A 58,930-nucleotide genomic window follows, 5' to 3' on the forward strand; every position below is an offset into this window, starting at 1 on the left:
AACAAAGTGACAAGCATAGGAAGATAAAACACGAGTAACTTCAAAATTTTCAGCATAAAGTGGGGAAACTTAATACTATTAAGATGCATATAACCATGTTTCCCTCTCTCATAATAATTTCCAGTAGCATCATGATCAAACTCAACAATATAACTATCACATAAAGCATTCTTATCCACATGCATAAAAGTATCATTACACTCCACATGAGCATAATCATTACTATTAATTGTAGTGGGAGCAAATTCAATAAGATAGCTATCATTATTATTCTCATCACCATAATCATCATATATAGGAGGCATATTGTAATCATAATTAATTTTCTCCTCAATAGTAGGTGGACTGAAAATATCATATTCATCATTGTAAACATCATATATAGGAGGCATATCATAATCAACATAAACTTTCTCCTCCATGCTTGGGGGACTAAAAATATCATGTTCCTCAAAACCAGCTTCCCCAAGCTTAGATTCTTCCATAGCATTAGCAATAATAGTATTCAAAGAGTTCATGTTGATAACATTGCTACAACTATTTTGCAAACAAAGTTCCATGGGTTTTTTTAATTTTCTCTTCAAACACATCATGTCCTAATTCAAGATAAAGTTCATAAAGATCTCTAATTTTTTTGTTGTTTTCCATTAAGCCTAACTAGTGAAAATAAAAACAAGAGACAAAAAGATTTAATTGCAGAATCTAAAGGAGATAGCTTCGAGCACTCACACACCGGCAACAGTGCTAGGAAATAGCTTAGTAGTCGGAGGATGTGAATACCTTTTACCTTACCTCCCCGGCAACGGCGCCTGTAAAATAGCTTGATGTCTACTCGTGCTTCTATTCTTGTAGACAGCTGTTGGGCCTCCAAGAGCGAGAGGTTTGTAGAACGAGCAGCAAGTTTCCCTTAAGTGGATCACCCAAGGTTTATCGAACTCGAGAAGGTAGAGGTCAAAGATATTCCTCTCAAGCAACCCCGCAATTAAGATACAAGAAGTCTCTTGTGTCCCCAACACACCTAATACACTTGTCAGATGTATAGGTGCACTAGTTCGGCGAAGAGATAGTGAAATACAAGTAATATGGATGATTGTAAGTAGTAATTGCAATCTGAAATAAAAATGGCAGCAAGCAAACATGTAGCAGAACTTGTTGGAAACTGTGTTTCAATGCTTAGAAACAAGGCCTAGGGATCCTACTTTCACTAGTGGACACTCTCAACATTGATCACATAATAAATAAATAACTTCTCCTCACTTGTGCTACTTTCAAACACTCTCTTGTTGGATAACAAACACCATTCATTGTGTAGGGCTACAAGAGCACACCTCAAGCCGGAGTAAACAAGCTCCACAACATCCGGAGTTCATATTAAAGTAACCTCTAGAGTGCATAATAGACCATTGCAATTTAGACCGAGTACTAACATAGCATACACACTGTCACCAATAGCTATGAAAGGGGGAATAGATCACATCAATACTATCATAGTAATAGTTAACTTCATAATCTAAAAGAGATCACAATCATAACCTACGCCAAGTACTACATGATGCACACACTGTCACCTTTACATCATGGAGGAGGAATAGACTACTTTAATAACATCACTAGAGTAGCACATAGATTAATGGGATTTCTATTTTCGTGCCCTCAGGTCCTTAGTTGTACTCAGTTTTCCCCAGCTCCTTAGTTTTTCCTCAGTTTTCCCCAAGCCCTTGTTTGAAACCCGCAGAAGCAGCTCAGACGGCAGGATTCCCGTTTAGTTGACCGTTCTGTCACGTGTGGGGCCGCGTCGTGTGGGCCCGCGTCACGTGGGCTAGTAGAAAGGGACCGCGTGGGACAGGACGAGAAGTGTTTGGTTGCACGTGAGCAGGAGCTGGGTTCTGTCTCTCTCGGCCCCAAATTGGCATTATTAAGTGCACCTTTTTCCCCTCTTTCTCTCCGTCCTTTTCACCAAATTAGTATAAAATCTAGAGAAGCTTGCATTTCTGACTTTCTTCAATTATTTGTGCCTTTTGGCCCTCGTTGTTTGCCCAATATGGCAGCAAATCTAGTACTCCCTCTGGTCCATATGTATGTAGTTAAATCTTGAAGCAAATCTCCAGGATAATGTACGATAAATTCACAGTCATAGTAAATCAAGAAAACTAAGTAAGGCCAACAAAATATAGTAGAATAGGGATAGATAATCCCTAGATAATATGGATAGATAATAAGCTGCATACACAGCAGCCAACATAGTAACAGGTTCTTCACAGCACCATCATACTAACATAACAACAAGGGATCCCTAGCTAACAACAAAGGGATCCCAACAACAAAATAGGAGGCAGCAGCAGCAGCACACGTCCGTGACTCCGCCTACCCCATCCGGCTCTGCCTCCACTTGTTGCTCTTGCTCCCCTTGGGAGCCTTGGGCTTGAGCGGAGGCATGCGCCCGGCGGAGATCTCCACCCGCTGCAAGGTGCGGAGGTGCATGCCGAGCGCCCTGTGCTTGGCGCGGAAGGAGTGGACGTTCACCGTCGTGCCGACCTTGGGGAAGGTGGTGCTGATGTTCTCAGCATGTGTGACGAGGCAGTTGAAGTCCGTGGCGCCGAGTCTCCCGGTGCGTAAGGGGCACATGTAGACCTCCTTGGCGAAGTAGGAGATGTATCGGCCGACCCGCGGCCTCGCAGCAGACTCGGCGAGTCTTGACGTCCTCGTCCTCTTCGTCGCTGCCAGACATCTGATCCATATCAAACAGAAACTAGTGAATGAGTTGCAACGATGACTAACGTGCATGATAACAAAGTTAAGAAAAACAGAGTCAGCCTCAGTTAGAGTGGACATGATTATATATCTACAGGGAAGGTGTTAGTGAACTAAAGCTCATGCACAACAGATTTGTACACAGCAATGGTTCGCTGAACCCTCCCTGTAAAAATTTGTGCCCAACGATTCATCATAGGCAAAGAAACAGATTCTAGATCTGAACTAGATCTGAACTTGAACACATTCGAGATTATTTGCAAAATTAAACGGTTGATATCTTTTGATTAGTGCATAAAATAACTGATTGAGATCCCATGATTACTTGCATAAATTAACCGAACAGCCGAACCCCAAATCTTAAACGAAATCAAGAAGTGATCAAAACAAAATGGAATAAAATCGGCGCAAATATTAGCCCAATACTCATCCATCTACAGATCCATCTACACCAGCAAAAATAGGGTTCAAAAAGGAATGGGGAACAAAAAAGGAAGCAAACCGTAGTTACCTTGTTCCATGGGTCCTCCAGGGAGGTGTCGTACGGGTTCGGGGGCGGGACGTACGGCACGGGGTCATAGGGGTCCCATCCCGCCGGGATCTGACTGCCACCGGCGGCAGCAGCCTCCGATGCACCGGCGGCGGCGGTGGTGGCGACGTCCGTAGAGGGGACGGCGCCGAAGATGGAGGCGTCGCGTTTCGAGCCTACCTCGACGATGGGATTGGCATTCTCCTTGTCCATCTCTCCGGAGGAGGAAGAGAAAGAGGGAGAGGGAGAGGGTTTTTTGCTTTGGAGAAGATGATGGGACGTGAGAGAGTTGGCGATGCGTGAGCGAGTGAGAGTGACAGAGAGAGTGCGAGGAGGCGTCTATAAAGGCGAGGGGTGGTTAATGCGACCCGCGTCCTACGCGTGCACAGGTGCACGTCTGCACGTCTTGGACTTCTGCAACGCGACACGCGTCCACGATTGCACGTCTCGACTTCTCCACCGCGACCCGCGTCTACGCGTCAACAATTGCACGTGTCCTCGAGTCTAACCCTGGAAATTTAGATATACTAAGGTATACCCTCGAGTCTTATACTAGCATTTTTTGTGTGCTCAATTTTCTCTTCGAGTGCTAATACTGGCTAGTGCAATATACTCAGTTTTACCCTCAAGTGGCTGGTCAACAGAGAGTCAACAAATGGGATTAACTAGTTAAATGAGTCATTTAATGTGCAAAAAAATCCGAAAAAGAGTGTCACTTACTCATGGAGTCTTTATCACAAATTGCCACTTCTCAAATCATAGATAAATCATAGATAAATCAAGTTTTACCACAAATTGCCACTTCTCAAATCACCTAGTAGCTATGAAGGTGCATGGTTTTCCAGAATAAGCCCTTCCCAAAACAGCTTCCCCCAAATCATACTTTGTCTAAATGAGGCCACAATTCTCACACTGATGTATATTGGTATTGCAAATAGTTTGAGGTAGGCCAAGATGAGTTTCATTGTACAAAACATGCATTTTCCATTTTTTAAATCTCAAATTTTAATCCCTTAGTCTGTTTACTACTCAGGTGCCCTTGGTTTCTTGATAGTACTCAGTTTTGCCCTCTCTCTTCACAAATTCTCGCAGACGTGCAACATCACCCTGATTGGTCTAGCCCAGGTCACGCGGATCGTGCCCGCCGACCGTTGATCGTATGATCTAGGGAACGGGCAGGATAACCCCTCTCTCTCTCTGTTGGCGGTTAGCTTCCACCCTCTAAGTATGCTGAAGGGCGGTTTTGTGTATTATTTTTCACGCGCTAAAAATTATAAACTCTTTTAGGCGTTATTTTTCACGCAAAAAATGATAAACCATCACCGATTTGTTGTTGCCATTACTTTTCACGCAAAAAAATGATAAACCATCACCGATTTGTTGTAGCCATTACTTTTCACGCAAAAAATGATAAACCATGACCGATTTGTTGTTGCCATTAATTTTCACGCAAAAAAAATGATAAACCATCAACAATTTGTTGTAGCCATTACTTTTCACGCATAAAATGATAAACCATGACCGATTTGTTGTTGCCATTAATTTTCACGCAAAAAAATGATAAACCATCAACAATTTGTTGTAGCCATTACTTTTCACGCAAAAAAAAAAGATAAACCATCACCGATTCCCTTTGTTGTAGCCATTACTTTTCACGCAAAAAATGATAAACCATCACCGATTTGCTGTAACCATTAATTTTCACGCAAAAAATGATAAACCATCACCGATTTCTTGTATCCATTACTTTTCACGCAAAAAATGATAAACCATCACCGATTTCTTGTAGCCATTACCTATCTTTGTATATAATGATAAACCTATCACGTATTATTTTTGAGGTCATTTTGAGAAGGCAGAAAAAACCTAATTTGTTACAAAAGCTGGTTTCAGTGAGACCTAACCAAGTTTGGCATACATGATGGCATACCTATAACAACAAGGAATATCTAAAAGGGAAAGTTTCAGAAAGTTTGAAATTTAGGGTGAAAATGATGCCATACATGATGCTGTTTTTCGAGGTTTTGACCTAAAAATCAATTGGGTATTATAAAGGGAAATAAAAAGTTCGAAAAATGTAAAAACGAAACAATCTATCTATCTATGTATAGAAGATCAGCTGTATGAAATTTGAGGTTATTTAGAGAAGGTAGAAAAAATCACCTTGTTAGAAAAGCTGGTTTCAGCGAGACGAAACGGCATGCGCTTAAGCAAAGTGATTTTTTCGAACATCTCCAAATGACCCCAAATTTTCCATACATGATGCCATACGTGTAACAACAAGGAACCCTATCTAAAAAGTGTCAAAAAAGTTTGCGCAACCATATAGCTCTATCAAAAAGAACCTCACCATGGCGCTAGTATAATTTTGGGATAGTTACAAACTTTCGTTACCTAACCTTCAACATGAAACTTGTTTCAAATTCATTTTGGCCTACAAGAAACAAATCCCAACTTGATTCGAGCACCACAGCCTCCAAACGATGCCGATGCCGATGCCGATATCGGCATGGTCAGAACGGCTATGCTCGCCGCCACTGCTAGGTCAACGTCGGGATGCACCCTCAATCCCGTCCCCTCATTCGATCACCGACACACCGGAGATACCGCCGAGGCCAATGCCGAACGTACATGCTGATGCCAATGCCGAACATGCATGCACGCCGCTGTGGGCACGGCCACGCCGACCCGCTATGCTGGACGCCACCGACCGCCGCGAGGTCTTTCCCTTCGCCACCACACTCTCCTAGCACCCACCTATACACGCCAGAAAGGAGAGACACTAGATTTCTCTACATTGCTCGCGTTTGTGTCCGACACGGTCAGTCAAAGTTTTCAGGTGGTCGTCGATGTTGTCGACCATTTCTTCTCTTCTTTGCATGGTTAAACGCGTCTAGTTCATATCTATCTAATGCGTCTGGTCTCGCCTCATGCAGTTCTTTGTGGACGTCGATCTCATCTCGGCACCCCGCATGCCACCTCCTCCGTGCCATAGCCGTAGAGCTCCGTTTAAAAATCTAATCCTACCCGTGTATTGCCCCTTGTATCGGCGTCATGGCCCCACTTGTCATTCGATATACCGAAGCCCCACTCGTTCGCGTTTTGGTCAGGGATACAGCGATGCTTACGGTCAAACAAAGATGGATGGTCTGACGTGTCTTTGCAGGCTCTACATGGCCCCACTAGTCAGAAGATAACGGTCAACCATCGGGAAACCGGCCGTTACATCACGTGTGATGGTTTCAGACAAAGGCTTGGGTAAAACTGAGGAAAAACTAAGGAGCTGGGGAAAACTGAGCACAACTAAGAACCCGAGGGCACGAAAATAGAAATCCCTAGATTAATAGTGATACAAAGCTCATCATATGGATCTCAATCATGTAAGGCAGCTCATGAGATCATTGTATTGAGGTACATGAGAGAGAGATTAACCACAAGCTACCGGTAGAGCCCTCAGACTCGGGGGAGAACTACTCCCTCCTCATCATGGGAGACAGCAGCGATGATGAAGATGGCGGTGGTGTCGATGGAGATGGCTCCGGGGCAATTCCCGTCCCGGCGGCGTACCGGAACAGAGACTTCTGTCCCCCGAAACGGAGTTTCGCAATGGCGGCGGCGTCCCTGGAGTCTTTCTGGAGTTTCGTCAATTGTTATAGGGTTTTTACGTCGCGAAGGATTTTATAGGCGAAGAGGCGGCGCAAGGGGGTGCCTGGGGGGCCCACACCACACCTGGGCGCGCCCCCCTCCTAGGTCGCGCCGCCCTGTGGTCTGGAGGCCCTGGGCCTCCTCTCCGTCTCTCCTTCGGTGTTCCGGGTCCGTCTCGGTAAAATAAGATGTTTGGCTTTTGTTTCGTCGAATTCCGAAAATATTGCCCGAACAGCCTTTCTGGAACCAAAAACCGCAGAAAATAGGAACTGGCGCCTCAGCATCTTGTTAATAGGTTAGTCCCGGAAAATGCATAAAATCATTATAAAGTGTGAGCAAAACATGTATGTATTGTCATAAACTAGCATGGAACATCAGAAATTATAGATACGTTGGAGACGTATCACAAGACAAGGGCAACAGAGTGGCAATGATATTAATCATGGCAGTGTGTTGCCACTGTCAATATGGTGATCATGGCAATGTGGCAATGATCTTGATCATCCCACTATGTTGTCGCTGTCAATGCGGTGATCATGGCGTTGAAATGGCAACACAGTGGAAATAATCTTGATCATGCCACTGTCAATGTGGTGATCATGGCCTTGACATTGGCAACACGGTGGCAATGATCTTGATCATGCCACTATGTTGCCACTATCAATGTGGTGATCATGGCCTTGACATTGGCAGCACACTGGCAATGTATCTTGATCATGCCACTGTGTTGCCACTGTCAATGTATTCATCAAGCCAATGTACTCATCATTGCACTTACATGAACTGCCACTTGCTCTTCCGACTAGGTCGTCAAGTTGGAGTGCGACATGGTGGGCAAGGTGTGGTTCCCTCTACCAGGCTACCAGGACAACATCGTCCTAAACCGTTGGACGAGCGCTCTGAAGCCGAAGGTCCGTGGAAGTCTAGAGGTTGTGCTGATGCCACCTCCCACCGTCGGCCTCCTGCCAAAGCTCGGGCACCTCGCCAGGGCGATGATGCCGTGGAGGTTCTACGTGCAACTCAGCACGGACGACCTCCACATGCTCTTCATGCCTCCATGGTTCCAGCATGTGCTCCGGGAGTGGATTAAGATCCCACTGCCATGCAGTGTGCAATTGTATGTTAGCCGGTTCTGCGACGAGTGGGTGCAAGTCGCCTACCATGGTGGCCAGGTGGTCTTCGGCAGGAACTAGGCGCAAACGGTCTACAAGTACGATCTTCATTATGGCGACGTCATGAAGTTCAAGCTCTAGGCCTTCGTCATCAAGATGATTATGTACAAGGCTGACTGCTCCACCGCCAGGCTCTACACCTGCCCTGATTACGGCCCTCCTTTTATTTGTCTGCTTGTTAATTATGTCCATATGTAGTTGTAGTGGTACTTTGTCATTCTGAACCTATGCTTACAAGACAGTGACTTGGATTTTGATCAAGGGGTTCTATAGGCATATATCGCCCCGGAACATCCTTGCTTTTGATCAGGGCGTGTTTGCAGGCCCTAACAATGTTGATTAGGTGATGCAGTTAGCTAATTATGTGTATTCTCTTGAGTTCTTGATCTATTGTGTTGTCTTGTTAACGGCTAGTTAGGGGTAAGAGCACCTTATGAAAAGGGAGGTAACAACATCGTTGCTTAAAACATAACCAAAACAACTGCTTCTTCCCTCGTCAGCCAACATAGCGCAGATTGTTGCCAACCAATCAATAGGCTGAAACTGCACCATGAAACTTTGTTGGGGTCCGAACGTAGTGCACAAACAGGCCCAACCTACGTTACACCTCATACGACATCCAGCGGGCCAAAACCAAAAACGAAAAAAAATCGGTGCGAGCAACCAATCATGCCCCTAGTTTTCTCATGGGAAACATGTATGTATACCACTCGTACACGTGAGTGCACGACGTCGTGTCGGTGCGCTGCCGGAGTGCTTATTCCTAACAATCGCCCCCTAAGCACGACATGCACTCCACTTCGACCTAGGTCCCGAATACGCTAGTTGCACTGCTCCGCGTAGGTGTTACCCGTGGCATTGCTTTCACCGTTTCGGCCATAATCATCGACATTGCTTTTGTCGTTCCTCGTAGCATTCATGCTACCGACTAAAAGTAAAGTAAACAAACTAAGCAAGCAAAATGAAAGTAGTAAAAGGATAATGGTTTTTGGGTTTTGTGTTTGTGCAAGTAAAGAAAGTATTTTTGGTATTTTCAGATTAATAAATTGTTGTGCATATAAAGTGTGGTAATTGTGTTGGGAAGATGTTTCTTATGATTTAAAATGGAACGGGGTTCATGGATTCACTTGTCTACTCTCTTTCTAAGTTGTAGTGGACACAAACAATTCATCAAAGACATAATATTGGTAGAAATTCAACATGTGTTTGATAAGCATTCATATGGGCATCACGTCCTAACATAGAGATGATGCAACACATCTCTCTTATACTCCTCAAGAAAGGGAAACTCCAAAAAATCTTAAATTAAGAATCAACCGAGTATAGCCTTAAGTAATTTAACATGATGTTTGAATCACAAATATGCTACCTTGACCAAACAAGATTATCAAGTTGTCACAAGATAATTATATCACATGAATTCACTTTATCCCTAGTGAGGCATCAAAAAAGGAAAATACCATAGTAAATCCGAACTTGTTGTCACTATTAAATCAGTATAACCATGCTACTCCATCTAATACATACTTCTCCCCGCACATGTTCTCGCATACAAGTTGGATCAGAATAAGTATTTAAGAACGGGGTACATGATATGCATCTATCAATAAATCTTGCGCATAATAAATCCAATCTCATATATCAAATCATAGAATAAAGATCCACCACATAGGAATTACATATATGACCATAATCATGTTGGGAAAATCATATGGTACTTGATCTATGAAGAACAAGAGAAAAATAGATCAAGCTGCTGGCACAAACCCATAGTCCAGAGGTGGACTACTCCCTCTTCATCATGGTGATGATGGTGGCGACGTTGGAGAAGGTAGAGATCCCCCCGGAGGCATCTTTGGCGGAGTTTTCCCCTCCAATCTTCGTTGGTTCTGGCTCTATTTCGGTTATTCGGTGTTTCTGCGGCGCTCTCATCGAGGAAGCCTCTGGAAGTCCTTTATATAGAGGTTTTTATGTTAGACAGATTCCATGTGCGAAAGAATCAAGTGAATCAGACGGTCGAGGCTGGAAAGAGCATGAGTGGCACCCCCCTGACTAGGCGCGCCACCTGGTCTGTTTTTGCCCTCCTGGCACATCTCATGAGGTCCGGTTACTCCAAACGCTTCTCTTGATGAAATTTTGACATCTCCAAAGTCCTAGCTCCATTTAACTTCGTTTAGGTTCCTAAAAGCTAAAAATACACAAAACATGGTTTTCCTATCTTGTAGAGTTATAACCAAAATAAAGAGGATCATTGGTAAAGCCCCAAAAAATCAATATAAAACATGGATATAACATCATATATGTTGTAAATACGTGGGAATATGTGTCAACAAACTACAAAGTTTGTGCATGCATTTGACATGCATCAACATGTATCTACTAAAGTCGTCGACGATGAGAAAAAAGTATGTTTTCCCAGCCGGGGTCGCCGGCGTGATTAGTGTGCATAATTATCCATGCACCAACTCAAGAACTTCGCTTGCTCGATATTGTCACTCCCTTGGAAACGGGGCTCACCTTTGTTTCCCAATGAGACAATCGTCTGCACACTTGTTCAACATGATCAACACACGGTAAGCCACGTACCATCTCCTTCTATCCAAGTCACGGTGTACATTGGAAATTAAGATGCCCGTAGCGTGCGTGCCACATACACACCGAGTCTTCATTGCTTGACATCAAGCATACCGGATCGACCCGATCTAGGTTGAGGATGTAGAGTCGATTCCTCGCCCTCTCCACCTTCATGATGAGTTGCCTTTGACGATCATACTGTTAGAGATAGTGCCCTAGAGGAAAATAATAAGGAGTATTTATTATTATATCTCAATAATTCATGATAAGTTTTATGCCATGCTATAACTGTATTAATCGAAAACATTAAATGTTTAGTTACGGTCTTAGAATTGTAATTTTAAGGAATGCTACATTCAAGTTAGGGTTTCACACTATTCCTTATGACTTTAAAGAAACAACTTTTTAAATAATTATTAAATTTAAGGTATAACTTTTAGCAAAAATTAATATGGATTTTAACATGTTTCCAATTTTATTATTTTTAGAAAATAATAATTGGGATAAACACCTTTTTAGGGTTTAAATATTATTAATGGTCATCTTAATGTTAATATGATAATATAAGATTATTTTTAGTGTTTTTAAAGTATTATTACATATTAAAAAATATTAAGTACTAATTATTGAATTTTCTTGGAATTTATAATAAAATAAAAGGCATAAACAACATGAATGAAATAATCTAATTTTACTTTTTTTTTGAAAATGTAATGTTATATTTTTAATAAATAGGTCTTATTTTCTTGATCATTGTAATATCTCATTTGTATTTTTTATGATTTGAATTGAATTAGTTATGAGATTTTAAAGTTTCGAAATTTTTCTCGAAATGAAATTAAAACTGAAATTCTATTTGTAGCCGCGTTAGATCTACAGGTTGCCACAGACAGATGGGTCTACTGGCCAGGTCAGCCACCACGTGGGCAAGACGGAGTCAAAATCGCTAGCGTGGCATTTACGTGGTGGTCGGTGTGACGTCAGCTTCCTTCCCCACTCATCGCCCTCACTTTCGGACAAAAATTCCAATTTGATTCAAAGATAGGAATCATACCTCCAGCGGGCAAGGTCGGCTCAAGAAATGGAAGTTGTGAGATGGAAAGAAAACCAAGAAAAAAAGAACCGACAACGACAATGTCATTCCTTGGCTCGAGTGGATGGCCAAGTGGTTCCATTCGAATCTACGACTTAAGGTGGACCTAAAAGTGGCGGCGCCGCTTCCTAATTGTCACTGGAGTGTGGTCGATGACGAGGCAGACTGGTGGTGCGCACACATGAATGGCGGAACAATGTCACAAAGCATCATTGAGCAAAGGGAGCACACAGGAGATGATTAGCTCACCAGGAGCGGGGAGAGCTTGATGGCGAGGTATGGGGTGGTCACAATCGATGGCGGTTGTCGGAGACTAGTGGCAGACCAACAACTCGAATCAAAGAACTTCGGGTTCCCCAACAAGCGTGGGTCGATGAGGAGCTCTAGGGATTCACGACGGAGCTCGAGGTGGTTGAAATCGATGGGGCGAGGCAACAACCGACGGGCTAGGGTTTCAACAATTCACGAAAAGAATAAGTGGAATGGGGAAATGGAGGGTTAGGGTTAGGGTTCCTGGAAGCGGCATGACGAGTCCATATTTGAAGCATATTTGCCTCTTGTTTTTTGCATAAGTAGACATAGGATTTTGGAATTTTACGGCGCTCGCGTGCACCTTCTACCCTTGTTTCAGCACGATCCCAAATTATCAAGTCTTTGGTGAATATATCAATTGGGACTGTCATGTTATGTAATAATATGATATTTCTAAGTGATAAAACTCATTTGAATAATTTTCCACGCATCTGGGTGAAGAGAGGACACAAGAGGAAACTCTAGAGGTGTTAACAACCACCGGTAAGGGCGAGCCCGCCCGTACCGTCTTCCCGTATGACCTGCCAGGAGGACCGCCTCGTCAAATACTTTCACCTCATGAATATGGATCTAAGATCTAACATACGCATATACCACCAGCCACGAAACACCACGCCGGGAAGGTATCTGGAGGAACTTGGAGAAGGGAAAATACTTGCTGCTTCACGGATCATTGGAGGACAACGCATCATCGCCCTCATCATCAACCGCCGCATCTCTATCAACAACACCATCCCATCTCTCATACATTTATATCTTGTTGTAATTCCAAGTACTATTGTGGGTTTGCACTAATCTCATTATTACCTTTGCAATCCATCTGAATATGATGATGTTGTTGATTATCTCCATGTGTGAGTAGTTCACCTTGTTCTTGGGGATATGGAGAAACCCCAGCATTATTATGAAGTACAATAAAGATGATCTATAACTTTGGTATTTGACCTTTACTTGATTTATGATATTGTGTAAGATCTATATCTTTAGATGTTATGTGAAGTCCACCATAAAATATTTCCCTTCGGGACTAAAGAGAGGGGTCTACTCTTTGGGCGTGTATGGGAGTATGCCCGGTGACATGGGTATACCCTTCGGGTACACATTATTAGTATACCTAGCTCGGCTCGGTCCAATATGGAGAAGGCCAACAAGGCAACCCGAAGAAGTAGTCAACTAGGACTCTTGTAAAACCCTAGGCTAGTTGCATATATAAAGACAGCCAGGGCACTCGATAGAGGGAGGAGTGATGTCTACGGGTACTTCTATTCTTGTAGACAGTGTTGGGCCTCCAAGAGCAGATGTTTGTAGAACAACAACAAGTTTCCCTTAAGTGAATCACCCAAGGTTTATCGAACTCTGGGAGGTAGAGGTCAAAGATAGTCCTCTCAAACAACCCTGCAATTAAGATACAAGAAGTCTCTTGTGTCCCCAACACACCTAATACACTTGTCAGATGTATAGGCGCACTAGTTCGGCGAAGAGATAGTAAAACACAGGTGGTATAGATGGATATGAGTGGTAATAACAATCTGAAATAAATATGGCAGTGAGTAAACATACAGTAGAACAGTAAGTAAGCGGTGTTTGCAGTATTGGAAACAAGGCCTAGGGATCATACTTTCACTAGTGGACACTCTCAACATTGATCGCATAATAAATAAATAACTTCTCTCATTTGTGCTACATACACTCTTTTGTTGGATGACAAACACCATTCATTGTGTAGGGCTAGAAGAGCTCCCTCAAGCCGGAGTTAACAAGCGCCACAACATTCGGCATTCATATTTAAGTAACCTTAGAGCATAATAGATCTTTGCAAAATAAACCGAAAACTAACATAGCATACACACTTTCACCATTACACTATGAAAGGGGGAATAGATCACATCAATACTATCATAGTGATAATTAACTCCATAACCTACAAGAGATTATGATCATAACCTACGACAAGAACTACACGGTGCACACACTGTCGCCTTTACACCATGCAGGAGGAATAGACTACTTTAATAACATCACATGAGTGGCACATAGACTAGTAGCGATACAAAGCTCATCATATGGATCTCAATCATGCAAGCAATTCATGAGATCATTGTATTGGAGTACATAGAGAGAGATTAACCACATAGCTACCGGTACAACCCTTAGCCTCGGGGGAGAACTAATCCCTCCTCATCATGGGAGACGGCGATGGCGATGAAGATGGCGGTGGTGTCGATGGAGATGGCTCCGGGGGCAATTCCCCGTCCCGGCAGGGTGCCGGAACAGAGACTTCTGTCCCCCGAATTGAAGTTTCACGATGTCGGCGGCGTCCCTGGAGTCTTTCTGGAGTTTCGTCAATCGATGTCGATGTTTTAGGTCAAGACGGCTTAAATAGGCGAAGAGTCGGAGTCGGAGGGGCCACGGGGCCTCCTCACACTAGGGGGGCGCGCCCACCCCTTGGGCCGCGCCGCCACCACGTGTGGGGCCCCCAGGGCTCCCCTCTGGTCCCACTCTGACTTTCCGGAAGGTTCCGGGAAAAATAAGATGTTGGGTCTTTGTTCCGTTGAATTCCGAGAATATTGCCCGAACAGCCTTTCTGGAACCAAAAACAACAGAAAACAGCAACTGGCCCTTCGGCATCTCGTTAATAGGTTAGTTACGGAAAATGCATCAAAACGATATAAAGTGTGAACAAAACATATAGGTATTGTCATAAAACTAGCATGGAACATAAGAAATTATAGATACGTTGGAGACGTATCAAGGAGGCCAAGAGAAAGACAACATAGCTCCGCCTATGGCGGCACCCTGTAAACATACTTATGATCATATAGTAGATTGCTAGCAGCACGTAGGGATCCTCCACCGAGGGGACCCGAAGCTGGGTATGTCATGTGCCTAATCTCGCTCCCGGAATCTCCATCGTCGCTCTCTCCCGAAATCCAAGTCTACAATACGTAGGCATTGGCGAGGTGATCCCTCGTCAATTGGCGCCGTCTGTGGGAATCGCGACGACTGGATTTCGTTATACGGGCGAGATCTCTCATCTACATCGACAACTAGTTCACATCTGATTCACTCATCTTCTTCGATACGATCAATTTCATTGGTGACTTCACACCGGCGGTCCATATGAACCTGGGCAGCCACGCCCGCAATTAACTGAAGCGTATGTACATGCTTACATCACAATCAGCGACAGCCACGGTCCAAATCCAGAGAGAAAAGGCTCGCTCGCGTACATGGCAGTTGCATGCGAGAATCATGGCTATGAGTCCCTCTCTCTCTCTCTCGTTAATGACCTGTAAGGTGACTCGACGAAAGCTCGCGCGACCCGACGAGAACTCGTATGCGCACAAATTTGGAAACCTGGCTCGTACAGCTGTCGATCCTTGCAACAGAGCACTCGACGTCATGCTTTCGCCGCGAAGCCACATCTCAACCTTATCAGTTGGTGTCTGATCCGGCTATACCGACACATTTGTGTTCAAAGAGAAAATTCGCCATGCGACACAAAAAATTACCAGGTGCTATGTATCCAATCCATATTGCTATCTACTCAAATTTATCATACTTCTAGTACTGATTCTAGAAAAGAAAAAAAGTATATATGGCTGCATTATTTGTCGCGCACAAGTTTGTCTATTTCAAACTCTTTCAAGCGCACGAAAAACTCAGATAACAAAGCCAACGGTTTTGGCCTCAGCCTCACTCGACGACGGCGCAACTTTACTTCCGCGTCCGCAGTGCTCGGGGCTCATCCTTTGCGGACTCACCGGTCGCGAACTTGTCATTCGACAGAAAAATCATCAGGTTCTATGTACCTAATTACGCAAAATTTATTTCGCTAAATATTTTCGGCTCGTGCTATTATTTGCGCCCGAGTATGCGCACTACAATATAATTGCAGATCGCAATAAAACTTCGACTTCCGCTGCTGTGTCGACCCCGTTCGCCATGGCGCTCACTACGCTTGGGGGCTCATCCATCGAGGATCCGCCACATCTACTATGTCCATCGCTTCGACTGCGTCTGCCGGACGACCTACTTCCACGACGACTTCATCGCGCGTCGACTCCGTCGTACCCAATAAGCTAAGTGTTCCTTTATTTTACATAAAGTTGATTGTCATTTATTTTCGCTGCACCCAACACTCGGGGGCTGCGCTGTACAAATTCATTTTACATCTCAGGTCGACAAAAGAAGAACTGCGCCAAGGAAAAAACTACATCAACAAAGAACTGATAAAACAAAATTCTGCAAGGAACCCGACGAAATCTTCTTCAGGGAGGAACCCGATGTAATTGTCTTCAAGGATGAACCCGACGAAATCTTCTTCAGAGAGGAACCCGACGAAATTTTCCTCAAGGAGGACCCGAAGAATTTTCCACAAGGAGGACCCGAATAATTTTCCACAAGGAGGACCCGAAGAATTTTCCTCAAGGATGACCCAAAGAAATTTTACTCAAGGAGGAACTCGACAAAAATCTCTTCAAGGAGGAACCCGACAAAAAAAAAGGAAAAATCTTCGAATCCATATACTCGTCATTTATTCCAGTCGCATATTCGATGAAAAGCATACTTCAAGGAAGTCGATGAACAAAGCTGAGCCTACACCCAAGTGCAAACACTCGGCTGTAGCCTCGAGGGCTACTCCCATCGGGAGCGCTGGTCGCGCATCCGAAGAAATAAAATTCAATATAGCAAGTCAATATAGGAGCATCAAGATCCTATTCGACAAAAGATAGCAACCCGAAGAATGGAGCATTCCATCAGCCGAACAAAAGGCACTCGACAATATATTCTTGGAACGCGTCCGCCGCGGTAAAAACTCCGAATGCCGTGACTTGTAAAAGGGTCACGAAGGTAAGACCCCAGGATCAGTCCTGCGAGGTGTGGCACCGCCTCTGACGGCGCTATGCTACTTTTTTCCGCATCAACAGATGTGAAGAAATAAACCCAGCGGACGCGCTGTGGATCCGATAATTTTGCTGGAATTCAGCTTCGGTAAGTCCTAAAGCGGCACGTTCTGAATTACGCCAGTATCCCGAATTCGTGTCCGGGGACGCGAGTTTGAAGTAGGTTTATACGGATTGCCACAAGTGCATTAACTGGTACCCGAGCTTTCGGATGAACCAGCCCTATTTACCAATATCCCTGTGCAATATAGAAGTCAAGAAAAATATAGTGTTTCCGTGCACTCGAGATATATGAAAAACAAAGAAATGAAGTCTGGAGATTTCATCCGATTTCATCCTATTCTGTGACTCAAATAAATATAGAAAAGTTTTTTACTCAAAGCTTCGGCTTCATGAAGGAAAATGTATATCAAAATAAGACAAGATAGCAAAATAGTTTACTCGACCCGAGTTTTCGTGTTTTTGTCTTGCAGGTAAATATGTAAAGGTTTGTAGACTCAACTCGACTCTGCGACTCGAGTAGAGGCTACTCTCATCGGGAGCACATGGATTTCATTAAGTCCTCCAACAGGAGTCGATAAAAAGAGGGGTTGCGCCCAGAAATATAGTCAAGTTCTTCATCGAGTAGTACAACTTGAGTCTATGCCCAAGTGCAAGCACTTGCCCATAGACTCGGGGGCTACTTCCATCGGGAGCGCTGGCCGTGCACCCGATAGAAAAAAAATTTCGAGACATCATCTACGCTACACATGATCTACGACATGGACCTCGCCTTATATTTCTTCGACTTCGGAGATGATTATGCTTGGAGTCTCTACGCAAGTCTTCGACTTCCCTAGACACTCGGGGGGCTACAGACATGGGTATACCCTTCGGGTACACATTATTAGTATACCTAGCTCGGCTCGGCCCAATATGGAGAAGGCCCAACAAGGCAACCCGAAGAAGTAGTCAACTACGACTCTTGTAAAACCCTAGGCTGGTTGCATATATAAAGCCAGCCAGGGCACCCGATAGAGGGAGGAGGCCAAGAGAAAGACAAAATAGCTCCACCTATGGCGGCACCCTGTAAACATACTTATGATCATATAGTAGATTGCTACTAGCACGTAGGGATCCTCCACCGAGGGGACCCGAAGCTGGGTACGTCGTGTGCCTAATCTCGCTCTCGGAATCTCCATCGTCGCTCTCTCCCGAAACCCAAGTCTACAATACGTAGGCATTGGCAAGGTGATCCCTCGTCACCCGGTGCTACTTGTTACTACACACATTGGCTTACAACCTGCACGGTCAAAGGGCGATAAGGAGAGATTCACTAAGATCATAACGATATCCATGGGGGAACCCTTAATTGTGATGGTATGTAGAAGTGATTTGCTTCCAGCATTGCAGTGGTTATTTAGAGGTGACCTCATCACATGACTCTAGAAGCGGATGCTCGTGAGACTTGTTGGTGAACATCTTATTATGGAGCTCTCCCCACACATATATCATGACGAAAGATATAAGTTATCCTAATAATAATTAATTCTTACATGCTAGCGTTGTATCCTACATCCTCGAGAACATTTAAGCCTTACTAAGTTCCAACACCAATCCCAATACACTTATTACTTTACTCGCTTTCATTTAATTTTTTCAAACAAACACAATTATCTTTAAGCAATCTAGCTTACATGAGATCAAAGGCAACTCACAAGTATCCTTTGGTAGGTAGCAACCAGGGGCATACCAATATCTCTTTGTGGTTTGATACTCTTATTGAAACTAGCTACAATTGATCTGTGGACTTGCATCCATCACAGCGCACATCTTGGCGTGGCCGGTGGCGAAGGGGCTACCACCGAGCTGCTTCCAGGATCGGGAGGTTGATGATGCACTCCTCCCTCACGTTCTTTTGATGCAAAAGGGTACGATGAGCTGGGCCGGTGTTGGGCTGCTATGATGGGTTATATTGTGGCCAGGCAATCCCTCTCTTATTTTTTGTTTTCTATTTGCTTTGTAGAATTTTCAGTGTGTCGTATCTAAAAAAAATTACAGAGATGATCTCGAAGTCATTTACTTGTTAAAATATTCTAGGTGTATTTGTGCTAGTGTTATTTTGGTTACTATTCAATATTTCAAATAGGCATGTGCATGCTTAGGGTTTATTTCATTCTTCTTCCTTTAGTTTTCAAATAATTTTGTTACTATTTGAATAAGTACCTAGTGACATGTAGGATGTTTGACAAACAATTGGCTAGGTTTAAGGATAATATTAGGCTTCTTATCAGAGAGTGTGTATATGAACATTATTCTATGCGATCTTCCTTTTTCCAAGGGCTTACAAAATCTTAGTGATCTTAAAAAGGTTATTTTGTATTGATTTAGTAAATCCTTAGCTTGAAATGATTAGGTTATTTCATATTTCCCTCATAATGTCTTCATTTATTTGGAATTATGGTTATTTTTCACATCTAGGTTCTTGTGTGAAATGAGTACTTGGTTTTTTTTTTGAAAGAAATACGGTAGGGGAAGCCCCTACAGTGATTTTTTTAAATAATAAGAACCCAAATTCGCGTCCCTGAAGACTTGAACCTGGGTGGCTGGGTTGTACGTCCACTTCCCTAACCAAGTGAGCTAGGCTCACTTCTTGGTTCATCCTCTTGAATTATTTCTAAGGAAACCAATTGATCAAATCCCTTGGGTTGTAATGTATACCATTGTACTCAAGTTATTCAACTAATCACCTCCATTGTATTTCAGTTTAAGACATGGTGTCTTAGGTTTACTTGTGGTTACCAAGTGATAGACAAGTTAGGGTTGAGATATTTACATAGGGTTCTATGGGTGTGTGTGTGTTGATATCATGTTAATTTGATTAGGGTTGTTCTTCCTCACAATGAGGTGATGGTTTCTTAAAAATATTATACTAAGGTTGGCATAGGCTCTTGGCTTGGCAAGGTTTTGGTGTAATGTAGTTCCTTCATTACTAAAGTTGTTGAGAATGAGCTAGGGTTTCTTTCTAGCTTTTTATTGTGATGAATGATTTCTACTTCTCACACTAGATTTTCCTATTTCACTTATTCTCATATATCTCCAAAGCACAATCATGTATTACTGTATTAGACATGATCAACTTACCTCATTAGTTGATTCCCTGTCATCTTCTCCTATCATCTTCATTTCTAGGTTTTAGCTATTTGGTATTAGGGATCTTTATTTGCTAATATGAACATTCTTTTATAGTTTCAACTGGTTATTGATGGATTCTTGTTCCATAGGGTTTAACCTTAGTAACAATTCGTAAGGTTCTATAATCAACATCCAATGGTGATGATTAGGGTTTTGGATGACTAATAAGATTTGGCTCTCACCTCCAAGATCAGGCGCTTGCTCTGGTAACTAGAGTGTAGCACTTTAGCTTTAGCTCTCTCAGATAGGCAAGATCACTCTACGGTTTATGATGTGCTCCCAAGACCTCCTTAGCTATATAGGTTTAGGCTCCACTTGGCTAGATTAGCTTGGATCAGTTTCTTCTTTAGTTCTTCAATTCAGGAATATGATCTTATTCCATTTTATATTGGATTACCTCACCACTCCAAAGTGAGGATGGGTTACATCCTAGAGTTCTGATTTTAAGAAATGGTGATTGTAGCACTTGAATAGATGGATATGTCCCTCTTGTCTAGGGTTTGATGTAGATAGATTTGGGATGGACACAAATGAAATGATCAAGGTTTAACAAGAGAACTTGTATTAACTACCTTGGCATAAGTTCAAGAATTGAGTTGAAGAGATACAATGAGGATCATGGTAAGAACATTTACTTGATTAAATGCATGGGAAAGACAAGTCAAGAATATCTCCACAACTTTCTTCTTCTTTGATTTGTAGTTGAATAAATATCTTGTGTTGTTGACCATAAACACCATATCATGCTCCTTTTAGAATATATTGCATTTGATCCTTAATTTATGTGTTGTTGTATCAGTTTTAATTCCATTTGGTATACCCCTTAGATCAAATCTCTCTACCGAAAACAAGGTTTTGACAAAGGCCACATTGAAGTTTATAGCGCTTGACTTGATGATCTACTGCAATTCCATCAACTCAAGTGCAACTCCAGTCACTATGACAAATTTTATTTAAAATCAAAAAAATTCCCCAGATTTTCTATGCATGAATTAATTGCACACATTTGTTTCCTCTCTTTTGTAACCTCAAAACCTGGGATGTTACATACAAGCCATCAGAACAATGGTAATTAGGATGTAGAAGGCTTACAATGAGGGGATCAAGATTTAGCGCAAAGGTTCGTGAGCTTGATGGAAAAGAAGGCAACACCACCATGGCTGTGCTCGACAGAGTGGAAGGCAACATCGCTGTGGTTGTGCTCGACAGAGTGGAAAGAAGCACCATCATGGTTGTGCTCGACGGAGTGGAAGGTATGACGACCTATGGTACATTTAACACTTAAACCGTGGAACTGGTCAATCTAGAACACTACCTAAATCCATTATGAAGCATAAAAATGGCTTCATGCAATCTAAATCCCCCATCTAGGAACTCAATCTACCAAATCTAAGGTAAGATTACACACTTTTACCTTATATACACATCTACCACATCCAGGATTTGAGCTTTCTTACAGACATCGGAAGAGGACCCAACAAAATAGAGGTCGGCGAAGATGGAAAAGGCATGCCGGCGACGACCGCCGCCAAGCTCCTCGTCACATCCGGTGAAGAAGCTCCCACCATCGCCTTGGATCTCGAAAGGGGAAGAGCTCGACTGGGGGGATGGAGGATTTGGATTTGGTTGGTGAGTGTAGAGCTAAATAAGGCGGGCGGTGACAGAAAATCTCCCGCCGCTTTTTCGTTGCACCGCCTGAGCTCGTGCCATCTCCGTCGCCCGCATCCGCTCGTACGCCACGTTCTCGAAAAAGCACGACACGGGGGTGGCTCTGGGAAAACGGCTCTCGAAAAAGCACGACACCATTGGGGCTGCCGACCCCGTCCTTTCCCGCGATGAGTTCCAGCGTGCTAGAGGCGGCATCATCCAATTTCTCTAAGCAATGTTATATGTATATAAACTTTTCTCATTTTTTTCGTGTTATGGCCAAATAATGTAGTACGGCTTTGTGCGTGTGTAACAATGTTTTAACTGTCACGTTTCTGTAGTATTTTGCTACTCTTGAGATTTATGTACTCCCTCCGTCCACAAATAAGTGTACATCCAGGTTTTTTGATAAGTCAAACTTTATTACATTTGACCACCTTTTTAGGAAAAAGTAGCAGCATTTATGACACTAGATTAGTATCATTAGATCCATCTTGAAATGTAGTTTCATAATATAGTAATATAATGTCATATATGTGTATAATTTTTTATAATAAGTTGGTCAAAATTAAACAAGTTTGACTTATCCAAAAACCTAGATGTACACTTATTTGTGGACGGAGGGAGTACTTCAATATTGACAGCACAGTAACATGTGTGTTGCAGTTTCCTCCTGCTTGTTGGGTTGCAGAAATGCAGATCCTAGCCTTCTGCAGAACTGAAGTGGCTTTTTACAGCAGAATATAGTATTTGCAAGAAATGCTCTACTTGCAATTCTGCTACAATAGACAGATTTGCACACCTTTAAGCATGCTTGTACTTTCCATTTACAGGTGTTCACTGACACTAAGTTCATCATGGTAATATGTAGTATCGTAGGATACAATGTACAAACTGGAACCAGTAACGAAATGTACAGGGAAGTTCAATCCAACAGAACAACAAAGAGCCAATCATTACAAAAAATCATCTCATGACCTCGAGAACAAAACAAATACACAAGATAATGAAACAATCTCACTAGCCAGCAACGCGGCAAGAGCAGGTATCCTTCTGCTTGGGCGACGCCGGCGTGTCGTCCACGGCAGCAGCAGAGGCAGGGATGTCAGCCGGAGATAGCGAACCACGGGCACTGGAGCGCCGCGGCCGCCGGCAAACGGTTGGCAGGGTCGCACGTCAGGAGCCCCTCCAAAACCTCAAACCCGTCCCGTGACAGGCGCTCCTCGGGGAACAGCTCGCGCAGCCGCGGGTTGCCGTGGGCGCCGCCGAGCACATCGAAGATCCTGAGGAGCTGGTCGGTCGCATTCTGCCCCCTGAACAGCGGCTCGCCGGCGAGCAGCTCCGCCATGACGCAGCCGAGGGACCAGGCGTCCACGAGCTCGTCGTAGTCCGGCTTGCCCAGGAGCATTTCCGGAGCCATGTACCAGAGCGTGCCGGCCTGGCCGCGTGACGGCCTCTCGTTCATGGACACGGCCAGCCCGAGGTCGCATATCTTCACCACTACGTCGCCGCGGCCCTCGCCGACGCCGAAGAGGATGTTCCCGGGCTTGATGTCCCGGTGGACGATGCGGCGCTCGTGCATCCTCCCGGCGCCGCTCAGCAGCTGCCGCATCACGCGGCGCGTCTCCTCCTCCGTGAACGGTTTGCCGCGTCGGCGCAGGACGTGGGCGAGGCTCGGGCCGACGTGCTCCAGGACGAGGCTGCACTCGCCCGTGAGCGGGTTCCGCGCGATGCCGTGGAAGCCGACGACGGAAGGGTGGCCGCGGCAAGCGGCCAGGTAGCACGCCTCCCGCAGGAGGTCACGACGGAGGACGTGGGAATGGTGGCTCGTCTTCTTGCAGCCGGCGCGCGCCGGCGAGCGGCGGAGGTGGGACTTGAGCGCGACGTCAATGCCGGTGGCGCGGTGGCGCGCCTTGACGACGACGCCGAAGCCTCCCTTCCCGAGAATGCGCGTCAGCTCGTAGTCTTCGGTGCTCCCGATGCGTCGTTTCTTGCAGGAGCCGGCGGCGTGGTCGTCGATCATGGCGCGGATGGCGTCTTCGGCAGCGGTAGCTCGCGCGGTGGCCATGGAATGTTTTTGCGAGCGAGGAGAGGTGGCCGCGCATATGTATGTGCAAGAAGTGGCACCTGTCGAAACAGTTTTCGTGGCGCGCGCGCAACTCATTGATCATGCCAGTGTTGAGTCGGACTCGGACGGGAGGGAGAACGCGCTTCCGTAATCAACACCGACTTCCGTAAATGGATCCATATAAGCTGCGGGAGTTCCTCTTCTGCAATTCCGCATACATCCACCGGCTTGAGAGTTGACAGCCCTAGATTGCAAGCTCCTGAATTCGCCGCCATGGCCGCGCCCGTGCAGAGCCCGCTCCGCCGCTGGAAGCCCTTCTTCCGCGCCTTCGACTCCATCGACGCCGCCATGGAGGCCTTCGACCCGGTAGAGTTCTCCAGCCACGAGTTCCGGAGCGCAAGGGGCGACATCGTCGAAAGCCTCTGCGACGCCGACGCCGACGACGACGACCAAGCAGAGCGGCTCTGCCTCCTGCTCGACGACGTCATGGCGGAGTCCCTCGAGACGCTCAGGCTGGTCCCGCTCATGCCCACGGTGCTCGCCAAAACCGACCTCGCCAAGTGCGTCCGCGCGCTGCACAAGGATCACCACTCGGAGCGCGTCCGCGTCCTCGCCGGCGGCATCGTCGCCGCGTGGAGGGCTTCCGTCAAGGACGACGACACAAAGGTCAGAGTGGTCACGCACAAGGTGGAGAACCTGCCGCAGCCCAAGACGATAGACCATCCGACGCAACCTACCAACATCCCGGAGACATCCGCCAAGAAGACGGTCAGAAATGCCATGCCCCCCAAGCTCCTGGACAACCTGCCGCAGCAGCTCAAGACGATGGACCATCCGACGCAACCTGCCAAGATCCCGGAGACACCCGCCAAGAAGAAGACGGTGGAGATCACAACTAACAGGGCGTCTGATCCCGTCGCCCCGGGCCTCATCTTCCGCGGCGACCGTGCCGGGCTCGTCTCCGAGGAGAAGATGCTAGCTGCAAAACGCAAGTTCAACCAATCGTACCGGGAGGCAGAGGACGCCAAGCGGCAACGCCTGCCAATCAAGGTGGTGGCGCCGGAGATGATCAAGCAAAGGCAGAAAACGAAGCATCCAATCCTGAGGGGGAGGAGCCAAGCGAGGTGCGGCAGCTCCATGATCAAGAAGACCGTCACCGTCACCAGCCTGCCTTCACATCATAGGTGTTGGGGCTGCATCTCGCAGCCCCATCTTCTTCTACCTCTAAACTCTGAATCTCTTCTCTCTTGGCTTCTCTCAATCTCACTTTTGTCTACTCACACAAGAACACACACGACCAAGGAGAAAGAACAAGGCTTTGCCACGGGACGTTACTCCTTGGTGTACCACAGTGGCTACATCTCTTTTTCTCAGCCCTCACGGCCTACCTTTCTCTTCTCTCTATTTCTCTTATATAGTAACCGAGAATACATAAGCTCTCAGCCTCTAAACTCACGCCTCCTACTACTACCACGACTCCACTAACTGACGCACTAGCACTTCCTGGATTCACTCCAGCACTCACACGACTGGTTCTCTTCTTCCTAAAACTACTCTAGGATCTAACAGACCCGGCCAACATGCATATCTACATATCCAGCTAGCTAACAACTCCACATATGCATGCAAACTACTCTCGGTCATGCAACACTAACTCCCACATAACCGATGACAAGATTAATTGTCTAACAATAGGGTTTAGGGCTCTAGCCTTCTAGCTAGGAGAGTTTTGATTCCAAATGTCTCGGCGTAGGGAGTAGCAGAAATTATTTGCCCTGTCTATAATTGTAAACTAATCTGTGATGTCAATGAAATTCTTGATCTCTAGCGATACTGTACTAGTTGCATGGTTTCGAATTTGCTGCGATATACGTAAACCATTTAGCTACAAGACTTCTTCGAGATTGCCTACCGAAGAGATGCTTTGGTGCTTTGAACAGGCCGGGAAGAAGTGGAGACCTGTATGTCCAGTTTGGATAAGTTACCAGGTTTGGGTGTAGCTCCCCAGCCCCCCTTGAGGATGAGCTTGGCTGGCGAGAGTTATTCATACTAAATTAAATTTCTGGTGACTGCAAAGTGGAATTACTTACTGGTTTTATTATTACTGCTATAACACTACAGGAAAATCTGGCATTGCCGTGTGACAAATGAACACGGCAAAGAGGCCCCGGAACACGGCAAAGAGGCCCCGGAACACGGCAAAATATACACGGCATAGATCCCTACGGCAAAGAGCACTTTCCCGTGCTCCTTCAACATGTACACGGCAAAGACCTTTGCCGTGTGTTTTCCACGCTGCACGGAAATGTAAAGTAACTTGACGTGCCGAGATGGAGCTGACGGCGCTTGAACTTTGCCGTGTACCAAAGCACGACTCACGGCAAAGAAACAAATGTTTGCCGTGTGTCCTCGAGGTTGGAGCACGGCAAAGAAACAAACGTTTGCCGTGGGTTCTTTAGTTTGGAACACGGCAAATCTCCAATTGTTTGCCGTGTGTCTTCCAGTTTAGTACACGGCAAAGCTTGAAACTTTGCCGTGTGCTGTTGTCCAAGCGCACGGCAAAGTCCTGCCCGGGTCGCCCAGCCTGCACAGGCACACGGTAAAGACCATTTTGCATCTTTGCCGTGCCTGTACACACGGCAAAGGCCCATCTTTTTTTCCTTTTTTGCTTATTTCTCTTTGATTCATGCATTTCAAATACAAATAAACAGTAGTAACCCAATACACAAGCTCCATAATATGCATATAGTCCATAACATACATATAATCCATAGTCTATAACACAAAATCCTTCACAACATATAGTTTATAACATAAGTACGGAAGCAACAAAATACTAGTCCATAGAAACATAGAGTCGAAACATGTAGTTTCTAACACAAGTTCGGAAGCAATATAATACAAGCCCATGGAAACATGTAGTTCATAACACAAAACCGGACGCAACATAATACAAGTCGATAGAAACGTAGAGACCATCAACGGAAGGTCCACATGTAGACCACAACGGCGAAGATAAGCGTCCTTCATGCATATCCTACACGTTTGCAAGCAATATGGTAAGTTCAAGCAAATACAAAAAAAGATAAAATGAACAAGATATATGGTCAAGTTCCAAAATGCACATGAGAGTAATTAAAGTGGCTCACATGAGACGAGAACATTCTACAAGTGGATCACGTGAGAGTAATTCAAAATCGAAAGTTCAATCTCTATGTCTACATTTTTACAAGTATAACGAAGCAAAATGGTCATGTTCAACCGCTATGTCTAAATTTTCACAAGTACTATGAAGCAATATGGACAAGTTCAAATTCTATGTATAAATTGGCAAGCAACAAGGACAAGTAAATTCGATGGCATGCAATTGTACAAGTGACTCCCATGAGAGTAAATTTGGATTAGAAGTTCTAGTCTTGTGTCTAAGTAACACATTCTAGTCTTATGGTAGTAGAACTAACCTGGAGTCACAGCTTCCTAGCCACATTCTGATTGCTCAAGACAGGTGAACCCGCCATAGGAGGCACCGGTGGGGTTCCCTCCTGATTGCCCAACCCACCAAGCGGCATATTGTTGGAGCCAGACGAAGGTGGTGCCTACAACATGGAAAATTGTGAGCATTACACAACAAGCACTAGACAGAGATTGGCACTTATTCTGCAAAGACAACTCACCCACGGGAAAGTGAAAGGAGGAGGAGCAAGAGGAGGAAGAGTCACGCCACCCGGCTGCATAGCAAGCATGCGCATGTGATCTTGTTGTTGGCTCATTTGTTGTGTCATCCACTCCATCGTCTTCTGTTGTTGTGCCAGTTGCTGCTGCTGCAGCATCATCTGCTCCTCCATTCGTTGGGCTCTTGCCTCTGCCGCCTCTCGCAGTTTGTTCTGCTCCTCCACCTGAGCCTACATTTGTGCTTGTAATGTCATGAATATTGCAATGGAAAACTTGTAATGAAATGTAGATGATCAAGGATGAAGGACATACATGGATTCTTTGCATAGCTACACTCGAAGGCGTGGGGCGGGTCTCTATTTGAGGATCGGAGCTCGTCCTGCCACGACGGAGCTGGCGGATAGATGGAATGGTCGCAGGATGGATGCAACCGTCACCAATCCATAAGCGACCATTCCTCTTGCCCTGTCCCGCTAGCACGGCAACCTCGGGGTCAAAGGGAACACTGAGGGGGTCCACGTCTGTGCCATGCATCTCCCCCAACTTCTTGCAGTACTCCGTATACCGGAGCTCAGATCCATCACTCACCCACATCGACCCCTTACGGTCGGGATCCGGCTCGTCGAGGGTGCGTGTCCTCTTCCAAACTGTAAAAAAGCTAGGCTCCACCTTTGTCTCCCTTCTCTGCAAAAGAAAGCATGAAGATACGTGAAGAGTGACACATTGAATGAGTAGAGAACAATTTGATGAGCAAGAATGAAGAATGCATTTGCTAACCTCCTTTTGAATATGACCGGCGAGGGAGAGGCTGCCTTGGCGGTGGCATCCACGATGGCCCATCTCTGCTTTCCGTTTCACACCATTGTCATGTTTCTTCTTGAACTCTTTACTTGTCCAATACCGTACCATCGACTCGAAGACTTCTTTGTTGGCCAATCCTACGTACTGAGGTGGCACCTGCGTACACAACACAAACATATTAATGAAACTAGACGGCGGTCACCAAGTCAATAATACAAAAATGAAACTACCTGCAGGTACTGCCACGGCTCCATGGTAATCTGACGGGCTTTTTTCTTACTTATGCGGATCTTGCGCATCTCGGCATACCAGTTGCGAACGCACCACACACGACCCTCATAGTGCATGTCTCGGACTTGCTTCGTCGGAACGGCGTTAGCCACAGAGTAGCAAAGAAGACGGTTCTCCGGGTCTGGTACAAAGTATTTCTACAAGGATGCACAAAGCCATTGATAGTTAAATATCAACTTTACTGGATTAGAGAAGATAACTAAATCTGGTAGCTATGTAAAAAAAACGAAATAGTACTGAACACAAAACAAAGCAGGGACACCCTATGTACTACAGTACACTTTTTTCCTTTCATTTACAGGCTCGCATGCCTAATGATATGTTTTTGCATGTGAGCAGGTCATACATAGTGTGTCTACCGTAGCATATTGTAGCTTTGTTTTAGGTTTAGCCTCAACCGTGTGCATGATAAGAAGTCAAAGAAACATACCCAGAAATCGTCCATGACTCTCTGCTGGGCGTTATCGAACTTGCCTTCCGGATCCTTTGCGTACATGTAGTGCTTCCATGTCCAAGCTACACACTGGCTACCACAGATTTTAGACACAGTTATAAACCCAGGGAAGTGCTTCCTTACGAGCCATCCAAGAATGCTCGAGTAGACGTGTGGCGGCTTGACGTCATCCTTATACTCGAATGTCCTGCACAAACGACCAAAATGGTTATTAGCACATGGTGATGAAAAAATCAACATTAGAGTACAAAAACTAATAAGTAGCGAAATTAGTAAGTGGGTCAAAGTACTAACCTTTCACCTGTTCAGTCTTTTCTTTCCATTCATCGGTAAACTTGCACCAACTGGCTCTGCCCGTGTACATCCACTCACGATTCTCCATCCTCTAATTAATGCCAAAACAAACATACAATGCTTTCAAATTAACATTTCATTAATTAAAACATGTATTAGTTCGATTATTTTTAGAGGTTTTACGACATGCATCCACCTATGGATCTACTAGGAATCCTAATCCCACCCGAGGATGTGTAGATTGGATACGTTCTCCATGCTCTACCCGAACCGAGACAGAATTTCGGCAGCACCTCCCCGTTGTTCTCCAGATACACGTCTCGACAAAAGAGCCAAGAGGGTGTGCATCCGGAGAACAACGGGAAGGCGCTGCCGAAATCCTATCTCGGAACGGAGTAGATCATGGAAAACGTACCCAATCTACACATCCTCCGGCTGTCCAAAAAACGTGGACAATCCAAAAGAGTTACGGTTATAAATATGCAATTTAATGCATATTTATTCGCGTAACCCTTCCGAACGGGAGACACCTAGGTTTCGCGACTAACTTGGTTATCTAGACACAAAAATAAACTATATGCATAGTACAAGAGAGGCGAATGATTCTTACCCTCGAAGCGTGATCGATCGCCGAAGAAGATAACCAGCTCTCCTCCAAAATGCCCTCTACCAACAATGAAGATCACTGATGCATATCCTGCATGGAAAAGAATGATGTACATCACTTAACAGTACAAGAGTGGCGAATGACTAATAAGATTTGATATAGATGACATCGCCACTCTGAGTTATAGAAGTGGATTTATGTATTGGTTAAGTTTTAATTTTTAATTATTATAAAAGCAATTGAATTATGTGGTCAAATTTTAGTGTGTCAAAAGTCGGGTGATGATTTTCCTTTGGTCTAATATAAAACCTCACTAATAGTATAGTTCCAAATTACAACAGGGCAGAAACACATGCATCCATTCCAGGACCGGGACCAGAGTTCCACGATTTACCCAAGCCCCACAAACTTCTGTGATGATCTCTAAAGCGCCGGATATAGACATAGCGCCGCTGCAATTCCAGAATCGAACTAACTGGAGGCGTACCAGAATCGAGAATCATGCTGAACGTTTCTACAGAGGAACGCAGAACTGAATGACGCGGCCACGGCAGACGCGTGCGCGTGGATGGTGACTACGGCCACTAAAACGAAAAGAAGAAGGGCCAGGACGGGTGCGGAGCTCACCGCGAGGGTGGTGGCGCAGCGGAAGTGCTCGGGGATGGTCGACCGCGCCGGGAGAGGAAGTAGAGCGCGGCGTAGCTCCGGCTCCGTGTTCAGCGACGGCGAAGGAGGAATCCGCGGCGTAGCTCCTGGGGCTCGTCCATGCCGTCTGCGCGCGGGGTGGCCTGGGGCGGGGCGGCGGCGGCGTGCTGGCGCCTGGGTCGGCGGCGTGTCGGGCTGGGGGCTGTGGCGTAGGGCGGCGGCGGCAGGGTGGGGGCACGTACGGGGGCGGGGGCGATGGCGGCGGCGGCGGCGTGCTGGCGCCTGGGTCGGCGGCGTGTCGGGCTGGGGGCTGTGGCGTAGGGCGGCGGCGGCAGGGTGGGGGCACGTACGGGGGCGGCGGCGTGGGGCGCTGGGGGCGGACGAAATTGGGGAATAGTTTGCAACTTTTTGGCCGGCCGGTGCGGGGAAGCTAATCATTTTCTTTGCCGTGAAAGATAAATCTTTGCCGTGTGTATGTCTCAATTTTGTTGTGTAAGCTAATCTTTGCCGTGTGTATTTACCAACTTTGCTGTGTAATCTACTCTTTGCCGTGTGTACTTCCTAGCTTTGCCGTGTGTATTTATAAAAAGGCACGGCCAAACCATCATTTGCCGTGTGTAACAGCAGATTTGCACGGCAAATATTAGGAATTTTATCCTTTTTTTTTTGCCTTTTCATAGATTTCAAAAGGTACCGTTCTATATTTCGTCAAAATGTGTTTAGACTATTTTAAATAGTTCAACTACACTGGCTAGCGCCTAATATGAGCTTATTCTGGCAAACTATGCCTGTCCGGAAGGCAATACCTAGATTATTTGCCCTATAAGCCATATAACTGTATAGTGTGGTAGGTCTTTTCGTGAAGAAAGCCAGGTTTGCCCACTGATTTGTTCGATACCTCCCTTGTAGCTGCTTCTCGAAAAGTACCCGTTTCGTCATTCGGAATTAGGAAAATGGGTTTTCTGTGGCACAGAAAGAGAAACCCTTTGTACGGTGTTGCTTCCCATCCCAAGGCACAGGCACGTGCCCAATATGGGCTTGTTCCGACAAACAGGCAGGTGTGGTGGAAGGTGTGATTCACCAAATGGTGCAAGTCATAACTCTCATGTGTGACATTTCTCTCTTTCGGGCGATAACACTTGGAAAATTCCTCGACTTGTAGGCTGAAGTGTCCCGCTGCGGGTATACCGGTGGCTATAATGTGCCAAAGTGTGCCAAACCTGGCTTTCTAAGTGTATATGGCCTAAACAAAACTAAACTTATCAAAAAGTATGTTGGTGGAACCTCGCACGGACAAATCTAGGGGGGTAGACCCCCCGAGGCACGCAGACCGCCGTTTTCAGGGGGGAATGACCGCCGGAGCACCGAAATGCCACCAAAACTTGCATGTGGACGTAGGATATGTGTAGAAGTGTGGTCGAAGGTTTGATTCACGAAATGGTGCAAGGAATAGCTCCCATGTGTGATCTTCCTCTGTTTTGGGCGATAACACTTGGAAGAATCCTCGACTTGTAGGCTGAAGTGTCCCGTTGCGGGTATACCGGGGGCTATAATGTGTCAAAGGGTGCCAAACCTGGCTATCCATGTGTATATGACCTAAACAAAACTAAACCTAGCAAAAAGAATATTGGTGGAACCTCGCGCGGTGAAATCTAGGGGGGTAGACCCCCCGAGGCAAGCAGACCGCCGTTTTCGGGGGGAATGACCGCCGGGGCATCGGAATGCCACCAAAACTTGCATGTGGACGTAGGATGTGTGTGTAAGGTGTGTTGGAAGGTATGATTCACCAAATGGTGCAAGGCATAGCTCCCATGTGTGACATTCCTCTCTTTCGGGCGACAACACTTGGAAGATTCCTCGACTTGTAGGCTGAAGTGTCCCGTTGCGGGTATACCGATGGCTATAATGTGCCAAAGTGTGCCAAACCTGGCTTTCCATGTGTATATATGGCCTAAACAAAACTAAACCTATCAAAAAGTATGTTGGTGGAACCTCGCGCGGTGAAATCTAGGCGGGTAGACCCCCCGAGGCACGCAGACCGCCGTTTTCGGGGGGGAATGACCGCCGGGGACCGGAATGCCACCAAAACTTGCATGTGGACCTAGGATATGTGTGTAAGTGTGGTGGAAGGTGAGATTCACCAAATTGTGCAAGGCATAGCTCACATGTGTGACCTTCCTCTCTTTCGGGCGATAACACTTGGAAGATTACTCGACTTGTAGGCTGAAGTGTCCCGCTGCGGGTATACCGGGGGCTACAATGTGCCAAAGGGTGCCAAACCTGGATTTCTATGTGTATATGGCCTAAACAAAACTAAACTTATCAAAAAGTATGTTGGTGGAACCTCGCACGGACAAATCTAGGGGGGTAGACCCCCCGAGGCACGCAGACCGCCGTTTTCAGGGGGAATGACCGCCGGAGCACCGAAATGCCACCAAAACTTGCATGTGGACGTAGGATATGTGTAGAAGTGTGGTCGAAGGTTTGATTCACGAAATGGTGCAAGGAATAGCTCCCATGTGTGATGTTCCTCTCTTTCGGGCGATAACACTTGGAAGAATCCTCGACTTGTAGGCTGAAGTGTCCCGCTGCGGGTATACCGAGGGCTATAGTGTGTCAAAGGGTACCAAACCTGGCTTTCCATGTGTATATGACCTAAAAAAAACTAAACCTAGCAAAAAGAATGTTGGTGGAACCTCGCGCGGTGAAATCTAGGGGGGTAGACCCCCCGAGGCACGCAGACCGCCGTTTTCGGGGCGGAATGACCGCCGGGGCATCGGAATGCCACCAAAACTTGCATGTGGACGTAGGATGTGTGTGGAAGGTGTGGTGGAAGGTATGATTCACCAAATGGTGCAAGGCATAGCTCCCATGTGTGAAATTCCTCTCTTTCGGGCGATAATACTTGGAAGATTCCTCGACTTGTAGGCTGAATTGTCCCGCTGCGGGTATACCGATGGCTATAATGTGCCAAAGTGTGCCAAACCTGGCTTTCCATGTGTATATGGCCTAAAAAAACTAAACCTATCAAAAAGTATGTTGGTGGAACCTCGCGCGGTGAAATCTAGGGGGGTAGACCCCCCGAGGCACGCAGACCGCCGTTTTCGGGGGGGGGGGAATGACCGCCGGGGACCGGACTGCCACCAAAACTTGCATGTGGACCTAGGATATGTGTGGAAGGTGTGTTGGAAGGTGTGATTCACCAAATTGTGCAAGGCATAGCTCACATGTGTGACGTTCCTCTCTTTCGGGCGATAACACTTGGAAGATTCCTCGACTTGTAGGCTGAAGTGTCCCTCCGCGGGTATACCGGCGGCTATAATGTGCCAAAGTGTGCCAAACCTGGCTTTTCCATGTGTAAATGGCCTAAACAAAACTAACACTATCAAAAGTTATGTTGGTGGAACCTCGCGCGGTGAAATCTAGGGGGGTAGATCCCCGGGCACGCAGACCGCTCGTTTTCCGGGGGGGATGACCGCCGGAGCACCGGAATGCCACCAAAAATTGCATGTGTACCTAGGATATGTGTGGAAGTGTGGTGGAAGGTTTGATTCACCAATGGTGCAAGGCATAGCTCCCCATGTGTGACCTTCCTTTCTTTCGGGCGATAACACTTGGAAGAATCCTCGACTTGTAGGCTGAAGTGTCCCGCTGCGGGTATACCGGGGGATATAATGTGCCAAAGGGTGAAAAACCTGGCTTTCCATGTGTATATGGCTTAAAAAACTGAACCTATCAAAAAGTATGTCGGTGGAACCTCGCGCGGTGAAATCTAGGGGGGTAGACCCCCCAAGGCACGCAGACCGCCGTTTTCAGGGCGGAATGACCGCCGGTGCATCGGAATGCCACCAAAACTTGCATGTGGACGTAGGATGTGTGTGGAAGGTGTGGTGGAAGGTATGATTCACCAAATGGTGCAAGGCATAGCTCCCATGTGTGACATTCCTCTCTTTCGGGCGATAACACTTGGAAGATTCCTCGACTTGTAGGCTGAAGTGTCCCGCTGGGGGTATACCGATGGCTATAATGTGCCAAAGTGTGCCAAACCTGGCTTTCCATGTGTATATGGCCTAAAAAAAACTAAACCTATCAAAAAGTATGTTGGTGGAACCTCGCGCGGTGAAATCTAGGGGGTAGACCCCCCGAGGCACGCAGACCGCCGTTTTCGGGGGGGGGGGGGAATGACCGCCGGGGACCGGAATGCCACCAAAACTTGCATGTGGACCTAGGATATGTGTGGAAGGTGTGTTGGAAGGTGTGATTCACCAAATTGTGCAAGGCATAGCTCACATGTGTGACCTTCCTCTTTTTTGGGCGATAACACTTGGAAGATTCCTCGACTTGTAGGCTGAAGTGTCCCGCCGCGGGTATACCGGCGGCTATAATGTGCCAAAGTGTGCCAAACCTGGCTTTTCCATGTGTATATGGCCTAAACAAAACTAACACTATCAAAAGTTATGTTGGTGGAACCTCGCGCGGTGAAATCTAGGGGGGTAGATCCCCCGGGGCACGCAGACCGCTGTTTTCCGGGGGGGGGGGATGACCGCCGGAGCACCGGAATGCCACCAAAAATTGCATGTGTACCTAGGATATGTGTGGAAGTGTGGTGGAAGGTTTGATTCACCAATGGTGCAAGGCATAGCTCCCCATGTGTGACCTTCCTTTCTTTCGGGCGATAACACTTGGAAGAATCCTCGACTTGTAGGCTGAAGTGTCCAGCTGCGGGTATACCGCGGGATATAATGTGCCAAAGGGTGAAAAACCTGGCTTTCCATGTGTATATGGCATAAACAAAACTAAACCTATCAAAAAGTATGTTGGTGGAACCTCGCGCGGTGAAATCTAGGGGGGTAGACCCCCCAAGGCACGCAGACCGCCGTTTTCGGGGGGGGGGGGATGACCGCCGGAGAACCGAAATGCCCCCAAAACTTGCATGTGGACCTATGATATGTGTGGAAGGTGTGGTGGAAGGTGTGATTCACCAAATTGTGCAAGGCATAGCTCCCATGTGTGACCTTCCTCTCCTTCGGGCGATAACACTTGGAAGATTCCTCGACTTGTAGGCTGAAGTGTCCCGCCGCGGGTATACCGGCGGCTATAATGTGCCGAAGTTTGCCAAACCTGGATTTTCCATGTGTATTTGGCCTAAACAAAACTAACACTATCAAAAGTTATGTTGGTGGAACCTCGCGCGGTGAAATCTAGGGGGGTAGACCCCCCGAGGCATGCAGTCCGCTGTTTTCGGGGGGGGGGGATGACCGCCGGAGCACCGGAATGCCACCAAAAATTGCATGTGGACCTAGGATATGTGTGTAAGTGTGGTGGAAGGTTTGATTCACCAAATGGTGCAAGGCATAGCTCCCATGTGTGACCTTCCTTTTTTTCGGGCGATAACACTTGGAAGAATCCTCGACTTGTAGGCTGAAGTGTGCCGCTACGGGTATACCGGGGGATATAATGTGCCAAAGGGTGAAAAACCTGGCTTTCCATGTGTATATGGCTTAAACAAAACTAAACCTATCAAAAAGAATGTTGGTGGAACCTCGCGCGGTGAAATCTATAGGGGGTAGACCCCAGAGGTACGCAGACCGCCGTTTTCGGGGGGAATGACCGCCGGGGACTGGAATGCCACCAAAACTTGCATGTGGACCTAGGATATGTGTGGAAATGTGGTGGAAGGTGAGATTCACCAAATGGTGCAAGGCATAGCTCACTTGTGTGACCTTCCTCTCTTTCGGGCGATAACACTTGGAACATTACTCGACTTGTAGGCTGAAGTGTTCCGCTGCGGGTGTACCGGGGGCTACAATGTGCCAAAGGGTGCCAAACCTGGCTTTCTATGTGTATATGGCCTAAACAAAACTAAAATTATCAAAAATTATGTTGGTGGAACCTCGCACGGACAAATCTAGGGGGGTAGACCCCCTGAGGCACGCAGACCGCCGTTTTCAGGGGGGAATGACCGCCGGAGTACCGAAATTCCACCAAAACTTGCATGTGGATGTAGGATATGTGTAGAAGTGTGGTCAAATGTTTGATTCACGAAATAGTGCAAGGAATAGCTCCCATGTGTGATCTTCCTCTCTTTCGGGTGATAACACTTGGAAGAATCCTCGACTTGTAGGATGAAGTGTCCCGCTGCGGGTATATCGGCGGCTATAATGTGTCAAAGGGTGCCAAACCTGGCTTTCCATGTGTATATGACCTAAACAAAACTAAACCTAGCAAAAATAATGTTGGTGGAACCTCGCGCGGTGAAATCTATAGGGGGTAGACCCTCCGAGGCACGCATACAGCCGTTTTCTGGGGGGGGGGGATGACCGCCGGGGCATCGGAATGCCACCAAAACTTGCATGTGGACCTAGGATATGTGTGTAAGTGTGGTGGAAGGTGTGATTCACCAAATGGTGCAAGGCATAGCTCCCATGTGTGACATTCCTCTCTTTCGGACGATAACACTTGGAAGATTTCTCGACTTGTAGGCTGAAGTGTCCCACTGCGGGTATACCGGCGGCTATAATGTGCCAAAGTGTGCCAAACTTGGCTTTCCATGTGTATATGGCCTAAACAAAACTAAACCTATCAAAAAGTATGTTGGTGGAACCTCGCACGGACAAATCTAGGGGGGTAGACCCCCCGAGGCACGTAGACCGCCGTTTTCAGGGGGGAATGACCGTTGGAGCACCGAAATGCCACCAAAACTTGCATGTGGACGTAGGATATGTGTAGAAGTGTGGTCGAAGGTTTGATTCACGAAATGGTGCAAGGAATAGCTCCCATGTGTGATCTTCCTCTCTTTCGGGCGATAACATTTGGAAGATTCCAGCCACGTAATTGCGCCTAGGCCGGAAGGGGAAGCCGATGAAACAAGTGGACCTACGGTTCGCGCATCGATGAGGAGGCATCTCGACGGCAACAAAAAAGAGGCTTCAGTGGTGGTGCTGGAGAGAAATGGAGGGAGACACGGCTATACGGTGACGCATGGACTCAAAGGGCGAGAAAAAACGATGAGAAGAAAGAAAATGGAAGGAAAACGCTCTTCGCCGTGTGCCTGGGTAAAACACACGGCAAAGGTGGTACTTTGCCGTGTATTTCTCACCAAACACACGGCAAAGTGTCATCTTTGCCGTGCGTTTTACACTGGCGCACGGCAAAATAAAAGCGCGAAATTTCTTCCGCGCGGGAAATGTTGGGCGGGAAGAAATGGCGCGCGTGAAAAGAAAGGAGTTGACGTGGCCCTAATTCTTTGCCGTGTGTCTATTAGAGGACACACGGCAATGTTGCGCTGCTGTAACGGTTCCGTCAACTGCGGACGGTGATGACACGTGGCTGGGCTCTTTGCCGTGCTCGCTTTTTTGCCGTGCGTTTATTTCTTGTTTTGCCGTGTTCACTTCTTTGCCGTGTGTTTATTTCTTGCTTTGCCGTGTTTATTTCTTTGCCGTGTGTTTTCGTCGCATTTTTGCCGTGTGTTTATTTCTTGTTTTGCCGCTCGTTTGCCGTGTTCCGCGTTGTTTGGCACACGGCAAAGTGTCGAAGACACGGCAATGCCAGATTTTCCCGTAGTGAACTTGTTGATTGTGAGCTTTAATGGATAATCACATTAGCTAATAATTAGGGCTAATGTTGATTAGTATAACTAGTCTCCAACCCGTGCGCTGGCGCCCGGCTCACTATTTAAAACAAAATGAGAAAATATTCTAATATTTTTTAAAACAAAATATAAACGAAGCTTTCTAATGACTTTCTCATAAATAATGAGAAGCTTGAATAACACGCACTTGATCGTTCAATCTCCAAAAGTAGTGGAAATTCGATAACAACTACCATAAGTATTATTCTGAATATACAATATCTCAATACCTGGTAAAAGAAATCGGTCAGTATAAAAAACCCTTGCAAAAAGTATGATATTGTACCTTGTGGCAACATGAACCTAGCTAACTTGCTTGTGACAGTGTTGTACGTCAGAGAGGAATATAATACAATACTAAATCTTGCCATAGAAGTTTATATGTATGGATTATATATCCGGACTGAGTTATTGAACCTGAGAAATTATCATGTGAGTACATATGCGTGCCATGTTAGTTCAACAAAGAACTGGCAACCAAATAAATATGAATTATTAGTCGGCCTGCAGCAGAGTAATATGTAAACACCAGGAAGATGCACATATGTAAACACCTGGCAGGTTATGGCTTTTTTTTTGGGGGAAGATAGAGCGGATATCGATGTACGGTCGATCCAATAATTTATAATATGAATCAATCCTTGTAATTATAGATGGCCAGGTAACCACTTCATTTTGTGGCACAATTAGGATTTAAGTGGAGCCCATTAGAAGCATGCACGGTGTGTTAATCCAGATCCTGGATCCTATTAATAGCCAGAGGATTCAACAAAACTACTATGGTTCTAGCTATGAAACTAACCTTCCAGATAAGATACGGCCTTGTGCTCCTAATTGTTAAGTTTCTCCGTACTTACATTCTTACGGAAATAAATTAGTTTGAGTATATGCATTTTTTTCTTTGAAACTGAAAGAACTTTTAGGAAATATCATGCTGCAAATGTTACCATGACACCATTTTTCTTTCAACATACTGAAAATATAATATTACACAAATAAGATTTTAATTTTTGAGACATGCAGATAATTTTACCAAGGTATATAAAACTTATTGAATTGCTTATACTCCCTCCGCCCTATGAAGATATTCAAATTTTCAGACAACCTTCATGCATGGGACGGAAGTAGTAATAATCTTAATGAGCACAGGAATTCTCCTTATGTGAGGTCAATTTTCTAGAAGCTATGGTTTCGCAAATGCATTACACACACCTTAAATAATGGAGGCCACCGGGGCTTGCAAGACTAAATACTTTGATGTCGAATATAAAATATCATCCCCGTCACTGTATTGGTCTGCAAAATTAGCCGCCACAATTTGCCTCAGAGTATATCACCATAAAAAAAATGTAGTTCCTGCGATGAAACAATTTAATCAGCCCAGATTAGACATTGAGTGGAGGTATATCCGGACAACCGGTAAATACATCAACAAATACTGGTTGAGCAGCTCACGAATCTCATTGGAAAAAAAATCATGGATTACTTACATGGGTATGGCGCTACTACTCCCAGCGTTACTGATAACGATCATTGCCTCTGCCTGCATGATGCTAGTAGGGAGAGAGGCATAGTGTGGCCTCTCCAGGTTACACCACCGTAAAGCCAAATCGGCAGCAGTTTAGGTGTGACCGCGCGTGGAAACCGGATCGAGAGCACGCCCGGCCGGAGCGATGAGATCTATTTTTTTTTACGGAGAAGAGTCAGGCGGTATCACGATTCAGGAATACGGAGGATATAGAACTATTCGCTCAGTTGTTTAATCATGACCGCGTGATTTAGATTCTATGGTAATTTTTAGACTGTTATCTAGGATTAACATGGTGGCCTGTTGGGAGTCTCCAATTAGTAAATATAAGATTTTTTTTGCGTGAAATCCACCGATCTATTAATAATCATCAACCGTAGTATAAATAACCCAAAAAGTAAAGAAAATTACAAATTGATACTCGGACCACCTAGCGACGACTACAAACACTAGCACGAGCCACAGGCGTGCCGCTGTCCTCGCCCCTCCATCGCCAGACGAGAAGTCGTCGTGCTAAGGTCCTAAAGGACCAGCGCACCAGAGCAGCAACCATCGCCAATGATGACAACCGTAGATCGGAAGAAACTATCATGAAACCACACCAATAAACACGAAAACCGACCGGATCCCAGGAGATCCAACTGGCACATAACTCCACGCACTCTCCATCAGCGCTAGATGCACCACCGGAGCGAGGATAGGGCGGGGAGGACCTTATTCTGACTTCAGGATGTAGCCGCCGCCTCACCATCCCAGAAAAGAGACTGAAAAGCAAACTAAATTAAGAACGGAAACTCCCCGCCGACGAGGAACCGTGATTCGCCTCACCTCCAAGGCCCCAAGGCCACCGGAGGCGAAGCGGACCGGCGGTATCGCCGGCGAGGAGGACGGAACCCTAGATGGGTTTTGTGGCTGCTTTCCGCCGCTTCCCATGTCCCTAGATGGGTTTTGTGGCTGATTAGTATAATTTGACATGGTCTATTTCTAAACATGAAATCTAGTTTAAATCCAAAGGATTTTATAGCTTTCCATGGTTTGCCATTCTTGTTATGATTGGTTTCATCTACAGTACTATTCTTGTCTATGACTTCTTGGTTTTCCTCTCCACATCATGTTTATTCTTCTATAGTTGGACCCTGCATTAATTTGTTGAGGCAATAGCTCATGTTGTTTTTGTGTGGTGTTGGAAGGAAATCGATGTCTTCCGCAACAACACCTCGTGTGCAGTGTTTCTAATAGCCAAAATAGCAAAGATGCGACACAGACGATAAAACGGGCATAAGCTCTCGTGCGATGTTTTTTAAGGAAGGTGGGGCTGGGTTAAGAAAGTGAGTTAATTCAGGTGGGTCCTACTTAATTTCCCGTGGCATCGAGGCATTGAAACTTCCCCGTGCCTGACCGTTCCCCGCTGCCCCTCTTCTTCTCTGGTGGCAGCAGCAATAAGTTTGTTCTCGGTGGTGCAGCCCATTCGTTATGTGGCGACTGAGATTTGTTATCACCAGATTTTGGCCAAATCAGGAGATGGGCCGTAAGTGAAGATGGGCTTGAAGGATATACACGTGGAGCGTCTTTGAAGCGGCCTTGCACGAAGAAGTTTGGGCTAGATTGCCCGTGTATCTGTAAATATAGTAGATTGCATCTTAGTTTAGAGTTAAAAGATAGAGTTTAACCCGTGCACGGTTAGGTGCACGCCCGAATTAGAAAGTCCCTTGGACTATAAATATGTATCTAGGGTTATCGAGAAAAAGAGGACAATCACGTTCACAACAAACACAAACCAGGCGCATCACCACCCCTTCTTTCGAGGGTTTCTTCCGGGTAAGCATCATGCTGCCTAGATCGCATCTTGCGATCTAGGCAAGACTACGCTTATTCGTTATCCTGTGTTGCTCGCGCTGAAGCGTTGTTGATGGCGAGTAGCACTATTTATCATAGATGTTTTGGGGCTTGCATGGATGCTTTTCTCGTACATATTTGCTTAGCCATGCCGTCCCTCGATATCTAGCTGCCCTTATACCTATCTAGGTGTAAGGGCAGCACCTTGCTTGTTCGTTATTTAGTAGATCCAATCTGTTATAGTTGCTCTTTGATTCTTCAAGGATTGGTTTAATATCTGTATGGTTAGGCCTTGCAAACGGGTTGAACGATCCGGTAGTACGTAAGGTATGGTTTGTTAGTCCTAAGAGGGATGTTCCGGGAATTAACTTAATGTTGGTTTTTAGGCCTCTTTAGGGTTAGTTTTCCATTATCTTTCGTGTCTATTAGGCTCAACTACGCGTAGGATGTTCCGATCATGCGGTGAAAACCCTAAACTGTCGTAGATTGGTTTAACTTTATATTGATCAAGCAGGAGCTCCATGTCATCGTTATCCCGACGAGAATCATGGGGCGATCGGCTCTTTGAGCCGATCCACAGGGCAACCTGAGAGCCGATCGGGCTCGTATTTAATGTTTACGTGTCTACCATGCAGGAAGCTAATCGAAGCAATCCAACACCTTCCTGACTAGGTATAGCTCAGGTGGCACGCCCTTGCAACCGCCAGGACGTGTGCCGGAATATTTGCGGGACGACGTCGAGGGACCAGGGACCCCTGCAGTCTTGGAAGCCTCCCGGCTCTTCGTGTTTCTTAACCACTGCTCGCCGGTGGGTTTTGGCAGGCAACACATTCTGGCACGCCCGGTGGGACGATCTTCTGCAACAACCACATCAACATCCGAGATGGCGGAAGAACCGATCAAGTACGAAGATCTGCCTGCTGAGCACAAGAAGAAATATGATGATCTCAAGGCCATCTTCGAAGCCGATCTCATCGGCTCTTTTGAGAAGAACCGTTCGCACGGCATTAAGTTCAAAGGGTTCCAACCCGAAGGCGCGTTAGAGGGACTAGATCTATCTCTCCCTTCGGAGGAACGTACCAGAGCCCTGCGACAGGAAATTAACTATGCCGTTGCTCATTCTCTACATCGGCATTCTGAGAGCCCGGTGAACACTTTGGAGCGCGTTGCGCTTCATGTGGTGCAAGAAATCATGAAGCATCGGTATTCTCCGTCAGGACCTGCTCTAGGAACTCATGAGGGAGAGATACCGTTCTACACTCGACCACCACTGCTATACATGGTTGCAGCTCCACAGCAACAAGGTTCACCGGCATACGTCGTCTACAAGGTTGGAGGTGATCCTGGCGATTACCAATTCCTGTATGAGCCACCCAAGGAGATTCCACATGGATACGTGTGCACATACGTGCCGGACTGCAACAACTAGATGAGCCAGGTTACAGCAGGAGGGACTGCCACAGCCGGAGGGATTGCCACAGCAGGAGGCAGTTCTGTTGCAGATGCTGAGAAACAGGCGTGGCTAGCTAAATATGCCACCGGAATAAGTCATGAAAGCTCAACCTCCGCAGCTCCTACGGTGGATCAGATTACTGCAATTTTGAGAGACCAGTTCGGTATCCTGCCGAAGAAGAGAATGATCGGCTATTCCAAGCCGTATCCCAACGAGTATGACCTAATCCCACTACCGCCTAAATATCAGCTCTCTGACTTCACAAAATTCAGTGGATCAGAAGGATCTAGCTCAATTGAGCACGTGAGCCGATATTTGGCACAGTTGGGCATGGTCTCAGCTTCAGACCAGCTACGTGTGAGGTTCTTTTCACAATCTCTCACGGGTCCAGCCTTTGGATGGTACACCTCGTTGCCACCGGATTCGGTTCGAACATGGAAGCAAGCTGGAAGAGCAGTTTCACATACGGTATCATTCGAAGCTACCGAAGCTGGTATTGCCGATCCGACCCGGGTTCGGCAAAGGCGAGAGAGATGGTGTCCGAATACATCCAGCGCTTCGGGACCGTCGGGAACCGATGTTATTCGGTTCGTTTATCCGAGAAGGAAGCGATCGAGCTGGCGATAGCGAGCTCGTCGGCGCCGCTCAAAGATGTGACCTTCCAAGCAGACTACAATTCACTGGCGCATATGGTTCAGAAATTGACATCGTATGAACAGTGCCACCCAGAATTGTACCAGGACAAGTTCAAGCGCGTCGCCCTGATCGAGACGGGAGAAGATGAAGATTCTGCAGAAGATCAGGAAGTCGCTGTAGCTGAATGGACTCGGGGGGCAAAACCCATGTCCTACAAATGGGTGAAACAACCAGGGCCTGCAAAAGGGTTTGACTTTGATTTAAGCAAAACGGAGCAAATTTTTGATTTGCTGCTGAAGGAAAAACAGCTGAAGTTACCCGAAGGCCACAAAATCCCCACGTTACAAGAGATGAACGGCGAGGCCATACCGCAAATGGCATCACACGTTCACCCATGCCACCAACGACTGCAAAGTCTTGCGCGGACAGATTCAAATGGCGATAGAACAAGGCCGATTACTCTTCGGTCAGTTTGCCATGAGAGTTGATACGAATCCGTTTCCTGACGTCAACATGGTGGATCTCAGTCACTGCATAAGACGCGAGCCAGGTTTCTCTTTTGGGATAAACATGGCAGGGCTTGCAGATCACCATGGCAAGGATAAGCCATAGAGCAGTCACTCCCGTGGCAAAGATGAAGAGGAGGCCGATACACGCGATCGGCCCCAAAAAATAAAAAGCAAGGATCTCACCTCAAGCATGTCACGCAGCTATAGCGGAGAACCAAGAAGTTGTGAACCCTCAGTAAGTATTGCAATGAAGAAGGAGGCCGATTCTAGCAATCTGTGGTGACCCGGCATACCACTGCATGGTGTAGTATGCAAGTCTGACATAACACCAGTGAAACATCGTTCCACTAGTATTATATCGCTCAGAGTGGTACAACAGAAACATATGCGGGTCCAAGGCATGTCTATAGAATTACAGCATTGACTCAGTTACAAAATATCATCACAGCCTCCTACTTTACAATGAGGTAAAACTGCAAATAAACTCCAGAAGAACGACTCGTAGTCTAATCCTATCATGAACTCTATTTGTAGAGTATCTAAATAGCTATAGAGGCTAAGAATAGATTCTAGCTAAATAGGAGCTAGGTTTAGGAAGCTAGTTCCCTTCTATTGCTAATCTAGGTTTTCTCCTTGTTGGATGCGTCTTTGACTCCTCTGACAGGGTCCTATCTCTTGAAGTAGTTGTTGACTCCTCGGTCTTCGAGTTGCACTGTAGATCCTTCTTCGATGCCTCCATATCTAAGCAGGGGATTTAAGAGTGGGATGAGTACGAGCGTACTCAACAAGTTCATTATAGGAAAGAGGTGTTTAATGCACTAGCTACAGCCATAGACCAGAAAGTCATAGGCATGCAAGTTTTTGTAAACATTTCTTCAAAAGGTTGCTTTTATTCGCAAGAGCTATGTCCGTCGGCCTTCACCGGTTGACTAGAACTTCATGGAGTTCCTTTCCGGCCGCGTTCGCAGCTCCAAAACCCGGAACAGGGAGTGACCGGTCACGGCTCGTTACACTCGCAGAGGTGTGTTTCTTTACCCATAAGAGATCTTAACCTTGGTGCCAACCGGCATATGTTCCCGTCCACACTTCCTTTGGTGTGAGGCTCGGTATAAGGTCCTAGCCGTTCATATTCCTCCGCTACCTCGCACACCCACCCTTTGTTGCATCCCCGACCCTGGGTCCTCGCCGGTCCCATTATTCCCACTTACGGGTGGACCCCGACCACGACAACAGTTTGGGATCGAACCAAACTCCTTCGCCGGTAGATGCAACCCCTCATAGACCGCAATACCGTGGGGACTTTAGGCTTCCCCAGCCACCAAATGATCTTCGGGCTACAAGTGTTCTACGGACAAAGCCGTGGGGACTTTAAGCTTCCCCAGCTACCAAATGCACCCTAGGATTCAAGTGTTCTCCGGTAAAGCGCGTCCGTTGATGTACGAGAGGTGGAAATACAATTGGCTACTCCGTCCCACTCCGGATCTTATGGTGAACACGAGTTATACGGCACAAGAATCACCGGACGACATTTGTTGTTTAATCCTAGATGGATATAAACCCTTGCAATGGAACCTCCACCATATCAACACAATCCATGGTTCCATTGCCCACCACATAGTCATATTCATAGTTATGAAAATAGTGGTTTTGCTTTTTATGCAATAGTGATAAACATAGTACTTTGCAAGTAATTTGGTAAAAATACTCAAATGACATGAGCAAGCGATGAACTTGCCTTTCTTGACCGCAAGATTATGCGAGCAAGGTCTTCGATACGCAATAACTCCAAATTCTGAAAGAGCATCATCGTCCGGTAAGGACGATGTTTAAAAGATTGGCAAGGATGCAATAATGCATAAGTATGAGATGCAATCGCTCTAAGCGTGACCTAACCCCGATGATTTAGGATCAGTGAGTTGTAATGATTGGTTCAGGGTGTGTTGCACTTTTAGAGAGATTCACAAACAAGGTTCTTATTAAGGTTTGATTACTTGGTATCATGTACAAATTATATAATGAAGCGTAGTAATCAATTGAGCACACAAGGAATGATAATTGGCATAATGTTTAATATGTAAAGAACAGTTGTCAGTTTTAGTACTATATGGCATGATTAATGATTACTTATTATATAATTCAAAAGAATAACTCTTGAAGAACATGTTCTTTAATAAAGAACAAGTATGATAATTGGGTTGGTGGGTTCTATGGGTTCCTATGGTTCCAATTGATTTCTGGGGTAAGTATTAGATGGATCTTAACATTGTTGGAATCATCAATATCTAGAGTTTATAAGGTTTAAGTGAAGCACATCTTAAGCAATTAATTATACATGTTTCCTATCAAGGTTGGTTATATATTACTGGTGATAGCTAGTTAGGGTTTATGGGTCCTATTAGGTAAGGTTGATGACTACTCTTTATTTTCTTCGAAAGAATAACTTTTGAAGAACATACTTCTTAAGTAATAAGAAGTATATTAATTAGGGTTGAGGTGGTATAGGTTTTACTATTGGATCCACTTAAATAGGGCATAGGTGGCTCCTGGGATATTAGGGTTTCATAAGTATCTAATACTAGTAGGGTTTAGTGGAATATGGTTAGGTAATGCACAATATTTGGCATAGATGTTATTGGAGTTCATCACAATGGTGTGATGCTAAATAGGTATGATTAAGGATGATGGTCTTGGGAATAGGAACTAGGGTTTAGACTCAGGTTGATCCTACTTGATCAACTAGGTTTTGATTAGGATGAAATACTAATTTATTAGTGATAGGCTCCTATATTTTAGGTGGATATGAACATGTATTTAGTTGATAATTATGGATCTATGAATAATAATGAAGTAACATGATCACTTGTTTGACCTAGGGTTTAGGTTATATCAAGTTAGGGTTCATATGGAGTTAGGGTTCCTAATGGCATTAGGGTTTTAGGAATCCACATAAAATTATGAGGTTATAACTTTTACTATTCATAATGGAACTAGGGTTTCCTAATTACCATATAGTTCTTAGGTTAATAACTTCATCAAAAAGTTGAAGTTATTAATAACTTTGAAATAAAAATAATATTGGATTTGACATTTGATTTAAAGAATTAATATTTAAGATAATTATTATTCAGGGTTTAAATAATAGTTGAAATAGGGTTTCCATATGATTAAACATGATCAACAATGTTGGTATTATATGAAATTATAATACAAAGTGATATTTATTAATTTCTTGATGGAAAAATATAAACAACAACATTATATTTTTAGTATTTAAGTCTTAACAATTTAAGATTTAAAATTGGTCTTCTAAAATCTAGAGGAAAGATTCATATTATTATTACTTAAATTTTACAGCATTTGTTGCTGGTTTTGTTTTGTTTATAATTTTCCTCTTGTTTAGAAGTCATTGTTATTTGACTTTTTATGTCACTTTATTTATTTATAGAATTGTTCAAAAGAAAATGGCTAAATAACTAGAGCCTAACTGGTCCAACCGGACCAGGTTGGCCTGGCCCAAATGGCCCGCTCGGTCGGTCGGGCTCGGGTCAAGTTTGACCCGACCCAACCCCTCTCCCTCACGCTCTCCTCGTCCTCTCTCGCTCACGCGCACGCATACCCCCGAGCTCCCCATGTCCTGGCCGCGCCGCCGCTCTCTCTCCTGGCCGCCTCCGGCCCTCTCCGGCGCCGCCGCAGGCCGGATTTGCTCCGCCTCCTCATGCTCTTCGAAACCCTCTCTTCGATTTGATTTCCATGGCCTCTCTTGTCCGCCCCCAACCTGGAACCCTAGCGGTTGCTGGTCGGTTTGGCCTTCGCCGGCTAACTCCAGTGCTGCCGCTGGTCGCCGTTGCTGTCCGGTGAGGCTTTACCCTCACCCGCCGCCTCGACGCCGCCCTACGCTTGCGCGCCGCGCTGCTCCTGCTCACGTCCAGCACTCCCAGGGCGTGGTTCCCCCACCATGGCCATCGCCGGCCTCCTCTGGCGCCGCCGCGCGACCACGCGACATTGGCCAGACCGCCGCGTCCTCCTGGATTCCTGCGGCGCCGCCACTCGCATCGACGCGCCCCGGCCAACCCTATCCGTGGGATCGGCTTGGCTGCCGGTGCGGTGCCGCGCGCCTCCTGCTGTTCCCCATTGGCGATCCCTCTTGGCTTGCCTACTACTGCTACTTGACGCTGGCTGGACGGCATCCTCTGCAACCCCAGCGTCATCTACCCGCTGATATTGCATTGTTGTACTGGGTATCTGTGATGGTTTGTGGCGGTATGAATGGCATGGTGGTGATGTACTGGTGGGTATGGTGTTGTGCTGGTGGCTACTTCATCCTCGACGCCGGCTGGACGGTGCCGCGGATGCAACCCCGGCGTTGCCTACCTCGCTACTACCTGTACGGCACTGTGAGCTAAACCTCTCCTTTTCTCTCTGTGGCTCATAGCTACTACAATTTGGTTACTGCTAGTCTGCAGCTATAATGATTCATTGATCTGGTTGTGCTAGTTGTGCTATTTCTGCTGGCCTGTGTTAGCCCCTGTTTGGGTGATTTACTCATCCAAGTATAATTTGCTTGCTGGGCTATTATCTCTGATGAAACTGAACCTTGACAGTTTCAGTTTCAGCATCATAAGCATGCTCTTGGCTTATAATTATGTATTGATGGGGATGTGCTTTGGCATTTGTATGGATATACAATGATCTTATGATCCTCTAGACACTCCTTTATGTGATCTATATGTTGGTAAAGTGTTCTGGTGCTGGTATTTGATAAAGACAGCTACATACATGCCTTTCCAGGTGTTGGTGATGCTTTTCTAAGGCTGGTCACTGCTCGTGGTGTTCCAGGAATTTACTTGGTTGGCTCGGGAATGATTCCTGGACCCTAAGTAAATATCTATAGCTTGTGGTTGAATAACTAGTTGCTCTACTTGCTGCTATATATATTTGTGATGCCCCTGTTTGGATGAGGTGTACATCCAGGCATATATTTTACTATAAGGTGTACCTTTGATAAGAACATATACTTGTGCTTTATTTGTTGCCTAGCCAGTGATGCATAAGTTGAGGCACAGATTGAAATAGGAACAGATACTATTATGCCTAAAGTTCTCTATGATGAATCTTGCATAGCACTTATGTGCAGATCTGAGAGAATCACTTCTCATGACTTAAACTGATGATTTATAGTTCGATCTTTGTCTAGTTCATTGCTTGCAAATACTACCCATATGCTATCTACTAGGATTTAACACTTTCTGTGGTGCCTCCTAAGAGTGTGCACAGGGATGTTTATTACTTAGTAAGATTTGTGTTGTTGGTAGTTATGCAGGGTGATTTATTAGGCTTGGATCATACTATGATCAGATGATGTTAAAATCATCACAACAATTTATGTTTGATAAACTATTTGATCTGGATGATATGATGCCTTTTTGGGAATAAATCCAAGTACTAGGCTCAATAAGTTTGGTATACCTATTTCCCTTTGCTAGGCATAACTTTGCTAGCTGATGGTGATCTTGGTATGCTTCTGGATTGGTTAATCTTCACCCCCTCGACCTGAGCCTCGCTCCTCCCGATCTTGATACTTGCTCTCGGCTTGGTTTGGGTGATTATCTACTTCTTTCATTTCTGGTTTGTTTCTTGAGGATTGTTTGATGGCCCGGATGAAGAACTTTTGCTCGTTCTTGGTTATTCTTGGCTGGTCGATGGGTATGAGAAAGATGGGGTGCTTGAGCAGTCGTGTGTCTGCAAGCGGGAACAATATATATACACTCGCCCATCTACTCTCTCGTGGTTGACAACACACACATGCAACCCGGTGCGTGTGCCGCTTGCTTGCTCGTTGCATGACCCGGTTAGATGCATCTCCCCTTGGGGATAGGCACTGCTGAGAAAAGATCTTCTCATTCTTTCCATTTCTCTTTATTATTTTTAACATAGCCACTTGGCTTTACTTCTTTTATGTTTTCTTTGTTTGTTTTGCGTGTACAAGACAAAAGAAGAATAGAAGATATTTAGATAGGGTTATCTTAGTTTTCCTTTCTTTATTTTATTCTTGTAATATTTGTAAGTTGTATTAATACTCGGATATTGTAATGACTTTGTAAATGTGTATTCAACTAATAAAATGTAATTTCCCTATTCTTAATTCAACATTGTTTGAATTATAATTGGAAGGTTATAATCTGAATTCAAATTTGAATTCAAATACTTATTTGAATTTCTTTTATATTTTATTGTATATGATTGTTTGGAACCCAAATTCCAATTATTGTTTACATAATTGTCATTTATATTTTAGTCAAGTTTCACTTGCCTTTCTCACAACTTCTGAAATCAACAAAGGTCATGTCAAAGTTTATTGCACTCGTGTCGCTGACCTTAGTCAATTCCCATCAACACAAGCGAAACCTTGATCTCTTTGTGTTTTATATAAAAGCGCGAAAATTCCTCGGATTTTCTATGCATGAATGCAATGCACACAACTGTTTCCTCTCTTTTTGTAACCCCCAATCCTGGGATATTACAGTCTCTCCCCCTTAAACTAAACTTTGTCCTCGAAGTTTGAACTCTCTCACGTTTCCGGAGTGTGGATCTGACTTGTGCAGACTACGACTTTTCTCGAACTCCGTATTGATCTTACTGGATATAATTGAATATATCCCTTGTCCAGATTCTTCCTGGAATCCATTATGGTTTGTCTCTGAACCATGGTTCTTACTTTAATTCTTTGACTTCTTCCAATTCTATAAGCTTGTCTCCTTTCTCATTGCAGATTCAATGATTGAGGCTTCTTCTGGTGCTGCTGGTCTTATTTGAAGGCTAATTTGATAATAAACTCCTAATTGCTAAATAGGTCTTTGTTTTCCCTTACTACCAAAACTGCAATAATGGTACTTAGTAAGGTACTTACCATAAAATTCGTCTTGATGATTTATTTCCCTAGGAATGGATTAAACTCACTTAGTCCATCCAATTATGGGTTATAGCTGATACCTATAACTATTTTGGGTTATTTAGGTTCCATGAAAGGAATCTTTCAAATGGATTTTAGTTTTGGTATGATCAATCTCCTTTGGTCTTTGGCCTTCTTGAGTTGTATTTGGTCTATGGTATTTTCTTCGCCAGCTTCTTTATGCTTGACTTACTTGAGCTTTCGTACTTCTGAGTAAATACTACTCACTTTCTCAAGTTATAGTCCACTTCTTACTTCCTCGAGGTATAAACCTCGGCTTCTGGTCTGACATACTTCTGAAAGTAATGTTCAACAATCTTATGAAAATAAGATCGAACTTCCTCTCAGTTCAGACCTTCTTCTTCTATTTTGCTCAAAGTATTGGGTTATCGTACCTCCAACTCAATCTTTACTCTACCCCTTTGAGTTTTCTTATGATTTCAACTCCTTTTCTTCCAACCATTGGATTTATGGTTAGAATATTGGTCTAGGTCTAGCTTATAGGTTGTACTCTTCTAAGGTCTCGCGAAGAATATCCGTGGTGTATCCACTCAATTGTGGACATCCAATGTGAATCCTTTGACTAAATAATTATAGGTCATAGTTATTTGGCTGACAAAATTTTATTTGTTCACAAGTTCTTGGTACGAATAATCCAATTATGGACTACTTGATACCAATTGTGGCTATTAGATAACCAGAAGTGGATTCTATTATAGATTCTTACCAATTGGTCGGGACCTCCTCTACTTTATCTCACAGTGTTGATCCTATACCAACTGTGGTCTTCTGATACCAACTGTGGTCTTCTTATATCTGCTATGGTTTCATATGTAATCTTTCTTCCTTCAGGTTTTATTTTGCAAGAAAAACCACTAGCTAACACTATGAAGATAGTATCCTAAGTGATTTCCCATGCATTTCCCTCTTCCATAATGATTATGGTTCTACTTCTTCTTCTCCATAATCACCAGATTTCTCACCTTCATGCTTCTTTCGTACAAAAGTACACCTTTATTAAGGCTAAGCATGAGTTTTCGTTGGTGCATCCTTCAGAGTATTGTGGTTGCTTCCCACAACTTTGCTTCCTTTTTCTGATGAACCTTCATCTTGTCTTCAGAATCTTTAGAATTCGTCACTTCCTCACACAAATACTATTACCCTCTAGATCTATAGCATCAAGTAAAAGATTGATATTGCAACATGCACTTGCATATCAAAGTCAAACTTCATGTATGGATCTAGTCAATCAATGAAAATCCATTAAAATCCAAGAAGATTCAGCTTTGTGCTTATACTACACACCATCATAAGCCTGAATCTAATAGTCGAGTAAAACATCTCTAAACATCAGGCTGAGATGTGTAGTATATAACACCACATAAGATAGGTTTATATCGTGATACTTAGCACGAATATATGGCAATCTACTATTTATCTCCACATTTACCTTAATTGCACAATTGCAATGAGATAAACTTGAAACAAAGTGGTCTGGAATAGTTAAGGTTAACCTAATTTTCTCTGGAAGTACTACTTAACTTCCATTTTGTTGAGGACTATTTCACATGATATGTCTAGGTTCTAACATTGCTACTCTAAACACATAACTATGGCAATATATTTCTTATACTTCCAAGTGTTTATCATAAGACTATGGACATGATGTGCTTGGCACACTTCCCATGGTTTTGAAACACAATCTTACACTATTGTTGAACAACTGACTTCTTATTGTACTCCTCCTAAACATTTATGATGTTCTACTTCATCACATAATGACTCTCAGATGAATCATATATGATTACTATCTCTACCATGTAGATAGACATACTTTATTCCTATCACTCTTCCTTACCTCCCATGATTGACTCATCATGGTTTATACTACCTCATATACTTATATTTCTCACTTACTATCAATTGTCTCACAAGTTTGGATAATTTGCTTACCAATTACTTGTTTTGGTATACAACTTCTAGTAGGATATCTTACTTATCTTAATCACTTGATATTACTCCTATTGGAGATCTGGATAACTCTTACTTAATCATCACATGTGTTGGTACACATCTTCCAATAGGATATCTTCCTTATGGTTGTATCCTTTCTTTGGACTACCATGTTTTGTATACCAACTGTGATCTACTCATTTATTATTTTAGGTCTTAATGGTATGCTACATATTTGGGATTAGCTAACTTCACTTGGGAAAGATAGGTAAGAAGGGTTGACTCAAGAGTGTCAGGATTATTCTCAAGTGAATATCCATCTCAAGTCATAAGAGAAATTTGGTTTAGCATAGTTGACTTAGCTAATACAATTTCCTATAGACACTACCAATCCTATAGGTCTCCTTTAAAGGGTTTTAATCCTAGGGTCAAAGCATTTGCTCTGATACCAACTGTGGTGACCCGGCATACCACTGCATGGTGTAGTATGCAAGTCTGACATAACACCATTGAAACACCGTTCCACTAGTATTATATCCCTCAGAGTGGTACAACAGAAACATATGCGGGTCCAAGGCATGTCTATAGAATTACAGCATTGACTCAGTTACAAAAGATCATCACAGCCTCCTACTTTACAATGAGGTAAAACTCGCAAATAAACTCCGTAAGAACGACTCGTAGTCTAATCCTATCACGAACTCTATTTGTAGAGTATCTAACTAGCTATAGAGGCTAAGAATAGATTCTAGCTAAATAGGAGCTAGGTTTAGGAAGCTAGTTCCCTTCTATTGCTAATCAAGGTTTTCTCCTTGTTGGATGCGTCTTTGACTCCTCTGACAGGGTCCTGTCTCTTGAAGTAGTTGTTGACTCCTCGGTCTTCGAGTTGCACTGTAGATCCTTCTTCGATGCCTCCATATCTAAGCAGGGGATTTAAGAGTGGGATGAGTACGAGCGTACTCAACAAGTTCATTATAGGAAAGAGGTGTTTAATGCACTAGCTACAGCCATAGACCAGAAAGTCATAGGCATGCAAGTTTTTGTAAACATTTCTTCAAAAGGTTGCTTTTATTCTGAAGAGCTATGTCCGTCAGCCTTCACCGGTTGACTAGAACTTCATGGAGTTCCTTTCCGGCCGCGTTCGCAGTTCCAAAACCCGGAACAGGGACTGACTGGTCACAGTTCGTTACACTCTGCAGAGGTGTGTTTCTTTACCCATAAGAGATCTTAACCTTGGTGCCAACCGGGCATATGTTCCCGTCCACACTTCCTTTGGTGTGAGGCCCGGTATAAGGTCCTAGCCGTTCATATTCCTCCGCTACCTCGCACACCCACCCTTTGTTGCATCCCCGACCCTGGGTCCTCGCCGGTCCCATTATTCCCACTTACGGGTGGACCCCGACCACGACAACAGTTTGGGATCGAACCAAACTCCTTCGCCGGTAGATGCAACCCCTCATAGACCGCAATACCGTGGGGACTTTAGGCTTCCCCAGCCACCAAATGATCTTCGGGCTACAAGTGTTCTACGGACAAAGCCGTGGGGACTTTAAGCTTCCCCGCCTACCAAATGCACCCTAGGATTCAAGTGTTCTCCGGTAAAGCGCGTCCGTTGATGTACGAGAGGTGGAAATACAATTGGCTACTCCGTCCCACTCCAGATCTTATGGTGAACACGAGTTATACGGCACAAGAATCACTGGACGACATTTGTTGTTTAATCCTAGATGGATATAAACCCTTGCAATGGAACCTCCACCATATCAACACAATCCATGGTTCCATTGCCCACCACATAGTCATATTCATAGTTATGAAAATAGTGGTTTTGCTTTTTATGCAATAGTGATAAACATAGTACTTTGCAAGTAATTTGGTAAAAATACTCAAATGACATGAGCAAGCGATGAACTTGCCTTTCTTGACTGCAAGATTATGCATGCAAGGTCTTCGATACGCAATAACTCCAAATTCTGAAAGAGCATCATCATCCGGTAAGGACGATGTTTAAAAGATTGGCAAGGATGCAATAATGCATAAGTATGAGATGCAATCGCTCTAAGCGTGACCTAACCCCGATGATTTAGGATCAGTGAGTTGTAATGATTGGTTCAGGGTGTGTTGCACATTTAGAGAGATTCACAAACAAGGTTCTTATTAAGGTTTGATTACTTGGTATCATGTACAAATTATATAATGAAGCGTAGTAATCAATTGAGCACACAAGGAATGATAATTGGCATAATGTTTAATATGTAAAGAACGAGTTGTCGAGTTTTAGTACTATATGGCATGATTAATGATTACTTATTATATAATTCAAAAGAATAACTCTTGAAGAACATGTTCTTTAATAAAGAACAAGTATGATAATTGGGTTGGTGGGTTCTATGGGTTCCTATGGTTCCAATTGATTTCTGGGGTAAGTATTAGATGGATCTTAACATTGTTGGAATCATCAATATCTAGAGTTTATAAGGTTTAAGTGAAGCACATCTTAAGCAAATAATTATACATGTTTCCTATCAAGGTTGGTTATATATTACTGGTGATAGCTAGTTAGGGTTTATGGGTCCTATTAGGTAAGGTTGATGACTACTCTTTATTTTCTTCAAAAGAATAACTTTTGAAGAACATACTTCTTAAGTAATAAGAAGTATATTAATTAGGGTTGAGGTGGTATAGGTTTTACTATTGGATCCACTTAAATAGGGCATAGGTGGCTCCTGAATATTAGGGTTTCATAAGTATCTAATACTAGTAGGGTTTAGTGGAATATGGTTAGGTAATGCACAATATTTGGCATAGATGTTATTGGAGTTCATCACAATGGTGGGATGCTAAATAGGTATGATTAAGGATGATGGTCTTGGGAATAGGAACTAGGGTTTAGACTGGGTTGATCCTACTTGATCAACTAGGTTTTGATTAGGATGAAATACTAATTTATTAGTGATAGGCTCCTATATTTTAGGTGGATATGAACATGTATTTAGTTGATAATTATGGATCTATGAATAATAATGAAGTAACATGATCACTTGTTTGACCTAGGGTTTAGGTTATATCAAGTTAGGGTTCATATGGAGTTAGGGTTCCTAATGGCATTAGGGTTTTAGGAATCCACATAAAATTATGAGGTTATAACTTTTACTATTCATAATGGAACTAGGGTTTCCTAATTACCATATAGTTCTTAGGTTAATAACTTCATCAAAAAGTTGAAGTTATTAATAACTTTGAAATAAAAATAATATTGGATTTGACATTTGATTTAAAGAATTAATATTTAAGATAATTATTATTCAGGGTTTAAATAATAGTTGAAATAGGGTTTCCATATGATTAAACATGATCAACAATGTTTGTATTATATGAAATTATAATACAAAGTGATATTTATTAATTTCTTGATGGAAAAATATAAACAAGAACATTATATTTTTAGTATTTAAGTCTTAACAATTTAAGATTTAAAATTGGTCTTCTAAAATCTAGAGGAAAGATTCATATTATTATTACTTAAATTTTACAGTGTTTGTTGCTGGTTTTGTTTTGTTTATAATTTTCCTCTTGTTTTGAAGTCATTGTTATTTGACTTTTTATGTCACTTTATTTATTTATAGAATTGTTCAAAAGAAAATGGCTAAATAACTAGAGCCTAACTGGTCCAACCAGACCAGGTTGGCCTGGCCCAAATGGCCCGCTCGGTCGGTCGGGCTCGGGTCAAGTTCGACCCGACCCAACCCCTTGATGACCCACAAGTATAGGGGGTGTATCGTAGTATCTTCGATAAGTAAGAATGTCGATCCCAACGAGGAGCAGAAGGTGTTGGCAGCAGTTTCGATGAAGGATTCCCTGTAAATGCTCACAAACAAGTATTCAAGGAGTTTTGATGTATCAGATGAATAAAGTACGAGTAAGTAAAATGCGAGAGAAATAATTGCAGCGAGTGGCCCAATCCTTTTTAGCACAAAGGACAAGCCGGTTTGTTTACTTATAATGACCAAACGTTCCTGAGGACACACGGGGATTTTAGTCTAGTGCTTTCGCTTCATGTGGCTTAATAATCTTCATTGTTTTGATAAGTGTTGTGTGGGTGAACCTATGCTAATGCACCGCCCTTCCTAGGACTAATACATACTTGTGATTATACCCCTTGCAAGCATCCGCAACTACAAGAAAGTAATTAAGATAAATCTAACCACGACCTTAAACTGCGAGATCCTGCGATCCCTCTTGCATCGATATACTAACGGGAGCTCGGGTTTACGTCACTCCGGCAACTCCGCAATTAGCAACCGAATACAAGATGCACTCCCTAGGCCCATAAATGGTGAAGTGTCGTGTAGTCGACGTTCACACGACACCACTAGAAGAATGACACCACAACTTAAATATCATAACATTGAATATTACTCAACCATAATTCACTACTAGCATTTAGACTTCACCCATGTCCTCAAGAACTAAACGAACTACTCACGAGACATCATATGGAATATGATCAGAGGTGATATGATGATGAATAACAATCTGAACATAAACCTTGGTTCAATGGTTTCACTCAATAGCATCTATAACAAGTAGAGAATAATGCCGGGAGAGTTTCCCCTATCATACAATCAAGATTTAACCCAAATTGTTACAGCGGTGACGAGGTGCAGCGGTGGTGATGGCGGTGTAGATGGTGGAGATGATGATGATGATGATGGAGATGATGTCCCGCTCGATGACGATGGCGATGGCGTCGATTTCCCCCTCCGGGAGGGAATTTCCCGGCGGATTCCTCGCCCGCCGGAGAGCTCTTTTCTCTCTGGTGTTCTCCGCCCCGCAGAGGTGGTTGTAACCCTTCGTGAGGTCCTCTCTGTGGCTTAGGTTTTCGGGACGAAGGAGTACGCGAAGAAAAGGAGGCGAAAGGGGTTGTGGGGCCCCCACACCACAGGGTGGCGCGGCCAGGCCATGGGCCGCGCCGGCCCGTGGTCCGGGCCCACAGTGGCTCCCCTCTTCTTCCCCTTCGGCTCCCTCCGTCATCCGGAAAAATAGGAATTTACGTGAAATTTCCTTCCACGGCTTGATCTTCCGAAATATTGCGTTCGACGGTGCTTTTTCCAGCGAGAATCCGGCTCCGGTGCTTGATCCTCCAATAATGATGAAACATGCAAAATAGATGAAATAACATAAGTATTGTATCCCAATATGAAATATATCAATGAATAACAGACAAATTATGATACAAAATAGTGATGCAAATTGGACGTATCAACTCCCCCAAGCTTAGACCTCGCTTGTCCCCAAGCGAAACCGAGCTCGATAAACAAGACCACATGTTTATGGAGTGAAGAGTCGATAAATAAAATACGGACAAGAAGCATCATATTCATTCACACAAGACATTCTAGTAAACAACTTCCTCATATAACTCATCTTGAAATAGGTAAAGAGAAATCACAAGTAAAGGTGCATAAGAAATCATAGTTGGTGATGGCAAACTTTGTTCTTGGTCGGAGACACTACAAGAAAAGTTGCCATGGCCGACGAAGTTGAAGTCGCGCCGTGGTTGCTGGTGTACCATGGCCGACGATTTTGGTCCCTCCGTGGTGCATGTCAAAACTTTTTTTTTCTCGTTTTTGAGGCCACCTAGCCCGACGAAAGCGGCCAAAACGTGGCGTATGGTGGCCCGGGACGTGGTGCATCTCGAAATCTCGGGTTCGCCGGCCGAGTCAACGCAAATCCGCACCGCCGAGGGATGTAGGGCCCGGATGGCAGCCTCTGCGGCATTGTTTTTTTCTACATCGCG

General features: G+C 44.7%; 1 protein-coding gene across 1 annotated transcript; it reads right to left on the reverse strand.

The window, feature by feature from the left end:
• Positions 1-22,909: 22,909 nt before the first annotated feature.
• Positions 22,910-23,872, reverse strand: LOC124662206 (putative cyclin-dependent kinase F-2). Its single transcript, XM_047200077.1, has one exon. It carries the CDS (start codon positions 23,870-23,872, stop codon positions 22,910-22,912), a length of 963 nt encoding a protein of 320 aa, XP_047056033.1.
• Positions 23,873-58,930: the final 35,058 nt, after the last annotated feature.

Source organism: Lolium rigidum, chromosome 1 (assembly GCF_022539505.1).
Source record: "Lolium rigidum isolate FL_2022 chromosome 1, APGP_CSIRO_Lrig_0.1, whole genome shotgun sequence".
NCBI lineage: Eukaryota > Viridiplantae > Streptophyta > Magnoliopsida > Poales > Poaceae > Lolium > Lolium rigidum.

What these genes read in the sequence shown, in the direction of transcription:
- LOC124662206 (XM_047200077.1), bottom strand. Translation starts at nt 23,872, where the DNA reads ATGGCCACCGCGCGAGCTACCGCTGCCGAAGACGCCATCCGCGCCATG.